We start from the raw sequence: 72,089 nt of genomic DNA, 5'->3' as shown, positions 1-72,089 counted from the left end.
AAGTGAGATCATTTGTATATAAGATATTATAGTATTCTACACATAATATGGGAGCAATCAAGCCATGGATCCCATAAATCTCATCTTGATTTTCAACAGCAGATATTATAGTGTAGTGGTTAGGATCATGGACTCTGGATACAAACTAACTGGGTTTAAATCTCAGCTCTATTATTTAGTAGTTGTACTCTTTAGAGAAGTTGCTTCACCTCTGTGTGCCAGTTTCTTCATCTGTAAAATAGGGATAATGATAGTACCTACTTCAGTGGGTTGTTGTGAAGATTAAATGAGTTAATGCACATAAGGATCTTAGAACAGTGCCTGGACGTAGCAAATGCTATGTTGTATTGTTATTATTAATAATTAGTCACATAAGAACAAGCAAATAAAAATTCATATTATTAAAAAATGGACAAATAATATGTTGTATGTTAATATAACAGTCTTTATCAGAAATTTTTCTCATTAAATAAAAATTTCACTTTGCACCTCAACAGTTAATCTATACAAACTATAAGCACTAGCAAAGTAGTAAAAATTTATCCCATCAATCCTATCTGTTTATTCTGTAGAAGCTTTTTATGAACACTATCTTAAAAAGTAGTGGAGATTAAACATACACTTACAAATAGCAAAAAAACACAAACTGCAGTACAGTTGGTTCATAAGATCTGGTCTATAAGGAGGAATTCACTATTATTTTTTTGAGGCAAATTCTACTAGCAGCAGAAATATTTGAGTTGGAAGGTCTGTCTGTGGAAAGATCTGAACACGGGAAGGCTTGGACAGGAGAAGACTAGATTTGAAAAAGCCTGGACCTGCAGAAAGGTTGGAAGACCTGGACTATAGAAAATGTTAGAATACCTGGATATTGCAGATACTGGAAGACCTGAATGTTAGATCGGCACACTGGAGACGGTGGAAGACGTAGATATTGAGCCCGCTGATGGAAGACTGAGTAGTTGTTGGAAGACCTGAAGATGTTGGAAGATGTGAAAATACTGGAAGATGCAGATATGCTGGAAGACACAAAAATGGTAGGAGACGTGGAGATGCTGGAAGACGAGCAGATGCTGGAAGCCCTGGAGATGCTGGAAGACCTGGAGGTGTAGGAAGACATGGATTTTTGGAAGACGTGGCTTAGTTGGAAGACATAGGTTTTCTGGAAGACATGGCCATATTGGAAGATGTTGATTTTCTGGAAGACGTGGTTTTGCTGGAAGACATAGATTTTCTGGAAGACAAAGCTTTGTTGGAAGACGTACCTTTGTTGGAAGACATAGGTATGCTGGAAGACATAAATTTGATGGAAGACATGGCTTTGTTGGAAGACGTGGATTTGCTGGAAGATACGGATTTCCTGGAAGATGTGGATTTCCCGGAAGCTATGGATTTGATGGAAGACGTAGATTTTCTGGAAGACATGGATAGGCTGGAAGACCTGGATATCATTGGAAGATGTAGATTTTCTGGAAGATATGGCTTTTGTGGAAGGTATGGATTTTCAGGAAGACCCGAATTGTCTGGAAGACCTGGATTATTTGGAAGACATGGATTTTCTGGAAGACTGGGAAGTTACTGGAAGACATGGGGTTTCTGGAAGACATGGATCTTCAGGAAGACATATATTGACTGGAAGACTTGGAGGTTATTGGAAGACATGACTTTTCTGGAAGACGTGGCTTTATTGGAAGACCTGGATTTAGTGGAAGACATAGATTTTTTCTGGAAGACTTGATTTGGTGGAAGACATAGCTTGCCTGGAAGACCAAGATTTTCTTGGAAGACCTGGATTTGGTGGAAGACGTAGCTTTTCTGGAAGACATGGACTGACTGGAAGACCTGGATTTCTTTCCAGAAGACATTGATTGACTGGAAGACCAAGATTTTTCTGGAAGAACTGCATTTATTGGAAGACTTGGATTTGGTGGAAGACATATTTTTCTGGAAGACATGGATTGGCTGGAAGATCTGGATTTGATGGAAGACATGAATTTTCTGGAAGGCGTGGATTTTCCTGGAAGATCTGTATTTTGTGGAAGACTGATAATTGCTGGAAGACTGGATTCACTGGAAGACTTGGAGATTCTTGGAAGACATGGGTTGTCTGGAAGATGTGGATTTTCTGGAAGAGCAGGATTGTCTGGAAGACCTTGAGGTTGTTGGAAGACTTGGAGTTTCTGGAAGACTTGGAGTTGTTGGAAGACCTTGACACTGGCGCCATTGGAAACCCTGGACATTGGAAACATTGTAAGCACAGGACGTTGGAGACATTGGAAGCCTTGGATTTTCAAGACATTGGTTACTCAGGACAGAGACTTTGGAGGCCCTGAATGTTGGGATAGTGGATATTGGAAGCCATAGACACTGGAATCCCTGTACATTAGAAATATTGCAAGTCTTGTACCTTAGAACTCCTAAATACTGGCAGATATAGAGACATTTAGAAATACTAAACTCAGAAGCCCCTGATATTGGAAGACATTGGAAAACCTGGATATTGACATATTCAGGTCAAAAGACATAGAATTTGGAAAAATTAAATTTTAATGATGCTGGAGGTCAAAGATGCTGGAAGCCCTGGACATTAGAAGACCTGATATTAAATGATCTGGATGTTAAGAGGTCTAGTCATTTAGACATTGGGGATGTTTAAATACCTGAAGTTAGATGATCTGATTCTTGGGATATATTGAAAGACTTGGGCATTAGAGGAACTGGCAGTAAAGTTGTAAAATCAGGATTTAGGAGATATTAAAATATGTTGGAACTGAATGATGTAAGTGCTAGCAGATATTGGAAAAGTTAGACTTTAATACTATGAAATACATGTACTTTAGAAGGCCTGTATATAGGAGACATTGGAGGATTAGGACCATAGAAGTTAGAACTTCTTGGAAGTTAGAACTCTGGATCTTGAAAGACAAGACAGGGACCTTAAAGTTTGATTACTGGAGTTATTGGAAGACCTAAATTTTTAATGACCCTAGTATTGGAGAAATTAGAAAACATGGTCATTAGAGATGTTGCAGGCCAGAGACTGGAATACATGGATGTTATAATATTTGGAAGATCTGGCAATGAAAGATCTTGGAAGCTGTGGAGCTTAGAAGAGCTGAGTTAGAGATACTGGGGGATGGAAAGGCCCAATTTTAAACATATTAGAAAGTCATGTTGAAAGGTATTAGTAATATGGAAAGATATGCATATTATGGCCTAGATGTCACATTAAAAGATAGCATGAGTCTACTCTTATACTCTTTAAGACTATTACATCTCTTCTACTAAAAAGCAAAACATAGAGAAAAGATATCTTAGGAAGATGACAAAGAGGAGGCAGGAGAATTCAAGAAAAAGCAAGTAGTTTGAATGGGTTGGAACCTGTTTTCATAGTCTCAGCCAACTGGTTTCTGGGCTTAATGGGTTGACAGGATAGGAATGGGAAAGTATCAAAGAATAACCAGTATGCAAGTTAGGGAAACTACTTGGCTCTAGATCAGGGGTCAGTAAACATTTTCTATGAAGAGTCAGTTAGTAAATATCTAAAGCTTTGCAGGCCGTATGGTCTCTGTTGCAAGTACTCAACTTTGCCATAGTTGTGCAGCCATAGACAATAAGCAAATGACTGAGGATGGCTGTATTGTATAAAACTCTATCTAGAATTTAAAAAAGGGTTGGGGTGGATTTGGTTCAAGGGCTTCACTTTGTCAAGCCCTGCTCAAGATGCCCAAACTAGGGTATAGTAAACTTAAGTATATTCCAGACTAGCATTCACATATAGAGAGGAGATAGAGCAATTTGAAGCTCAACAGTAAATGATGATACTGTGTAATGTCATGATACTCAGAAGATGAGACTGGAAAGAATGAAGTTCAGATCTCTAGGCAATTTTTTTGGCAATTTTCTAAACAGGGAGCCTTGTATTCAGAGCCAAAATCAAATGGGTTACATTTAGGGCCCCAACTAAGGGGTCTAGAGATCAGTGAGGATGTCCTAATTTAATAGGCTGGAGACTTAAGAAGAAAATTAGAGAAGAAAGCTACCCCTACAGATTGGGCATTTATGGAGAGGAACGGAGAGTATAGCTTGGTGGGCTCATCTCAGGCACCTTGGCTTTAGGTAATACAAGTAATTTCTGATCTTACCTACCAGAACTTAAGTGACAAGCTTAAGGGATCAGAATTGAGCTATGGGCTGAAGACCTTTGGTACTTAGGTAAGGCTAAGGAAGACAGGGACTATCACAGATATTATATGAAAAAGAACATTGGCAGACAAAACTGGTGAGGGACACTGAGACTGGACCATGATTTAAAGATCAAGTAGTGAAATAATGCAGATAATGAGCTGCCATTGAAGGTTTTTGAATGAAGAAATATTGGAATCAGAACTGTACACAGGAAAGTTAGTCAAGCAGCCGGGTGCTGAATAACAAAGACTACTAGATATTTATACTAGAACACCAAATGTGTCAAGTTAAAACACTGAAGGGGTTGGGATGTGAGGCTAATACAATCATACAGGTAAGTAGTAATGAGGGCTAGAATTAAGGCAGTGAACAATTGTGTCACTCAGCAGACACAGCATCAAAGTTATGATAAATACTCAGCATTCCGAATATTACTATTTTAAACTTTTTGAATGCCATTACAGAATACATGAAATACAAAGAAGTTCAGATGCCAGTAATGAGGAATTGTCCTTGCATTAGTAAGATTACTTAGATTTACACAATTTTGCTTAAAGGAAGCTGAGGTAATAATTTGGTGGTTAAGCAAAGCTGGTCTTATAAGGCCTTATCTTTACCCCCTATATCAGAGTTACTTAATCATCTTTAAAGTGGAACCCAGTGGATGGATTGTTTTCTAAAGAATAGGAACACATCTATGTCAAAAAAAAGTCATCACCTCTAATCACCATGTAAATATCATTCAAAAATAACCACATAAATGTAGCATAAAGAATCACTTCAGGTCAAGGAGTAACTTAGGGACAAGGAAATTTTTGTTTCAAGTATCTTTCATCAGCAAACAAAAGAAATATTAAAACTCATTGTTTTAGTCCTCTCATCTTAAAACCATCATGCATATTTTATTTTGAGGAAAATAAAATATCAAAATATTAAAATTTTGCAGTTAGGAGTAAACTATCATATTCTAGTTACATAATGCTTATTCATGTTACAATAATAATAATAATAGCAACAATTTATTGAGCGCTTACTATGTGCCAGGCACTGTACTAGGCATTTTATATAATCTCATAACAATCCTATAATGCAGGTATTTTTTACCCCATTTTACAGATTAGAAACTGAACTCTGGAATGGTTAGCAAACATGCCCACAGTCACAAGCTGGTAACTGGCAGGGCAGGGGCAGGATTAGAATGCAGGTCTGTCTGATTCCAAAGCCTAGGCTCCATGCTGATTCCTCACACCCCAATAACTCAACAGTTACACTCCATTCACCCAAAGAGAGGGAGACCCCAGCCCAGAGCAGATAAAAAGTCAGTAGCAAAGCCCTCACTCTAAATCCCACATTCTCATTATGACACTCGTCATACCATTGCCACATAGTTAAGAGCCAACTTTAGGTGTCTGTAATGATGGGTTAATTATAGCTTTGGCTTCATGTGGCAATGTAAGAAAGATGAAGTGCAATGTCTCAAAAACACATCATATTCATATTTAATTTCTCAATATTTGTTATTTATGTTAATGAAATATATTATTTATTTTTCATCCATTTTCTATTTGATTTTATGTTTTTCAAAAATATATACACTCTGTTCACAGCACATTATATTTATTTCTGACATTCAAAGGCCATTAAAAGGTAATAATCCTATGTAAAGTTCAGTGATCAATGAATTTCACATCATAAACATTGTTAACACAAGTTTTTAGACTATACACACTATTGAAACCCTTTATTAGCATTCTGGTGGTGGCAGCTATGTAATCCAAATGTGTGATTTAAAGTGCCTTCTCTGCATTTTGAACTTGAAAGATTTTAAATAAAAGGCTCCTTTTAAATGTAATACCAGTTTTCTAATATATTCTCCACATTTCAACACCCTGGGTTGCCCTTTCTCCCTACTTACCTATTTTTTTCTTTTTGCCACAGTGGTTAAATATGTCTATAAAGAAGTAAACTTTCTATGTGCTTCATAATATTGAGCTCAAGCATGTACCCAAGCCTTTTGACAACAGAAAGATTCTCTCCAGTCCAACTGTGCATAAAATATGCTAAAAGAAATTTTAGAGTTTCAATTTGGGGAACTATTCCCAAAGAAGAAAAAAATACTCATTTAGATGATATTCCTTTCTGTTTCTATTTCTACCCTTTAGCCTATATCAGACTTCACATTCTCCTATAAATTCCACTGAGTTGTTAAATTCAACCACATTAAAATGTCCTATCTTTTACCTCATCAGTAATACTTCTTAGATTATTTTAACTGGATAGTGCCTTAAACAAGAATTAGATTCATCCCAGTATATTATTTCAAGTGGTCTGGGCCTTGGACAAACATTCAATCTATCAAGCCAAAGTTGAAGCATTCCTACAATAATTAAAATAATCTAATAGTCAATTTTTTATTTTATTATTTTACATTAAGAGCTCCTAGTTGATGAAATTTGATTTAAAATTCAATTTCTCTAATTATGGTCAAATTAAGAGAAAAAATTGCCAAGGTAGTAATCTCAATGAATGGTAAAATTATCAGGAAAGCACATTCATTAAAGACATATGGAACCACTGATAATACTGGTAAAAAGATCACTAACTTAAAAATATTTACCTCTAAACATCATTAAGAATAAGCAAATTATCCATGGAAACTTAAAGCATTGACTATACAGAGTTCTCTGCTTTGATTTATGGAAACAATAGATACAAATTATTAGAGCATTTCACATATAATATCTATGCAATATTCTCCCCAAACCCTATAACCCAGGGGAAAAAAACAACAATTTTCACAGAAAAAGAAACTCCCTGGTGGTGTTCTCTCTCTCTTTTCTTTCAGGAAATTGATGCTATGTTTGCATTTTTTCTATGGCATCTCTGCCCAACATTCTTTTCTGGGAGGGACTAAAACATGGTCAAACTCGAACCATAAGCAAAAATTTTTTAAATAACAAGAGCACAATTCAATAATATTACTACTTACCTTGGTCTCATGAAAGGGCTTAGATTTTCTCAATATCAACTAATGAGGTTGATGCACCTTTCTCTCAAGGTGACAATGTCAGAGATAGAAGGACCTTAGCGACCAAGTGGTCCTATCCCCTCATTTGGCAGATAAGGAAAGAGGAGAGTGACTTGATAAAAACCATCCATTGAACTAGTGGCAGAACAAACACTTTGAATCAAGGCTTCATAGTTCCTGGGCTTACTACCATTTATATTATATTTTCTATCATAATTTTGTTTAGCCTTAAGAGCAGCAGTTCACAACCATGGCTATATAAAGAATCACTTTGAGGAACTTTTGAAATATACATATCCCTATGCCTGATTCATCAGGTCTGCAGGCAGTTCCCAGAAATATTTATTTTTCAAAGCTCCACCTCATGATTCTGATGTATAGTCAGCGTTAAGAACTAGTATGGCTTAGAGAGAAAACATAAACTTGCCTGGCACTGTGGTGAGTCACTACATCCATAGCTCCCTACGATGGGTTTTCAATCATCATCTTCCTCATTTAAGCTTGTTGAAAAACATCTGTCACCTCAACAGTAACCATGCAAGCAAACACTTTTAGCCTTTTAATTTTTCCCCTTTTTCCTGATAACTTCAAACTCAGATACACCAAATTTCAACTCAAGTGGGCTTTTTTCCTGCTTCCTATAGGACCAAATTCAATCTAAGCTCTGGTGTCATTTTTTGGTACTGTTGTTTAAAGGCAGCATTTTTTTCTCATTACTGTATGTAAATTTCATCATTCCAGGTTGTCTTTATGCCTTTTCAAGCTATATAAGGTCTTTTTTTAGCAGGTACATGCCAACGAATTATCTTTCTTCTTTTCTCTATTCAGATTTTTCAGACATCATTATCAGATGTAATTATGGTGCCAATACAGTGACTGTGGCACAAATAGTAGTTAAAACAGGAGCAAAAGCAATGTTATTCAGACATCCTGTCTCTCTATGCGCCAGAATAACTGTCCAACTGAGTTCAAAATGGACATCAAGTGGGAATGTGTGTAAGTAGCCAAAAGAAAAGGTAGGTTCATCATATGTTTTTGCCACGAATTCTTAGAACAAGATATCAGCTTCACATCTCCAGCTTGGTGATTTTTATTCCCCTCTGTTAAATCTGCCTAGAAAATTCCAAACATCCAAAATTAAAACCATGACAACAATAACTTTTGTAACACAAATGAGTCAAATAAAGTAAACATATGGAATTATGGAGGGAATTAAAAAAACAATTTAGGAATGAAGTCTTCACCACCTTCAGGGAACAGAAAGTATCAATATCCCTTTTTTGGAGGATATTCAACTGTTCAATCACTGGGAAGGCCAAATATGAGAACAGAGAGGAGCTTTTAAACTAGTGATGGCATGTTGAAAAAATAAATTAAAAAAAATAACACAGAGGATCTATAGAAATTAACTCTACCAGCTCTTCCCCTCCTTGATTAGGTACCAAAAGAAATTCAGAAATTCATCATAAATGCAAGATTTTTCATATACAATTGCTTCAAAACAAATTCACTTATTAATTTATACCAAACTTGTCCTTTCTGGTGAGATAGGAAGTTAGGCTTAATCGGAAGTAAAGTAAATTTTAGAATTAAGAGTACAAAATCAAATTATCCAACCCAGTTGAGTAGCCTTCTCCCTAGGCCCTGTAGTTGAGTTCCTGAAACCCTCATAGGATCTGTGTTAGAGGAATTTAAGAACTTTTAGGAAAAAATGGGGCAGAGAAGGAAGTATTGTGAAAGCCCAGACAATTGGTTTGTTTACTGAAATAAAACAATAAAGTGATATCAATGATATTTTATAAACTTTCCATCAGCAATAGTGAATGTCACGCAATTAATTTCTCTTTCTCTCTGATCTCAAGATGAGGGTGATAATGCACCAATGAAAATGCTTGGTCATGACAGTAGTGACAAGGAAAAAATAGAGAAAATTTCATTTTGTCTGCAAAGAAGTCATCTCAGTCTTCTGCTCCATTTTCATTCCCCAGCACATAGATCACCACATCAGAGCTGTCAGAGTCTAAATCCCAAGGTTCAACTATCTGTGTGCAATGCTTCTGCTTCCTGTTTGTGGAATGGGTTTGAATGACATGACTCAATGTTCCAGCCTCTTCTCCCCTGTCAAGCAAGCAAAGAGAAAGGATTTATTGGCCTTTGCTTGAAGGTTTCTCATTACTATTGCTTTAAAGCGTTGTGAGTAATCATTTAAACGCTTACCTGAAGGTCGAGATACAGTCCACTGAAGGATGTCTTTCTTCTGAATCATCATGACAATTTGATTTGTGGATTGGATACAACAACATTCTTTGAGTTCTGAATATTAACCTATGCTGGCCTCTTTTATTAACTTTTGATGTGATCTCATCTCTGAAATATTTTTCAACTATCTTCTGGCAATGAGAATCTAACAATTCAGCAATGTCACTTAACTGAATGTCTTCAAACCCTTCAGCACCAAAACTTTGCAGATGTTACATTTTCAATTTCTTCTACCACTGGAAGGAAACTTTCAGAATTAGTTACAACCTCATTCTGAAGTTTCTGCTGGGACTGGTGAAGTGTTGATTCTTTTATTTCTCCCACTGATTCTTCTACTACTGTTAAAGCATTACAAATGGAGAAATTTTGCCAAGCTACTTTCACAGTAAGTTCTGGTGTCCTTTTGATAAGATCTGCAAGGTAGTAAAAATGTACACTGGGTATAGAACACCATGAATGTTTTTAGCGCCCCCAGATGCATGGGTTGAAGAAGTGGAGTTGTATTGGGGATAATGGAGATAACTTGAACAAAAGGAGCAGCCTTTACTATTGCACTTTTGTCAGTGGGATTAGTGTCCACAATCACTAACACTTTGAATTCAACATTTTTTAAAAATATTATGTAAACTCAGGAACAAAACACTTAAAAATCCAGTCCAAAAAGAGTTTCTCGGTGAGCCAGATTTTATGGTTTCCCTTCACATACACAGAAAAAAATGTTCCTGGCATTCTCTAAGAGGGCAAGGATTTTGGAATCTGTGAAGCAATATGGATTTAATCAGAAAGTGACCAGAGGCATTGAAACAAAGCAGAACTTCTGGACTTGAAGCCTCTGGTTCTTTTCTCATCCTTTGCAATGGATGTGTAAATAATCATTCTCTTCCAGAACAAGATTTTTCATCAGCATTGAAGACCTAATCAGGCAAATAACCATTTTCCTCAATTAGTTTCTTCAGATATTCAGTATACCCTACAGCAGCTTCATGATCTGCTTCCTCTGCCAGCCACTTCTTTTCACTACAGCCCAGAGCATTTCTTAAACCTATCCAGCCACCCATTACTTGCTATGAATGTTATAACTTATCATCCAGATTGAAATTAAACTAACATTTTTGTGATGCTTGCTGATAGATTGTACATATAGAAAGAGGCTTATACAGCATTTTCTATTTTAGAAGCCACAAATGTAAATCTCTTCATTTTCCCTATTTTGGCATTTTGAGTTATGTATAATTTTTTTCAATGATTTTAGTGTGCCCCTCAATGCACTGGCCCTAATGGCTTTCTCATTTTTCTTTATTGTATGAACAATTGATTTACTAACACCAAAAAAAAAAAATGTATGCCCCACAGAGGTCTTGCTTTCACCATTATAAAGAATTTCAAGAACTCTCATTGTGTTCACTATTGACATCAACCTTCCTTGATATTTTCACTCTTCTTGCATCTCTATCATCCATCTTCTTGTTCTTTTGCTTGGAGGCCATGTCTACCTTAACTCATGTAAATTTACAATGATTCAAAGTTTTATATCACTGAGAGGTACACAATATTAATTTGTAATATTTAAGAATCAAATGAGAAAATTCACAAGACAAATTTTTAAAAAAGGCTAAACAGTCTTTGTATGACAACACATGTGCACAATCAATTGCTGCAGAGAACATCAGGCAGAAGAGCAAGCGTAGAAGCAAGTGACCCAAATGTTGGTCTTGTCGCATGAGACATTCAGCAAGACAACATGATGGTGACTTGAACTTGCATATTGTTCCAAAGCTCTCAAAGGTGCAGACTAGGTAAACTCAAATTTTGTATGAGAATGACTTGCAGTTGTGAAGGGATCATGGAACTCAGGAGTCAAGGTCAGGTTCCCAGGCTGAGGTGAGAAGAAAAATACCACCATCTGTGAGAAAATGAACACAAAAATAAGAAATCAAGACAGGAACAGAGGCAGTCTGAGTGAGTAGTTTATGAGCTAGTGAAGAGGATGGAAAATTTAAAAATAAAAATATATGCCAAATTACCCTTACAAAGGTTGTATCAATCTGTATGTATGCTAAAAGTAGGATGAGAATGGTTTCCCTTTGTGTACTCACCAACATGAAACATTATCATCCTTTGTGATTTGTGCCAATTAGAAGATGAATAACAAGGCACTTAATTTTTGTTTTAATTTTTCATTTCTTTAATCATCTTTCCATACGGTAAGCTGTTTCTATTTCTTTATCTTTAATTGTCTGTTCACATACTTTTGCCACTTTATAATTTTTTCTTATGGATTTATAGGTACTGTTAGCATTTTTGGAACTCTTATTTTTAGACCTCTCTATGTTGCAAATATTTTCTCCAAGCTTGTCATTTACTTTTTAATTTCATTTGTCTTTTGCCATAGAGATGTTTTTTTTTTTTAATTTTTTTATTTTATTTTTTTTTAATTTTTTTATTTTTTTTTATTTTGGCATATTATGGGGGTACAGATTTTAAGGTTTCAATAAATGCCCATTTCCCCCCCTCCCCCCAAAAGTCTGAGTCTCCATCATGACCATCCCCCAGATGGTGCACATCTCACTCATTATGTATGTATATACCTGCCCCCCTCCCCCCTCCCACCTCCCCAATACCTTATTACTGTAGCACCTATGTGTCCACTTAGGTGCTACTCAGTTAATACCAGTTTGCTGGAGAATATATCTGGTGCTTGTTTTTCCATTCTTGGGATACTTCACTTAGTAGTATGGGTTCCAGCTCTAACCAGGAAAATATAAGATGTGCTTTATCACCATTGTTTCTTAGAGCTGAATAGTACTCCATGGTATACATATACCACATTTTATTAATCCATTCTTGGATTGATGGGCACTTGGGCTGTTTCCACAGCCTTGCAATTATGAATTGTGCTGCTATAAACATTCGAGTGCAGGTGTCTTTTTTGTAGAGTGTCACTGGATCATTTGGGTAGATGCCCAGCAATGGGATTGCTGGATCAAATGGTAGATTCACTTGTATCACTTTAAGGTATCTCCATATTGCTTTCCACAGAGGTTGAACTAGTTTGCAGTCCCACCAGCACTGTAGGAGTGTTCCTCTCTCTCCGCAACCACGCCAGCACCCTCTGGCTCTAGTACAGAGGAGAAATATCATTGAGAAAGACCTTCAGACACTTGTAGATAGATGGTCAGTTATTTACATTCTAACACCATTTTTTGCATAGTCCATCCTTTCCTCAATGTCTTGAAATTCTACCACAGAACTATAAAAATACTGAAAGAGAATAAGTGAACATATTTTTATTGTCTTAGTGGAGGGAAAGCTTTTGAAAGCAAGGCATGAGACATTTGACTACATAAATATTTAAAACATCTCATGTTTCCCTCCACTAAGACAATAAAAATATGTTCACTTATTCTCTTTCAGTATTTTTATAGTTCTGTGGTAGAATTTCAAGACATTGAGGAAAGGATGGACTATGCAAAAAATGGTGTTAGAATGTAAATAACTGACCATCTATCTACAAGTGTCTGAAGGTCTTTCTCAATGATATTTCTCCTCTGTACTAGAGCCAGAGGGGTTCTGATAGCATCATAGCCCTTAAGGTAAGCAAGTTGAGGGCTCAAGCTGATCGTAGCTGATCCCCCAATTTCTCAGGGGCTTAGTGTGTAGCTTGGGGAGGAAGTGTTTCCAAATAAATAATTACCATACTATTTGCTAGCTTAAACTTTCTTCTGCAACCAATCCATAATCCTGACTCATATCAACTGAGTAACAATATCAAGTTCTCAGCCCTTTGATTTGATAATGGTTTCACTAGTGGTTGAACTATAAATAATCACTCATAATTTTGGGAGAACTGGAAAAATCTGAGCATGAGTTGGCTTGGCTACATTTCAGACACTATTACATATATATCAGTGGCTTTTCAGGTTAAATGCAAGATGAAGAGTTGCAACTAAAGAACTGATCACTGGAGGGAAATCACTTTAAATGAAATATTTTCCTAACACTGGGTAAGTAGATTAAATATTAAATATTATGAAGCTTGTATCCCAATATCAATTTAAAGGGAAGAGACTCAATTTCCAAGTTTTCACTTTCTCCACCAAATGCTAACAAAAAATTTATATGAATTTTACCAAAAATCGGATTATTTGAACATGGGGACAGTTCAACTTTATAATACTAACAACAACTGTTTTCTATGCCATACAACAGATGGGGATTTATGAAAGGAAATAAGAGGCAAACTTTTAAGCGCATAAAATTCTGGGTAGGGAGAATGACTGTTATATATTGAACTAAGTCCCCAATTGCAAATAAAATATACCTCTATCCATAAGATTCACTTTGAGTCAGAGTTCATCCACTATGTTCTCTGTCCTTGCTCAGGATATGTCACTTTTGTAAGATGATGGAGCTAGGTCAGTGTGAAGACTAAAGCCTCTGAAATAAACTCCCTTTGTTACCATTCTCTTTTGTAAGCTGTGCAGAGACTCGACATTGTTAGGATGCTAATAAATAATGGTATAATCAAGCCTACTTCTTTTCAAGATGTTTTTCCAATGTATGTTTATTTACAGGGCTGAGAATGTAATGTCATTTTTCTGATCCTTGTGAGTCTAAGAATACCTGGCATCCTCTTTAAGAAGAAATCAAGCCTGAGTAGATGATCTCCCTTGTCAGGAGTTGGAACTCTACTGCTCAAGTGCTCAAAATGGCAGGAGGATTTCAGGATGTTTTTTTCTCTCAGCAAATAGTACTGAGTTAATTGCAGGTTCTGTTATGAAAGGACATTTGGTCTTAAGGGGTTTGCTTTTAAGCAAACTACTTAGAGTGATCATTTTTCTCTTTGAAAAAATTTAAAACTCCCACACACATTTAAGTGGTTAGCTCAAAAATTATAGACCATCATGAATCATTTAACATTTAAAGTATAATACCCAGAATGGTAACCAATGGTGAGGTTTCCATGAGGAATCTCATTTTTTTTCCAAAATTTGCAAACTACCCAGAATACATTTACTAATATGATAAACAAAGATGTCATTCAACTAATCTTTGAGACTTCAAGTAATCTTTCTAAAACAGAAGTCTAACATTCTAACAGATGTTTAACAGAAGTAAAACATCCAATAATTCCTCCACTTTAAAACACTTCCCTGAGTCCCCATGTCTTATTAAATAAAGTCCAATCTCTCCCTGTATGATAGCTCCTGCTCACTTTCCCAGACTCATCTTTCACTAACCCTTCCCTTCCTCCTCTATAATCTACGTGTTACCTAGTGAAGTGGCCAGTTCAATCATCCAAATTTTCTTAACGTTCAACACTTAGTTCAAGTACCACCACTTCCAGGAAGTTTTCCCTGCTCCCCCTGCAGGCTCTGATGGAAGCTCTCAGAGCCTGTCTCCCATGCTTACTCTGATTACAGCACTTATGACATTTTACTGCAGTGCCATCTGTGGCACTGTGTTTTAATCATTTAGGAACACCTTGACACTATCTGGAACAGAATAGGTCCTCATTGTGAGGCATAAGTGCCTACAGTGCAGAGAATAGAAACTGAAAGCAATACTCTCAAAAGGGGTAGCTTTGAATTGGACCTTGAAGAACAGGCAGGATTTCCAGCATGTAGAGTGGGATGTGAGAGAGGAAGGCAAAGATAGAGGCAGGAAAATGCTGGGTAAGTATGGGGAGTAGATTAGAGATGAGGCTGAAACAAAGGGTGGCTGAAGTGGGTAGTAAAAATAAAACTGGACAAATAAGTTGAGGAAAATCATGGAGGGCTTCAGATGCCAGATTCCTTTGGTGAGATGGAGTTATGTTTAACTGTCTTCATATTATAATAATAAAAGTGGTTATGTTTGCAATAAATAAGAAAAGCACATTTTTAGGGTAAATCAGACCTATTTTTACTTGTTACTAGGTTTTGGCACACACAATGTATGGGGACATTCTACTCCTTCATGGTGAAGAGAAGAAAAGTAATTTCATTAGATGCTATCGAATTCAAATGGGAATATGGAATCACCACTTGCAAACAGAAGACACAGAATCTAAGACTGAAATGGAAGTTATCAGAAAAACATAAGAGGACTAATCTAGAAAATGTAAAAGCTGATAAATAATGTAGATTAAGGAGCATTTGGGGTCAACAAGGCACTACATGATCTGGCCCCAGACTATTAGGATAGTCTCCTGACTGATTTTGCTATAACCAAGTCTACCCTCATAACCACCAGCTTGTTATTCCCAAAACAGTACCTCTGCTATGTTACTCTTACTCAAAAAGCCCAACGAGTGGCTTCCCAATACCTACAGGATACCTTCCAAACTCCTTGGACTTACCGTCAGTGACCTTGTCCTAATTCTTGCTTCCTGTATTAGTTGGCACTACACTGCACCTTCCCCAAAAAAGGTATTTTGGGAAGATTGGTTTATTCACTGGCCCTTGACCAAAATCACATTTGCACCTTTGTTCACACTGTTCCCTCCAACTGGAATACCCCTTCCCTCCTACCTATGAATCCCATAATTAATTCAAGTCCTATTTATTCCATTATATCACCATCAAGAAGATGTGAAGCCCTAGAGGCAGTAACTAGGTCCTATATTAATATATAAAAACATATAATATTTGAAGAGATATTTATATATACATATAGATATATATACATATAGATGTGTGTGTATATATATATGTGTGTATATATATATATATATATATACATATATATATATATATATATATATATCAAAGCTCCCCAAACACAGAAATTTTAATCCATATGAATTGCAAAATGTCAGTTCTAAAGGGGGCCTGAGAGATCATGACCAATCGAATCAATTTACAGCTATTGATTCATTCAGAGGGCAAGACAGAGGAAGCAGCAGTGATCTTTAACAGCTGCTAAGGTTACTACTGCATCTCTCCTATATAAATACAGAATGGATGTAGTAACACCAACCCTTTTGTTACAGTCAAATCACCTTAATATTTCATTTCTTCCCTGGTCCTGAGGTCATCTGTCTACACTTGAATGAGGCACCATCAAAGAAGAAACAGGGCAAGGTCAGGGGAATGGAAGAACTAACATTTTTTGATGTTGAGCACTCACTATGAGGCAGACCCTTTATAACATGACTACATTTTGTCCTCACAATAGTCTTGTATTTGCAAAAGCAGAAGCTCAAAGATGACATATGGCATGTCCAAGGTCACACAGCTAGCATCCAAACTCCAGACTCAGGAGTAGACAGAAGACCTCAGGACCAGGGAGGAAATGAAATGTTAAGGTGATTTGATTGTAACAAAAGGGCTGGTGTTAACACATTCATTCTGTTCTTATATGGTAGAGGTGCAGTAATAATCTCAGACACAGTTAAAGATCACTGCCGCTTCCTCTGTCTGGGCTTCTGAATGAATCAGTAGCTGTAAATTGAATGGATTGGTCATGATTGCTCAGGCCCCCTTTAGATCTGAAATCTTGTAATACCCATATTTTTTTCATTGAACAAAGCTGTTTTCTTTTAAAAATGTCTGCTAATTATCTGCCAGCCACATTCTGGTGCATGTGAAGATTCTGTCATGGAGCTGTGTTATGGTTTGAATGTTTGTCCTCTCCAAAATTCATGTTGAAAACTAATTGCCACTGTAATAGTATTAAGAGGTGGGACCTGCAATAGGATGACTCAGCAAAAAAGCTGTCACCAAATTCCAACCCCTTGATCTTACACTTCCCAAGCTCCGTAATGACACAAGCCAATTGCCCTAAGAAATTCCTTCTCATACATCTATCTATCCATTCTGTTGGTTCTGTTTCTCTGTAGAACCCTGACTAATATAAGCTGGTTTATAGCTTATCTAAAAACTTCAGGGAAAAGGTGTCTTCAAAACGTCCTACTCTGAGTAAGAGACAAAGACTACTTTATGAAATTATTCAAGAACCCTCTTACCCAACATTTAAAAGTTATTGGTTACTAAATGTGGATGGAAATATTTAAAATTAAATGAACAATATTATATGCCAATGAACCTACGCAACTCTAGATCTCAAAGATAAGCAAAGGGGAAATTATACATAATGTTCCAATTTTAAAAATAACTAACACTAATAATAGGAAGAATAATAAGCAAATAACACTTATAAGGTGATTTATTCTAGGCCAGGCATTGTTCTAGGTGCTATACATATATTAACTTATTTAACATTTAATACAATTCTATGTGGTAGGTATTACTGTTACTATCCTTATTTTATAGATGAGAAAACTAGGCTCGGAAAGGTTATGCAATCTGTCCAAGGTCACATATTTATTAAATAGCAAAGCCTGGCATTTAAACCTATCTAATCTTGCTTCAGACTCCACACTCTTAACTGCTATAATGTACTTAAAACTAATGACCTTAAGATCTTTTCTTGCAATTCTTAACTGCTCCAAAATCATCCTAATGCAAGAAACCTCTAGTTAAATTAAAAAGGCCTCCACTGTTGGAAAAGATTTATGATACCTGCAGAATAACAATGAGCAAAAACCATATTAAAATAAAACACCCAGAATAGCTCATAGGTTCCAATACAAAGTGTGAATTTTTAAGCTTCTCAAATTTGAATTTCCCTTTTGCTTCAGATACTCCTATCAAAACTGTAGGAAATAGGCCGGGCGTGGTGGCTCATGCCTGTAATCCTAGCACTCTGGGAAGCCGAAGCGGGTGGATCGCTCAAGGTCAGGAGTTCAAAACCAGCCTGTGCATGAGCAAGATCCCATCTCTACTATAATAGAAAGAAATTAATTGGCCAACTAATATATATAGAAAAAATTAGCCGGGTATGGTGGTGCAGGCCTGTAGTCCCAGCTACTCGGGAGGCTGAGGCAGAAGGATTGCTTGAGCTCAGGAGTTTGAGGTTGCTATGAGTGAGGCTGATGCCACGGCACTCACTCTAGCCTGGGCAACAAAGCGAGACTGTGTCTCAAAAAAGAAAAAAATGTAGAAATAAATTAGTATTGATCCAACTGTCCCATTAATTTTCCATAAATATTAGCTAAACACAGTGAACATATTTCAATCCTAATCCTACTGAGAATTACACATATTCTTTATTTTATTTATAGTATTTTATTATAAATCTTTTACAACTTTAATTCTTAAATTTGAACTACACATAAGACCATATTTTACTATATTTTACATCTGTGTAGAAATCTGAATTGTAAATTGTAAGATCACATGACTATTTACATCGCAGTTTTCCTTCTTCCAAATGAATAATATAAACTCTCAGATTAAATTTCTTTGTTTGAAAATTTAAATATCATCCCTATGGACAAAAGTCTTATTTATGTATTTAAAAATTTAGGGATATACATCAGGGAAATGCAAATCAAAACCACAATGAGATATCACTTAACCCCAGTGAGAATGGCCTTTATCAAAAAATCTCCAAACAATAAATGCTGGCGTGGTTGCGGAGAGAGAGGAACACTCCTACACTGCTGGTGGGACTGCAAACTAGTTCAACCTCTGTGGAAAGCAATATGGAGATACCTTAACGCGATACAAGTGAATCTACCATTTGATCCAGCAATCCCATTGCTGGGCATCTACCCAAAAGATCCAATGACACTCTACAAAAAAGACACCTGCACTCGAATGTTTATAGCAGCACAATTCATAATTGCAAGGCTGTGGCAACAGCCCAAGTGCCCATCAATCCAAGAATGGATTAATAAAATGTGGTATATGTATACCATGGAGTACTATTCAGCTCTAAGAAACAATGGTGATATAGCACATCTTATATTTTCCTGGTTAGAGTTGGAACCCATACTACTAAGTGAAGTATCCCAAGAATGGAAAAACAAGCACCAGATATATTCTCCAGCAAACTGGTATTAACTGAGTAGCACCTAAGTGGACACATAGGTACTACAGTAATAGGGTGTTGGGCAGGTGGGAGGGGGGAGGGGGGTGGGTATATACATACATAATGAGTGAGATGTGCACCATCTGGGGGATGGTCATGATGGAGACTCAGACTTTTGGGGGGAGGGGGGAAATGGGCATTTATTGAAACCTTAAAATCTGTACCCCCATAATATGCCGAAATAAAAAAAATTAATTTAGGGATATAATGTTTATATTTATTAACACACTGCTTTTTTCCTTGCTATTTTATTCTTAACAAAGACAGTTATGAAAACATCTTCACTTTCCTTCTATGGTTCAATGGGTCATTAACCAAATAAACTTCCATAATTTTTTACTAATAATCTATTTTCACATTAAAATTGCATGGAAAATCGTTCATACATCTTACTGGATAGAAACTTTTTAAAAATAGCTCTGAAAACTCTCCACCAAAAAAGTCAAAATAGAGTCTATGGAACAACAGTGCCCCCTGCTGGTGAACGCGTGGAACACCTAAACCGGGTCGATAAGAAACGCAAAAGCTAAGGTGATTTGCAGTGTCCCTCGCCTAACAATGCCCACAATGATCACTCTCAACACCTTCTTCCTCTTTCAGGTTAAGTAGAATTTGACAATACATCCTGGAGGGAAGCAAACTCTCTTTACCAGGCCAGGGATCGGGCAAGTGTTCCAACAAATTCCCTTTTCTTCCTTTGGGGAGCTGGCCACACCCAAAGCCTCTAAAGATTTCTTTTTCTTTGTAAAGAAAAGACATATTTGAACAATAGTTTTCTGATCTACTCCATTTGCTCTTCCTCTTTACCTCATTTTTCACTGGCCTGTGTAAGACAAGAAAACATTTAAAACTACAGCCAGGCCAACTCCTACTCCTGGGCTACACTGAGCCACTTTTCACCTCCTTTAACCAGAATAGCAGCAAACAATACAATATTAGCATGAAATGGCTCCAGGGAATAATGAGAACAGAAAGCCCCCTCTTATCCAGCACCCAGCACAGCATCTGATCGCCTGCTGGGTGAGGTAAGAGAGGTATGTTGTGTGTGTGTGGGGGGGTGACTCTCATTAAAGATGGTTTCACCATTGCACCTTTAATTCAGACTGAACTGCAATACCACCAAATACTTATGGAGAGCTAGATCGGAACAAGGTGTCCCAAGTGCAGAGGCACCTCTCTTTTAGCAAAATAATCTCAAAAGTCATTCTGTGCTATTTGTGGTTCCTTTACAGATTTTATATTCAACCCAATTTATGAATAGATTCTTAAGCCCTAATTCACAGGGCTTACCTTCCCCTTGCACCTTGATCCTGTAGGGTTTTGGTGGTTCCAATGCAGAGCTTTGCAACCTGGGGTCGTTGCACAAGATCCCACCCTTGGCCTCCTCCAAACTCCATATTGTCCCCGTGGTCTTGGTTAGCAAAGCACTGAGATACACTCCTAGGGGCTTGAGGTGGTGAAGCAGCAGTCCCTGCTCCCTTCTGCATAGCCAGAAAAGCACATACACAACGAAAATCCAACATCTTGCATCGGGAGGCCAAATGATATCTACTACAGAGGTCCAAGACTTGGCACCACGGAGAGGAGGGAATCACTTTAGATTTGATTGGCAGGGCCAGGGATTAGGGTGAGGCAAGTGAGGCCAAGTAGTGCAAGTGCAGAGGCAGATCCTGTCTTTAACATTTTCATATCTTGTTCCTCCCGGCATTTTTTGCAGAACTTCGAATTTTAAAGAGATTGCATGAAAACTTTTATGTTGATTAGTTTCTTCGTGCCCCTGAAATTTTGTGCTCAAGTCGAGCCCCTCACTCGTTTTGCCCCAGTTCCAACCCTGGGGATTTAAGTGAGGGCATAAGTGACCGACGAGATTTTGCAGCTAGAAAAGAGATAACAGGCAGCCCAGAGGAGGACGCCAGGAGCGGAGACATGGGCAGCCAGAGACTGGGAAGAAGAAGGAGGCCGCAAAGAGGGGCTCCGGCTGGCTGGCTAGGAGCCAACGACGCTCCACTCCGGGAATTTGTGGAAGCCCCCAAGGAAACCAGCTGGGTTAACGGAGTACCATAAGGATGTTAGCTTAAGGGGTCTGGCTGCTTCATGACCGCCATCTCCTCTCCCCTCCTTAACCACCAAGGCTAGATCCGCTCCCCTCTGGGGAGGATGCCTCTAGTCCTTGCAGTGCGCCTCTTTGACACACTGCCCTTCTGACACACTGCCGTATTTATCGTATTTATCAACCGGCTGCTTTTCGAGGAGATCAGCCCCCACGGACAACCTTTCCAGCTGCCGCCTGCCCATCTGCCTCCCTCTGGGTCGCGCGGGCTCGACCTGCTCCCCGGCACCCGCGCAAGGATGTGAGGATCGTGTGCTGTCACTGACGACCCGGTCGCAAGACTTTTCTTCAATTACACCACTCACCCCCCCACACACCCGGCCTCACTCGGTCCCTGCAGAGGGATTAACCATCTCAATACCAAAGGGATAAGACATCCTCCCAAGGGTCTCTTTGTTATTCAAGAACATAACAGTCGCTGATGGGCTAGATCATAAGAGCGGCAAATCTTAAAGTGGGAAGGCAAATCAGTTTGGAATAGGATTTAGCAGTTGATGTCTTTTGTAAATAGTCACTAAGCAAATTAAACATGGGTCAACTTTTAGTAGCAGTAGTGAATCCTAACAGGTACACACACAAAGAAACCGCGCTAAAACAGGCCTTGCCGATTGCTGCCTAGGAATGCTTGAAACCTCCATTAAGGAATGTGAGAAAGCTTTTAGACAGAAGGTAGAGTTTCTTGTAAAAAATGGCCTGCAGCAAGCTCAGCCCTATAAAACACCAGCCTGGGAGCACCACTGGATTTGCTGTTCCCACCCAATTCCTTTTTAGGGCCTCAGATTTCTCTTAGGCTCTTTGCAATGTAAAAGGACAATTGTCTATCCACAGGTTACCTAGTTCCTTACAAGGCATTTTAAAAGGCTTTTCCAACTGAGATGGGTAGCTCAGAATGTGCTTCTCTGGAAAATGGATGTGAAACACAAGCTGCTCAAGACACACAGGTATTTTAATGTGTTAAAGTGCACTGAAAGCAACCAAGGCAGTGAAGATGCATATTATCTCCCAAATCCCTAAAGACATGTTTTGCTTTAGGAGTCCTGTCTTAAGATCGTTGGCTATTTTTAAGGTCTTAATAAATGAAGATCGAGCAAAGTTTATAAATACAAGAACACATGTCAAACTTAGCAAATCAAAATTCAGGTCACCCAGTTAAAATTGAATCTCAGATAAATATCCAATACATTTTTAATATAAATATATCCTATGCAGTATTTGGGATACACTTACACTAAAGATTTGTTGTTGTTTAACTAAAATTCAAATTTAACTGGGTATTCTGTTTTTCCTGACAACTCTAAGAACAATTCAATGACTATTTGAATTCTTTTGGCTGTTTTCAGGCTACAGCGGCAAAGCTGAATGGTTTTGACAAAGACTACATAACTTGCAAAGCCAGAAATATTTACTGTTACAGCAGCAGTTTGTCAATCCCTGATACAGATTAAGCTGTTACTTGGAAAGTGGCATTACAAATAATCCTTAAGTCATTAACTAGAAGTGAGTGGGCTGAACATTTTCCCTATTCGCAGAAATTATTTATCTGTCCTTTCTCTCATAGTCGAAAGAAAAACAACGTTTTTATAGATACAAAATTTTGGTAAATTGCAAACCAATGGTATTAGAATGAGACTCATTTTGACATCTTTCGTACCGCACATGAGTTTTCTCTTGTTTCGGGCGCCATCTGTTATGGACCTTAGATGTCAACACACTGTCTTGTCCCTTAGGGAGGGTAGAAGTTTACCGCCAAATTTGCAAATGAAAACGTCAAGAATGAAGAAAGGTGACATAATATTTTCCAGAAAAGGCGATATTCTTCCCCTAGCATGGAAAGACAAGCGAGTTGTCCGAATGATATCAACGATCCATGACACTTCTGTCTCAACAACAGGAAAAAAAAAATAGAAAAATGGGAGAGAATATTGTAAAACCTGCCTGCATCAAGGAATACAATGTCCACATGAAAGGCATTGACCGTGCAGATCAATTCCTTTCATGTTGTTCCATTCTAAGGAAAAGGATGAAATGGACCAAAAAAGTAATGCTGTACCTTATAAACTGTGGACTTTTCAATTCATTTAGAGTGTACAATGTCCTCAATCCACAAGCAAAAATGAAGTATAAACAGTTTCTGCTATCGGTGGCGAGAGACTGGATAACGGATGACAATAATGAAGGCTCTCCGGAACCAGAGACAAATCTGTCCAGCCCTTCCCCTGGGGGTGCAAGGAGAGCACCTCGGAAAGATCCACCCAAATGGTTGTCAGGTGATATGAAGCAGCATGAACCTACGTGTATTCCAGCGAGTGGAAAGAAAAAATTTCCTACTAGAGTCTGCAGAGTTTGTGCCGCCCATGGAAAAAGGAGCGAATCTAGATACTTATGTAAATTTTGTCTGGTCCCTCTTCATAGAGAAAAATGCTTTACACAGTATCATATGTTAAAAAAGTACTAGGAACTTTAATTGTTTAATGAGTTGTTTAATTGTTTTTGTAAATAAAAATGTTATAATTATTGAAAAACAAAACCTAAAGTGCATTTTGATCTGTAGTTTATGATGATTTAAATAACGTGCAGTTTGACCAAAAACGTGCAGTCCCTGGCGTATGTCTTAGAGATTTCTATGCGGTACGAAATGTGTTAAGAATACAGGCTGTCTGCTTTTCATAACTTCTGATTCACTCTTAGTCCATTACAACACTGACTCACAAACCAGAATATTACTATAATTTTAGATCCTTAACGCAAGTCACTATTTTACCAAGTGGCTCGCCTGCCATCTAGCGGGGAAAGATAAAAGCGCATTATTTATTTATTTATTCATTTAGGCAACTGACTAGCTAGCTATGAGCCGCCATAAGACCTTGGACAGTAATGATTATAATAGTAATTATTTACATTTGAATAATAGCACTTTGCAATTTACAAAACATTTCCCAAAGTACAGTATTTTAATTATTCCTTCCTCACCACAATGGTGTGATGTAAGCAGGTCTTCTTTGCCTTATTTTTTCAGATGAAGAAACTGAGTCCGAACATTGGCTTGGTCAAGGTCATACCGTGTTTCCCCGAAAATAAGACCTACCCATAAAATAAGCCCTAGCAGGATTTCTAAACATTTGCGCAATATAAGCCCAACCCGGAAAATAAGACTTAGTGATGGGCGTGGCTAGGTAGTGTATCTACACAACCCATGCATTTCCTCACGGAGTGGTCAAGAATATGAGCAGCCCTTCTCATCTGCCCCATTGTGACAGCTACTATCCCAGAGGTGACTGGAAAGGTGTGGGCAGCCCCACCAACAAAGTCAGCTCTCCCTGTCAGGTCCCAGCCATCCTGTGCGTGCTGCAAGCTGAGGCTTTGAGGGGAAAATAACACATCCCCTGAAAATAAGCCCTATATAAGACTCTGTCTTATTTTCAGAGAAACAAGGTACAAGTAGTGCCACGCTCTATTCTCAGAGCCTAACCCGTCTGAACTTGGGTTCTTTCATTTCTACTTTTCTACTTCTATTCTATGAATGATTTTGAAAGTCTCTATTTGCCACAGGTACCTTTATTCTAGGAAACTTGCATGGGAAGTCTTTTAAGCATGAGCCGCCCGAAACATCCCCTCTCAAGAAAAAAAATTCTAAGGAGGCAAACACATTTTTTTCTAGGTAAAGGTTTAATTAATGTTTATCAAAGACAGGATGTTAGTTTAGATCCATTTTCTGAGCAAGGTGTATAAATTGGGCAGAAGATATTTAACGCTTAAACCTTGAAGAGCTGTGTAATTACTGGCAGAACACCTGCCACAAGCTACTAAATCCTTTTTTGATTAAGACACATTATGTTTCTATTTCAGTATGAGGCCCAATCATTGGGCCTGCAGAAACAATATTTGCATAGAGTTTTTCGAGTGTAAGCCACAGAAGTCTCAAAAAGAGGTCCATTTTAATTGCTCGATGTCTCAGAAATTTCCAGGGGCTTGTGAATCTGCAAAGGAAACTTTGAGCTCACTGTGGTAAAGCCATTTGAGAAAGGGGATTTGTGGTCGTTTCCAGCACTTATGCTTCTGTCTTGTAACAGCAGCCGGTGGGCTTAGTGATGACCAAGAACCAGATTAAACGAACCAAAGGTTAAGTCAATCCATAAGCAAGAATCATGTTTACAATGACATCCATCTGCTGAATATGCAGTTTGGCACATAATGACAATGTACCAAATCATGTGCCAGCTGCTAAATGCAGCTGTACTTGAGTGTGTCCACAAATTCAAAGAGGCTCAATACAAAAAACAAAAATAAAAAAACCAGTTTCCAGAGCCTTGCAGATCATTGTTCCCAGGCTGTGCCTGTTTCTTGCAAACAAGCCCCCTACAGGAACACTTAGTATTACTTACTGATAGCTGCACTTTAATATTAAAATTCCAACTTGAGGTAGAAATGTGAAAACTAAAGCACCTAGGACGTGGGAATTAAATGTTTTTATTGCTATACTTTATACACAGCCTTAAGTTTGACTACATACAGATGAACCATACTGTTTGCAAGCTCTCCTGATGACGCTATCTGTATCATAGATGGAGGAGTTCTCTGAAACTCTCTAGTTTGGATGACCCTGGATCCATTTTATTAGTTGCCCCCATTGTCTTGGCTGCCAACATTCGGACTAAACCATTTCTAGCTGTTGAGGCCAGCCTATCTATTTATGTAGCTATTATGTGTTTTAACTCAGGAGTACCTCAACAATTGTGCAAGGAGGATAGTAGTGACCATTTGTTTAATATAGTCCCTATATTATATAGAGGGTTCAATCCTGATTATCTATGAATATAGAGGGTTCAATCCTGGTTATCTCAGGCATGTCAGGTCATCCCAAGTATGTCGTACAAGTTCACAGCACAAGAATTTCCTAAAGTTGATACCAATTATGTCACAACTATTACTGCTACTACTACTACCAACAACAACACCTGACACATATTATATTCCCTCTTGTTAGGCACTGTTCTAATAAGACTAAACTAAAGCAATCCTCATTGATTGTACTATCAGGTTTGGCATTATTGTCATCCTCATTTAACAAAAAGCCTAAGAGACCCACTCATGTTCACAAAGCCAGTGAGTCATGGGGCAATATTTTAACCCACATAGTCTGATTGCAGTGCCCTCACTTTTAATTATTATTGCCTCAATCCCAAAGCACAGTTAGAAGAAGAAAGATACACCAACCCACACACATACTACCTTCTCAATAAAATCCAATGAGCCATGTAGACATTCAGTACTTCCTGTAATCTGGTGCTATCTTACATTTTCTTCAGCCTGCTTCCACTCTAGCCACTTCAAAAGATTCACCAGCAGCAGGCCTTGCCTCTATTCATGCTCTTCCTGCTGTTTTACCCCTCCCTCACTGCTTTCCCTGTTGAACTTCTACTCATCCTTTAAAGCCCACGTCCAATTTGACATTTTTGGTAAATCCTTACCTGAGACCCCAGGTAGAAGTAAACACTATCACCCCTGAACCTCCCTCAGAGCCCTTTGTCTGAATTTTTCTTATGGCACTTAGAATCTTTTATCTAGTATTGGAATTACTTATGTGCATGGCAGTCACATTCACTAGACTATAAAATCACTAAAGAAAATCCAATTCAACCATGACTCTACTTCAACCATGACTACTTCTCTGGTTTCCCCAAAGATAGTAGCCCATAGGCCCCCACAGCACTTTGTTCTTACCTCAATTATCTACAACACTTAACCTTATCCCAAAATGTTATTACTAGTCTAGGTGTCTACCTACCCCTAGAAGGTAAACTCCTTGAGAGCATACAGTGTTTTGTGTCTTGCTCCTGTGCTTGTTGAATGAATGAATGAATGAATGAAGCCTTTCCTGAATTCTCCCAGCTAGACGTAATCACTCCTTTCTTTCCCTGAACTCCAACAGCAATTTGTTCTTCCTTGTGACACTTTTTTAAAAAATCTTGTTTTAGAGTTATCTATAGAAAAGCATTAGCTTCCTTGCTAGAAGCACCTTAAGGTTAGAGCTATGCCTTAGGTTATCTCCATGGTCTCATCACCTAGCAGAGTCTCTGATCTAGTAAATGAGCTCAATAAATATTTCCTGAATGGAATTATTCATCACAATGACCATGGTCCCTTAATGATGGGCTCATAGGTGTTGCCAAAGAATACATAAAAGAAGGCTGAGTTGGGTGGGAATTGGCCATCCTGGCTGAAGGGAATTGTATGTGATAGAAGGACTATGAGCTACTGGCCTGTCTCTCACACCTATACAGACAAGCTGCCATTATGTATCACTGTCAGTAATGAAATTAAGGTAATTCATTATACTTTGCTTTGCCACTATAGAAATTAGGAGAACAAACATTAACGTTATCCAAGAGAATAAGACAAAGGAATAAAAACCTATAAAGAAAATATTACTTTTACACACAATACATTATTTTTATACAATAGCTGTAAATATTCTAGAAAATTAAACTATGCATTCATTTGCCAGTGAAATTGTATCCTACTTCTAGCATTTCTTTCACATCAAAATATTTAATAATTAAAAATAAAATAATAATTTTAAAATAATTAAAGATAATTGTTTAATTATCTTAGAACCTAGTAAGATAAGAAAAGTCATAGATTAAAATGCTTATATTATCATGCAACAGTAGAAAGGTTTTACAAGATCATAAAAAATTATATGGGTCTACAAGTTAATAGTGAGTGATTCCTGTGCTATCCAATTGATAAATTAAATAAAATTTCTCAGAATAAAGTGATCTTCAAAACTTGGCTCTTCATAGAATAACACAACTCTAAGATTTATGGGAAGAAAGAGAAAGAACATTTCTGAAAATCTACTATGTGTCAAGTACCGTCCTAGATACTTTGACTCACATTATCTAATGTATCCCTCTAAAAAAATCATATGAAATGAGGTTGCACAGCTAATAAGCATCTGAACTGGAACTTGAGCCTACCTCTTGTGTATTTTCCTCTTTCTTCTGCCCATCTTATTTAATAATCCCTAAAGCCCTTACTGGAATCCCTCATCAGTACTGCTTAACAGCATTTCAGTTGCTATCTGGGCCAGTTAATTGAATTTCAGAGACTCATTCAATACATCTAAATCCAAATGGTCAGTATTTCTGCCATTCAGCTACCTCATTGTAAATGTTAATGTATATGTCACTTTGGATAGTTTAAACCTGTTACGTTATGCAGATTAGTCTTTTAAAATTTTTTTCATCTCTCCCAAACACACAGTTTTAGTAGCCTGATGACAGAAAGCCAATCGTGGCAATCCAAATGGGCTGGGTTCCAATGGGTCAATAACTCACTTGGTGGCCTGCTGCCAAGCAGCCAATCACCATCAGAAAATATGGAATGAATTCTTCTCTGTCGTTCTATTGTCAGAAACATTTTTCCCTGGCAGTGGTGACAAGACAGTCCCTTCCAAGCAATCATGGGTGTGAGAGTTAGGGTTTGACCAAACTGCAGAGGGGGAGTCACTGCAAACATTTAAAATAAACATTTGAGATTGGGGAAAAGTTTGTAAAAATATGTGAAATATTTAAGTGATAGAATATTCACAATCAGTTTTAAAAACACTAAGCACTTGTCAAAATGGCACCGTTAAATTCTTTTACAATTAAATGAAAACGATGGAACAAGAATTAGGAAAGTAATTATCCATAAAAAGTGTTTTTAAGGTTTGTAATTACAGTTAATTGCTATAAAACACCATGTTGATTTGAAAGCTGTTAACTAAATTGAAAATAAAGCAATGACATTGTGAATGTGCATTTCCTTATGTTTGCCCAGGCACAGGGGTTAGGGTACAGCCCCAACTGATTTTGTGAGCCAGCTCACCATGGCACCTTCTGGGACAGCTGTACATCCAGCTTCCCTTATTCTTGTTGCACTTGTTTTTCTCTTTTTCACTTTGTCCTCACACATGTGAAAGGTCCTATTATTCTTTGTTCTCTTCCCCCATTCCATAGAGCTCCTATAATGAAGATGCCAAAAGAAAATAATTCATAAGATTAAAAAATAATAAAATGAAGCTGTGGAGGTGATTGGGCTTTATAATTGGGATTCCGTTGAATCATGCCAAGGTTGAATCTCTCTACACTTGACCTAACTTCAAAGCATGTCATTTTTATTCACTGTAACTACAATTACCTGTAAATACAAGAGGTTTCTGATTTCATGCTCTCCAAAGTTTCATTCAAATGTGATTAGGTTATGACATAGTATGATAATGGACTTTCAGAAAATCTGTCTTGAATAACAAGGGGTGATGTTATCTTTTCAAATTTCACCTTGCACAAAAAATAATCTAAATCCATGGCTCCATGTAATGTCTCTTTGTTCAGTTAATATTACTATCCTCTGAGAACTGCTATTAAAAAGAAAAACTTGGGCCCTAGTTACCCATTTTTTCAATCTGGTGGTGGGGGAGAGGTTATGTCAATAGTTCAGAGAATTCTACTTTTCTCTTCAAGTACTTAAATATACAGGTTTCCATAATATATAATGACCAGTCTAAGACATATTTGTCCATTTTAATGAATCCTTATTTAGTAATATTTACTTATATTCAACTATAACTTACCTGTATTTATCATTGTTCACATTTGAGGACAATCTTATCCCCTAAAATGTCTTTATCTCTGCAAAATATAACATGTACTGTGGCCAATGTGACACTCAAAGGCAATTGGTAGAATGTGCTTTCACTAAGTTTCCATCTATTTTATAAAAATGCCAGGGAAATGGAGATATGCTGAGTGTAAATATTTGAAAGAGAAACTGACTAGGCTTTGACAATGAGCTCCCAGACTAAACTCTGGTACTTTCAGACTGATTCAAAGAGAGGATCAGTCTATAAGCATGTACTTTCACAGCAGTATTAATATTCATGAATTCATTCATCTATTCATTCCATAAACCTTTCCTCTGCTTCTGTTCTGGGGACATCACTGTGCAAGGTGTGAGAAATATGTAGAGACTGGTGAAATCCTCACAATAAGAATATGCAGTAAGTAGTATTATGATTCCTATTTTACCTGTGGAGCTTAGAGAAGTAATACGCCCAAGGCCAAACAACTAGGAAGTGGCCAAGCCATTCCAAAATAACTCAGACAACATAGACACCTTTAACTTAATCTTTAACACAGGAAAGTGGTATTTGATAAAAAAAAAATCTTAGGCAGAGAATTTGTAAAGCCTCAGGGCACTGAGGACACATAGGATTATTTACTAGAACATTTATTAACTCTCCACTGTCTAGACAAGATATTACCACCACCAAAGGTGGCACGAAAGCTGGACATTCATGATCACAGTAACTCAGCACCTCTTTTTCAAGCACCTCTAAAGTCAGGAAGTTCTGTGACTTACCAGCACCCCAAGATACAATTCAGTAGAGCCTGGTTTAAAAGCCAAGGGTTTTAGTTACTTTGAAAATCTGTTCCAAATTCATTACCAGGACTCCAGTTTTAGTTATCCACAGAGGTTGGGCAAGTACCTACAGCTGTGAGAACCAAGAGGACTATCAGGAGAGGAAGGGGGCAGCTTCCCTTCTTACCTTACATGAGCCCCATGCTAGTGCCCAACCACAAGTAACAGTAGGTCAAGTGAGCACATGGGGATGGCACACTTCAGAGAGGGTGACTCCCAAAATATGAGGGTGAAGCTAAAAAACACAGCCTATCCTATGAAGAACCAACATGAAATTGATGGCCGCTTGCTCCATTTTAGAGTCAGTCTAATTCCAATCAAACCATATTGTCTACATTCCCTTTTTTAGTTCCATTAGGAGTCAAAACAACACTTAAAAAACACTTTAAAAAAAAAAGAAATGAAACAACAAAAATCTAGTGGAAGAAATTCTCTTAACCAAGGAGATGATCACATTCCTTGAGCCCCATTTTCCCCTCTGAAAACAGATCAAGCAATGCCAACTATCTCACTGGGAGGCCAGATGGAATGCGGTAAGCTGATTTTCAGAAACTCAAATAAGAAGCAACAGCTAAGACATAATTAATTCAAGTTTCTGTTTCCTCTCTGTTTGCTTGATTTTTAAGAACTGAAGAGCTAGGGAGAAGGCCCTTCTGCTCTCGAGACTGGTTAAAAGTCAGGGCTAAGCCTGTTTCAGAGTTGCATTCCCCCATTTACCCGCCAGTTGTCCAACTTGGGCTTACATGTGTCTCTGGAATTCATGTAACAGAGTCTTATTTCTTTATGATTACGCCACCCACGGCCTTATAGAGGAAATTCAGAGCATAGAAAAATGGTCACTATAAGTCAGTTGAATTAGAATCATAGGGAAGAGGGAATTGGTATTTGTTAAAAGATACCAGTGTGATTCCAGCGTGCATTCAAGGATAAGTGCCACTAGTTTGTGTGGTTTCAACCTTGGGAGGTTTCTGAGTAACTGGAACTGAGGTTACATGCAGTAGGAGTAACCCTCCAGACCAGGATTGTCCAATAAAAATGTCATAGAAGCCATGGATTTCATTTTAAAATTTCTAGATAACACACAAAAAAGGAAAGTAACAGAAAAATTAATTTTTATAACATATTTTATATAATCAAACAGATTCAAAATGTTATCATTTCTATATGTAATCAATATAAAAATAATGAAATAGCTTATTGTATTCATACTAAGTCTTTGAAATGTGGTGCTTATTTTACTCTGTAGTGGACAGCACAATTCTACTAGCTAAGGCACTCTTCTACCCTGGGAGTATACTCAAAGGAATACCCCCTAAAAGTGTATTGCTTTTACCTCCCTATTAGTTATCACTCCAAAATGACATTTTATAGAGCAATTAATGCAAAGATGTCTCACAGAGTCACAGACACTCAGAGCTGGAAGGGCCCAACTTCTTTATCTATTAATAAGTGATCAAGGTCCAAGGGTAGAAGGCTTGTCCTAAATTATACTGATAATTAGTAGCAGCACAAAGACTCTGGAGTCCTAGGCTGTTCTCACTATCCTGAAAGAGATTGGTAGTTGAAAAGGTGGCATCTGTCCTAATTTTCCCTTTTCTTGATTAGCAAAGGAGTGTTTTCTCTAATGCTGAATAAAACAAAGAAACTGATCTTCCTCTAATGTGTATAACAAAGAAAATTATGTCACCAGCAATTCAAACTTATTTAACCAAATTTATTAGAAACTTTTCATTTATGTTAAAAAATTAAAATAACTAATTTTCACTTTGTTGTTCTTGGTTTTAGTGTAACGGGCTTTGGATAGCTTATTTGATGCCTCCTCTACCATCAATTCAGCACACAAAGAATGAGGTGGTTAAAGGGCCAAATTAACTCAGGTTCTTAGTTGAATAGAGTGATTGATTTCTGGAACAATCCACACATCTCGCAGGAGCAATCAGATCCTCGTTAACAGACCTATTTTAAATGAAAGAGTATTTGGGGTGTTACAGGCCACTGATTGGTTACAGAACCTCCTTAGTCTATCATGTGTTTTTTAGGAAATAAGAATCAGTAAAGATCACTTAAATACTAACAGCCACCTGCCTGATACTCAGGAGCTTGTGGTATCCAAAAATCTTTAAAGAAAAAAAAAGGCACTTAATAATTATCAACATGTGCTTCTCTAACATGCAATTATGCATACTATAGAGAACTGAGGGTCAATGTGTTTGGGTCCTTATTTGTTTCTTTAATTATTCTCCTCAGTGGTTTATGTTGGTGTTAACCTGGAGAGAGTTCTGCCCCACTCAATGTTGGCTTTTCCATGGCTTTTCACTGCTACATCACATAACTGTGCAAATAGCCAATGTGTGGATACATACTAACACATACATGCTGATTCTGTCCTTTATGCATTCTACCACTGACTGGACACTCCTATACAAGGCACTGTGCTAGGCCCTCCATGGGCACACAAATAAAGGAGACACAACTTCTACCCTTAAGATGCTTAGGTGCATGTAGAAAGGAACATACAAATACCTGAAACAAATAAAATCTTAAGTGCAGAAAGACATGCATTATGCAATATTATGGGAGATGCACATGCACATCTTTTTACAAATGTAGATGTGTGTAATTTTTTATTAGATCATTTTGACTAGATGTGTGTGAGAAAGGGACACTCAGATAATAGAGACAGAGAGACATGACAGGCAAATTTAACAAACTCCGACACTTGAACTCAGGGCTAAGGAAGAAAGCTACAGTCTTATAAGCTTCTACAGCAAGAGCTTTTCCCCCGTTTATTCTGCTTTAATTGCACAGTGGTGAGAAAATTCTTCTTTACCCCAAATAGTAATGCATTTTGCTTGTCCAGCTTGATATTACCCAATAGGAGTTGAGTGTTAATTTTTATTTAAAAAAGTGAAAGACAGCCTTCCCAACTAACGATACATTTACAAGGTGTTCAAATATTTGCACAAACAAAGCAAGAAGAAAATCTTTATTATGGAGCTTGCACACAGCTCAGTTAATCTGGCAGTATTCATACACCATATTGTGTAGATGCAGGCAAATGATCGCTCCTAGCAGCTGTACCAATACACAGAGTGAAGGATTGTTGATATTAAGGGCAGAGAGGCCCTACCTCACAAATAAGTCTACCTTTTCCTTTTGACTTTGGAGTTGATAGAATTTTGAAATGTTCTTACTGACTATGCAGACCTGGAGATAGCAAAGACCACTTGGAAAATTTTTTCCTGCTTGTGGTGGAAGGGAAGATACGGATGCATTTGAGATGATCCTTGACGGATGGGATGAGTTTTGAACAACTGAACAGAGGAAGGGGAGCATTGTAGGCAATGGCGGGGGCACGTGAAGAGAGAGTAAGAGAAAATGCCAAAGGACTGAAAGGAGCCAGAGTAAGGGGCACCTACAGGTCCAGATCAGGAACTCTGGCAAGCCAACTAGAGAAAGAGGCTCAGCCTAAGTTCTCCTTTGAGGATAACTACTATGCCCTGTCCATGAAATAATCAGCACCAAGGGACTCAGGAAGGGGGATGAGAGGATGATATGGCAAAGATGAGGGAGTAACTGCAAACATCTCTCTTCCTTTTGGCCAACTTCTCCTCCCAAAGTGGTTTCAGCTACCCTTTACGTTTTGTAAGTCCCCACGTAATTAAGGAAGGTTTCAGGGTAGATGTGTAGAGAGCATTCTGAGTTCTTGCAGAGAATGAACAATGGGGCTTTGCAAACAAGGCTCTTTAAAAATCCTTAATCCCAAGAACTTTAATAATATTCATGAACACAAGTTTAAATGAAAAACTTGAAAAGCCAAAAATGTCTGCTGCATAAATAAAGCATTAGTGGACTGTAATAAGGTTTTGATTTAATCTATCTAGGAAGTTCTTAATACCCTGCATCAAATACAAAGCTAATCTTCTTGTTTCCTCTCAAATTCTACCTCTACAAATTGTTCATCCAGCCATGGAAAGACATAGAAGCCTCTTCAATATTTATTCTGCCCACTACCAAACCAGTTTAGGTTTTCAGGTCTTATTTTATATCACATGTGTCTCATTTTGGACTCACAGTGTTTATTTCCCAGATTAAATAATACTGTATCAATAGTAATGGGTTCTCAAAATTTAATTTTTATAATTGACTAAAAATGAGGCATAATTAGAGTGTATAAGATGTTTGGAAATATGTGTACATTATGAAATGGCTAAGTCAACCTAATTAGCATATGTATTACCTCATATACTTATCAGCTTTTGTGGTAAGAATACTTAAAATCTACTCTCTCAGAAATTTTCAAACATACAATATATTGTTATTAACTGTGGTCACCATGGTGTATAATAGGTCCCCAGAACTTATTCCTCCTGCCTGACTGAAATTTTGTACACTCTTCCCTTCCCCTAGCTTCTGGCAATCACCATTTTACTCTCTGCTTGTAGGAGTTCAGCTTTTTTAGATTCCACATATGAATGAGATCATGCTGTATTTGTCTTTCTGTGCGTGGCTTATTTCATTTAATGTAATGTCCTCCAGGTTCATCTATGTTGTGCCATATGACAATTTTTTTTTATTTTTTAAGAGTGAACAGTATTCCATTATATATATATATATACCACATTGTCTTTATCCATTCATCCATTGATGGACACTTAGGGCATGTCTTTAAAGCTGCAAAATGTAAAATACTTTCCAAGTATTTACTCACAGACCTTACTTCTCTTCCTTCTTCCATCACCCTCTTTCCTCCTCCCCTACTTCTTCTTATAATTTGTAAAGACTCTGAGTCTTCTTCCGTGGGCACAAGCTGGATATTGTGCGCCTCCCTCTTAGGTGTCTGGGCAATTTACTGAACCTCAAATTGCTACCCTCTTCTGGCTTCTCAAGTCTTTCTTGGGCAAGTCAACATCAAAGTCATTGCATTGGCACCTGTGTGCTGTGGAATCAACCCATTTTCCTTTGCAGGCTGCAATGCCTCTTCCTCTGTTATTATTTCAAAAATTATAATAAATAAGTCTTTCCAATCTCCATGTTATCCAGGATGATTATAGAATATTTTGGAAAATTCCAAATGTCAAAAAAGTTTTATATTCCTTTAACTATGGATACTCAGAATGTAACATCTGGACAACTTTCTCACATTTGAAATGTTATAGGGTTTTCATCTAAAAGCTATTTTAGAATTGGGGAAATCACCTTTCTTATACTCAGGAAAAGTGACCAATTATAAGAAAAAGTTGAAATCTAATTCAGCTGAATTACCCTTATCAAGTATATTAAAAGGTATCTGCTAATTTTATCCAAGGAACAGAATTGTACACTGAAATCTATAGTTTTAATAATTTCACTGAAGCAATAAATGTCACTCATTATATGATTATTGTTTTCCACATCTGTAAAGTTAATTATGTTTATCATTACAATTAACAATAATAACACTTCACAATTGTAGATCACATTAAATTTTATAATGTGTGTTCATATGTATTTTCTCATTTGTCCTCACAACAAACCTGTGAGGTAAGCAGAGCAAACATTGTTCTTCTCATTTTACAAATGAGAAAACTGATAATGAGATAAAGATCACTCAAGTAGTTAATAGTGGAGCTAGAGGCCAAATCTGTTTTCAGACTTCCTGTTTGATGTGTGTGCTACCAGTAGACAGCAATGGCATAAATGGTACTTATCTGGCACTCAATAATAAGATGCTTCATTGTCTGAATAAAATGAATCGAAATTGTGTTGGAGAGCTGACCCTTAACTGATTAGGTTGAGGGAAGAGAAAGAAGTTGAATATAAAGAGGAAGAGATCTGTACCACTCTCAGATCAAGTGTTGGCCCACAGCCATTAAAACATAACTGAATAAAATACTTTTTCTGGTTTATGGTTCCACTTTCTCTAAACAAAAAACATATTTTCCTGAATATTTATGTTAAATTTTAAGCTCATAACTTCAATAAAGTTTCATTAAAACAAAAATGGGGTGGTTGCTACTGGAGTTGAAGTTATTATCTCCTCTATCTCAGTTTATTTATCAGTAAAGGATTAGAAAGTGCCCCTTTAATTGCATTGTCATCCATAGTATACTCTGCCTCTATAAACCAAGTGTTAGACACAGAGAAGGAGAGCTGAGTTCAGGGTGGGGAGAGGATGTGGCCAAACAGGCCAAGGCATCCAGGGCACAGCCAGAGGAATTTTTCTGCCCATGGCCAATTCTGGCTGCTTCAAAAAAAAGAAGGCCACTCTTTGTGAAGGCAGATGGGCACAGCCACCCTGTCCCAATGCCAGCTGAGAGAGAACAAAGATCAAAGCTATTATACCTGGCTTCACATGCTTACAATGACTGTGTTGTTCTGCATAAAAAGCCAGGCCAGGACTCAATGCATACTGATGGAATTCTTTATTCATTAGTCTAGAGATTTCCAAATTTTGAAAAAATTACAGATTCCAGCTCATCTCATCACATACCTAAAGTTTTTATTGCATTAATTATTAATTATCTTTCCTACTAAGAAAACTCCTATGTATTTATTATAGAAACTTTTGAGAATACAGGAGAAATATATTTATCTTTCCTTTTGTGTGTGTGTGTTATTAATTTTTTTTCCTAACATTGCTTTTTTTAAAAATTTCAGCATATTATGGGGGTACAAATGTTTAGGTTACTCTTTCCTTTTTAAGATGAATTCAGTTGCACTTTAGCAGCTTACATGCCTTGTCCTTCAGAGCAACAAAGATAGAGCAAAGGGAAGGAACCACATTTGAAACTGGCTTTGGAGTAGGACAGATGTGTGCGAGATCAAATGCAGTTGCAAGGTAGATAGATACTGTAGGAACTTCATTCTCAAGAAGGGAGGCAGACAAAGCAGTAAATGTCAAGGGTGGAGTGAGGGGAGGCAGAATATCTAATGAAAAATATGGGACAATGCAAGCAAAGTCCTCACCAGCTGCTCATGGCAACCACATGGCTCTTTTTCCAGAACATTCTTAATAACAAATAGTCTGTTCTGTTGTCTCTATAAACACATGTGTAGCTGTCACTTCTCTTGACATTTTTAATTTAACTATTTAATGGACTGTTAATTACATAATTCTGAGCCATCATTGTAATGTGTCTATATAAATACATCAGGAACGTGAACACTATTAAAATGTAATTTGACACTGGATCCTGCTCTCATTCAGCTGCATGTTACATGAATCTTCCAAATCATGTCTTCTTTACATGCTACTGGGAGTTATTATTTAGTTAATTAGATACAGAATATATCACAATTTTTAGCCCATGTGGTAAAAAATGTATTAGTTAAAATCTAGAGGAATGGATAAAGAGGAGATGTTGGTCATAGAGTACAACATTTCAGTTAGGAGGAATGAGCTTTAGTGATCTGTTGCACAGAATGATGGCTAAAATAAATAATAATGCATTGTATATTTCCAAATTGCTAAAGTAGTAGATTTTAAATGTTTTCACCACAAAAAGTGATTAAGTATGTGAAGTGATAGATTTGTTAATTAGCTTGCTTTGATGATTTTACAATGTGATTACATATCAAAACATCATATTGCACCTCATAAATATATACAATTACTATTTTTCAATCAAAATTTTTTCTAAATCTAGAGAAACAAAAAAGTCAAAATGCTATATTTTTTTTAAGTTACCAAGTTATCTTTTCCTATGTTCAAAGGCACTGTCATTCATTCCTGACACTGTGATGAAGGAGGGGGGTATGAAGAGAGAAAAAGAGTTTCAAGCTCACTTCTGATTCATTGTGAACAATGTATATGATTAATACAATCCTCAATCCTATTTAAGGTTCACCTTTCCATAATTCCTTGGGCATGGTCTCCCAGGCACCATATGAAATGAAAAGTGAGTAAACTAGGGATATGTAGAAGAAAAATAGACAGTAAAGTTCTCAACATAAAACAATACTACATAACTTTCAATCCTCTACTTTATCCCTTCCTATGTCACCAGGACCTAAGTTTTAGTATGTAAAATACTTTTCGTTGGAAATACTGGCTATCTCTATAGTTCCTAGTGAAGTAGTGCTGGGGCATCTACCAGCTAAGTTTTAGACTGTCTGGAAACTCTGGGTGAGTCAACAATCCAATTTGACCATAAACATCACGTGATAAACATAAGAATGATGTCCACCATAACGAATGAGTAGTAGGACTGCACCAATAATACTGTGCAAGACTTTGGTACCTGGCCATCTGGATTGTTAAGAGGAGGAAACAAGGGTAATGAGAGCCTCAAAATCATCAAATGAAGACTGAGAAAGTTTTTGCTAGGCAAAGAGAAGATGTAAATAAGACACAGTTGATTTGCCCAAGTGATCAGAGCCTGCACCCAGGGGGGAAGATTTTAGTCCAATATGAGGAAAAGCTATCAAATAAAGATGACCAGAAACTGAATGGAATGGACTGCTTCAGGAAACACCAAGTTCTCCAGTCCTGGAGATGTTCAAGCAGAGGTAGGAAAAGCCACTTATTGAGAATTTCAAAATTGAAATATAGAGATTACAATAAATGGTCTTTAAGGATTCTTTTCAACTCTACACTGTCACTCATTCTCCCCAAGCCAAGTTGCTAGGCTGGAAGTCTCTGACCTGAACCAATCAAAGACCAGACATTGGGTAATTGCCATTGGTTTACTAGGTCTGCATTCCTTTTCCCAGCGTGAACCTAATGTGCAAAATCAGGTGCAAAAACATCAAAATGAAGCAAAAACACTCCTGCTACCTTACCCTTGAATTCTGACACAACACAGTAAACTCCTCCTCATCATTTCCCAACAGACATATGCAGCCAAATACATTGTATCATCTTAGCAAGGAAACAAACATCCTTCTCATGAATGCTCACTCCTAAAACACTACATCCCTGTACTCCTTTCTGCCATACACAAGAACAATTTCAGCAATCTCTGAAATTTCCAGGTCTGCACAGTCAATAGGAACACCTCAAAATCCTACCAAGTTCAAGGTCAAGAGGAGGATGTGGAGTGAAAGCCCCCAGAGTTTCTTGTGAGAAAAGGTTGCTCTGTCCCTAACATCAACAATCCTTCACTGTGCTTATTGGTTCAACTGCCAGGAATGATCATTTGCTTTTATCTTCACAATATGGTCAATATGGTATGTGAATACTGCCAGATTAACTGAGCTCTGTGCAAGTCCCATAATAAAGATTTTCTTGCTTGCTTTCTTTGTGCAAATATTTGAACACCTTGTAAATGTATCGTTAGTTGGGAAGGCTGTCTTTCACTTTTTTAAATAAAAATTCACACTCAGCTCATATTGGGTAATACCAAGTTGGACAAACAAAATGCATTACTATTTGGAGTAAAGAGGAATTTTCTCACCACTGTGCAATTAAAGCAGAATAAACGGGGGAAAAGCTCTTGCTGTAGAAGCTTATAAGACTGTAGTTTTCATCCTTAGCCCTGAGTTCAAGTGTCAGAGTTTGTCAAAACTGCCTATAATGTCTCCCTCTTTTTATTTGTGTATCCCTTTCTTGTGTTCATCTAGTCAAAATGATCTACAAACAAACTTGGTATCTTACCAGATACAAATATCTATCTATCTATCTGTTTCTCATGTATCACCTTCTATTGTAAGGACTAAGAAATTTCCTTTCTGCTATTCACTGAGTGTTTTGTCAGCTCAAGGTAACACTAATTGCTTTCCACATAAGGATTTTACAGGGATAACTTGTTGTCATGGAGGAATTTTCTGCTTATATGCATATGAACAAATATCAGGATATAGAATCACTGCCTGAATGCACACTCCATCTTTGGGGAATTTAAATGGTTCATTTTTTTTCTTCACTTGCAAATGAGGACACATTTCAACAGGGCAGGGTATAGTACAGAAAAGGAAAAGTTAAAAAGTTGTCTACTTGGACCTGCCAGGTGGGATACAGGAAGAAGAAAGGTGTTTCTATCCTGCCTTTGAATAGCTGGATTCAATGTACAAATCTAAGAGCAAATAAATCTTAAGTGACTATGAATTAATTATCCTTACTTTGCCAATAGAAAAGTCACTTACTTTAAGATTTTGACCTTCCCCTCACACAGAAATCCCACAAGCACACCAAACACTAATCAAGCTGAAAGCCCCACATATTAAAAATAGACAAGATGTAATTAATTGGTGTCTTTTCAAAAGATTCAGCACAGAGCCTTTTAATAAGCTCCACTAAATAATTTTAATCATAATCCAATTTACATAAAAATTTTCTAATAACCTTTTATAAAGCAAAGTGCCCCTAGAAAAGCTTTCTTTACGTAAGATGCAACCAATATATTCAATTTATTTATTATTAAAATATGTCAGAAGATCCCTACAAAGACATAGTGAGGTTAAATTAAGTTGATTCCCTGGGACTGATCAGGGCTGGGAGACAGAGAGAAACACACTGACCATTTTGCCAGCAATCTAGAAGGGATAATGTGAAATAAAGCAAACTGCCAATCATGATCTCCCATCAGTAAGAAAAAAACATTGCCAAGATGACTTGTAAATCATCTTTTAAAGGGTATTTCCTGTGACTTCATCTGAAGAGCTATTTTCATCTCTCTTCATTGCGTTTCATAGCAAACTCCTGCAGTTGTTTAAATAAGACCCTCAGGATGTACTACAGAAGTCAGTCATCTGTAGGCATTCTTGCATACTTTAGAGTCATCTGGTGTTTCTTGAATTCCTCAAGGTTTCCATTGTGAGCTTTACCCCTTTACATCCGGAAAAATGAGTTCCTTCACACAATGGAGACAAAAGTTTCCTTTCTTTACTCAGATAATGGCAACTCTGAATACAGTTCTGTTCTGGGCAACAAGAAAATGTCTGTGTCAGTTTGGCTGGCCACCTGGCTGGCACCCTTGGGTGTTCTTTTCTCAGTCCTGGTGCCCAAGATGAAGCACTTGTTACCATGCCCCAAGGGTTCAGAGGAACTTTCCAGACTGCACTTCCTCTTTTTTCTTCCAACTGAACCCCTAATCCTATCTGCATTTCTGCAATTTCCATCCAGGTGCCTGGACCCAGCCCTTTTGACAGCAGTAAGATGCCTTGGTTGGGCTCTTAAGATTCCAAAGGCACTGATTTTCTGGCTCTAGGATTGCCTGGAATACTTGCTCTGTAGTCATGGGCCAGAGAAGCCTCAGTATTGAGTTTATCTCAGGCCCCTAGGGCCCCAGACAGGTGGTTGCCACCCACACTCCAAGCTTTGTGGAAGAGGAGTAAATAATCTTTTACAACTGTTTCACCTTTTACTGTCTCACCCTTTGCATATCACAAAGTACTTCCATGGGAATTTCTATTTGGTTCTAACAATTGCCTTATCTGGGGCAAGTGTGATGCCACTGACATTTTACAGATGAGAAAATAGAGACACAGATGATACTCCAGGTCATATCATGAATAAATGGGGAGTCAATATAAGGTACTGTTGAGTAATACTACTACTCCTATTACTATTTCTACAACTATTCTTAGTACCAGTAGTAGCTTATGAATACTATGTTATAAGTGTTAATAGCAATAATTCAGTGTGCAACATTAGAGAAACAATGCTTCTAATTTAATTTTGCAACTTTAATTATTAACCGGCAAGTATTTCCTTTTGAACAGAGTCAGCTAAATAATTTGTGGGCCCTGGTGTAAAATGAAAATATGGGGCCCCTTTTCCAAAAATTATTAAGAATTTCAAGACAGTGACAGCAGAACATTAAGCCAAGCATGAGCCCTTCTAAGCAAAGGTCCCTGTGCCAAAGCACAGGTCACAAGCCCATGAATTGGCTACTTATGAACTTTCAAGACATACCTAAGTCTTAGTACAAGGTTTTACTACTGTAGGGACAGGAAGGAAACATGTCATTGATTCTCTTATTCTTCTCATTTTATAAAAAGTTTCACTTTGTTACCTCTTATAAATCTCTTATATCATGAAGAGTATCATTAGAATCAGAGATGTGCCATAATCCGTTGATGAAAAAACTGGTTTTTATTTCATTGACTCTTGAGGTAATGTATTTCCTGGGGAAATTTGATGCATCTTGCTGATCCTCTTTAATACAATATAAAACAAAACTTAGGAAAGCAGCTCAATAGCATTCCTTCCCCTCTTAGGACCTTCAATCAAAAAAGGATGCATTGATTATGTTTAGATTAAACTAAACAATGACAAGGAGAAAGGATTTCTCTGTCAGCCACTTATGAGGAACAGAGCCATTGAAAGCACCACCTCACACAAGTCTATGCTAAGTGGTTCTCACAACACAGGTACTAGACATTTTTGATCAGGAGAAATCCAGTCTGTCCCCCGCCCTGTCTTCCTTAGCCTTCTCACTTCCAAGCCAAGAAACAAAGAACAGAATGTTAGGAAATCCATCAAATACCAATTATAACGAAACTCACAGCGTAATACCATTTAAGAGGACTATGATAAAATTTTAAATGAGAGCCACATTTTAATTTTGTTAAAACAAGACTACACAGAAAAGGTGTTTTCACTAGGATGATGACTTGGAGTTTGGCTTTTTACCCTTCATGATCCTTTTTTCTTGACAAATGACTTACCATATTTAATCGGTTCTAAGATGTATTTTTTTTCACATTTTGACATCTCTGAATTCAGAATGCACCTTATGATTAATGGAATTTTACAGTCACTGTGGGCCAAAAGGCAGGCAAATGGAAGTGGCATTGTTTGCGTATGTTTGAACTTGGTCACAGCTGTTGTTCTATCATAATATATGATAGAAATATATGTCTAGTTAGTCTAAAAGAGCTCATTCAGTAAACACAAAATTAAAATTCTATGAATATGATAGCAGAACATCATAGTTAATGTGGAAGTGTATTTTTTCTTAGTGTTATATAAAAAATAATTACACAAAAATATTTCAGATGTGATGAAATACTTCATGTCTTCAATCAAATGTTATATCTCACAGGAAATTTTGAAGAGTTTGAAAAGCTTCACATGAAATCACTGAGAAGCCTTCCAAACTTCACACTGGGAAAATTTCTAGGTACTCATGAGACTATTTTTCAAATATCCTTAATGGAATATTGGTGGTTTTTTTTTTATTTCGGCATATTATGGGGGTACAGATTTTAAGGTTTTAATAAATGCCCTTTCCCCCCCTCTCCCAACAAGTCTGAGTTTCCAGCATGACCATCCCTCAGATGGTGCACATGTCACTCATTATGTATGTATATACCCGCCCCCCTCCCCCCTCCCCCCTCCCCAATACCCTATTACTGTAGTACCTATGTGTCCACTTAGGTGCTACTCAGTTAATACCAGTTTGCTGGTGAATATATGTGGTGCTTGTTTTTCCATTCTTGGGATACTTCACTTAGTAGTATGGGTTCCAGCTCTAACCAGGAAAATATAAGATGTGCTATATCACCATTGTTTCTTAGAGCTGAATAGTAAAATTTTTTCCTGATTACTATTAGAAATTTCCCCAACATGGAAAATCAAAAACTAGTAAAAGGTAGTATTAGTTACATCAGAATAGCAATATACTGGACCAGATAAGTAAACAATCAATTTTTTCCGTAGTTGTGGTTTTAGAGAAAGTTAGAGATTTCCAATACAAGCTTTAGACCAGTGTTATCATATAATACATATAATGTGGGCCACATAAATTAGTAATTTTAAATTTTCATGTTGCAACATTTTAAAAAGTTTAAAAATCAGGTGAAATTAATTTTAATGATATGTAATATTTGACTCAATAGACCCCAAATATCATTTTAACATGTAATCAATATAAAAATATTAGTCAAATACTTTATTTATGTTTGCTCTGTCTTTCAAATCCAGTGTGTATTTTATATTTACACCATATCTCAGATCATGCTAACCACATTTCAGATACTAAATAGCTACATATGATTGTGGCTACCATACTGGACAACACAGGTCTAGCCAATATATGTATTTATCAACAAAGCAAAATAATCACTTCCAGAACATTTTACTCAAACATGATCAATCATATAAGCATTTGGCAGAAATTTAAAGGAGGCAGCTACTTCCACTGCACCTTTGTGAAGGTGACAGCAAATTGGTTATTCCAGCAATGCCAACAATATATTGCTCTGGAACAACCCTGGTGACAACTGTCTAGAACAGTGGTCTTCAAACTAGGCTATTGTTACACAAATTCTATTCAAAATGTATATGAATAGAGATAGTATGAGATTCAGATTCAGATTCTCTTCAGATTCAGATTCACTTTCAGATTCTCAACTTTCATGTGTATTCTCGCCTAAGAACAACTCTTTTTCCCCATATGCTTAAAATTATTTTCTAGCTATTTTCAATACTAGTCACTGAAATGTGTCATCAATTGGAAATGAAAGCACCGCCTAACTAATAGTGGTATATGTTGCTGATGCTAGTTCTTTTAAATATAACTGGACTGTTCTCCATTATTAAAAAATGTTTACACTGGTAAAACTTATACATAGAAATTGTATGCGATTCCTTTCAGATAATGTACATCATTCAATTGAACTTGTTAGAACATGTATTCTCAGATTGTATCTTGAAATATCTTTTCCAATTAAACTCAATCCTCATTTCATTTTATAAATAATTTTTATATTTTCTACCTCCTATTATCAAAAATAAAATAAGCGAGTTGCCAGACCAACTAGTTTTTAGTAATATATACTTTTCTCTCTTTCATAAAATATAGTCAAAAAGTTTTCTTCTGTTTTCTAATAAAATTCTTGGATTTAAAAATATTTTATATGTTATCTTTAGTTAATTATTTCTGGAAACCGGTGCCGATGTTCTAAAAACTTATGCGTATATATTTACCAAGGGAAATTCTGCCTGCCATCAGATTCCTTGGTTCACGTATGACTTATATGTTAGTTGCATATTACATTGTTTAATTTTAAATTATATATGAGAAGCAAAATTATTACTTAATTTCTTAATTTATTTTGAAGTTGATAAAAAGAATCTCATTTTTATGTTAACTTATATTTACTTTGTTAGTTATCTATTTAACATGAGGTGTTCCATTACTGATTGCTCCATGGCTTTAATAATGCTCCTCAAAATGCATATTGCCAGTTTTTCTTGATTGAAAAATGAGGTCAGGCACTTTTTTGAAAGTAAATGCTGATTTGTCTGATTATTTTTATATGCACACCGCCTTTGCCAATTAAATTATGCTATAAATATTTTCTATAAAATCATCAATTCAAATCTGTAGCTCCAAGCTTTTATATTTAAAGGATGTAATAAATTAAAGCTGTTTAATCAAAATTGTTGTATTGGCAAAGATGTATTGATCCAAGTACTTTGATTTTTCCAACCTTTTGTAAATAATAGTGGATTTAAAACAATGTCTCAAAATGAAAGTATAACAGATATAATATTCATGCAATAAATGTTAGGAAAGCTGTTTTAGCAAAATTCCTGGAAACTTAAAAAATAAATGACTCAGCAATAAATCTTGGGGTTTTTTTGCTTTCCCAGAATTGAAGATAGGCCTAATCAGGTTGTCTGTCAAAAATTTAAAATTTTACTTAAAAATTTTACAATCATTAAAAATTATTTTCAATGATGAGTCACTGTGTGATTTTTGACCCATGATTTGCACATTCATTCCACTCCTTTCTACTTCTTTATGGGAACAAAGTTTTCCAGGTTCTTTTATCTATAATAATGAAAAACAGGAACACAATTTATACTGCTTTCTGTCTCTTAGAAATAAGTAAGAATCATCCTCAGATTCAAGAACTAATTTGGGGAAAAATAAAGTCATATTTACTTGAGAGATGCATTCCCAACTAATTCTACTTTTCATTTTTACTAATTACTTATCAAAATATACAGTATTTTATGCTCTTCTGATTAACTGTACACTAACAATTTAATGGTAAAAATGTTAATACTTAGAGGCTTAGAGTCATGGAAAATTTATTTCAATCCCTATATACTTCTCACAGAAATGTATAGTAGGGTAACCAACAAAGGGCCTTTAAACATAAAAATATATTACATTGGTATAAATTATGTGAAGGAAGTTGAATGGAACAGTGATTTCAAGGAGAGAGAACAATCGTGTAAAATTCCTGACTTAAAGAAGACCTCATTCATTGTTTTTTCTTTTAAATCAACAATGATGAGTATCAAATTATTATGGTATTTTTATTTGAATGGATGCATTAAAAATGTAATGAAATCAATTTATTTAAAAGTATAACTATTTATAATATGCTGGAAATAATAATTCTTCAAATACTTAAATTTATGATAAGAAATTTCAGATGTTAACTTCAAGATATGTGATGGAGTAGATTGTTTTCCAAAATGGTTTTAGGTGGCAAATTAGAAAGCGTGAAGACCACTGCTATAGAACACAGTCTCAGTGAAGCCTACAGGGAAATTTGGGGTGGCAGGGAGGAAATTTAGAAAGAAAAATCTGTTTTCATTTTATGACTATTTTTATTTTTAGATACAGCAGAACTGCTATAACTTGATGTATAAGTGCTTATTCGCCAGGGAGGTTACACAACCTTGCAATGGGCGAAGTTTTAGGGTTGTTTTTGAGCAATCCGCAAATATGGTACTTACTGAATTTGGTCACTAGGTGGCAAATGTGCACTGGACATGCAGCCCTCTTCCCCCACTTCCACTCTGCTCTCTCTCAATCTTCTAGCTCCTCCTGCAAAAAGAAAAGAATACTAATGACAGTAATAGCAACAACAAACAACAAAAGCAGATAATATTTGTTTCATGTTTTTCCATTTGCCAGGGACAGTAATAATCCCTTATCATTTCTGAGAATTTCAGAAATGGACTTGGTTGTGAACATAATCTATTTTTATTAATATGTTAATAAATTATTGTTAATACAATTAAAATAATGTTAATTAGTACATCTCTATTATATAAACATGCTGTTTGACCACAACACCAAACCCTACCTAGCTAAGAACTTTGTAGCAAAACCAAAAACTAACAGCACTAGCAGCATCTATGACTTTCTAAGCACTAAGTTGATCCCTTCATTTCACTGAATTGTCAAAAAAACTCTTAAATATAGGTGCTAATGTTACCTCTATGTTACAGTTGAGAAAGCAAGAAAATGGCCCCAAATCATTGAACTAGTAAGTAATGAAGCTGGGATGAAAATGCAGGTGTTGTTATGTTTTGTTTTTAACTTTAATAGCTATGCACTTAAGTACTACTGTGTGATGTTTCAGTGTGTGTATGTGTGTGTGTGCCTAGGTATCATTCTATATTTGGTTATACACGTGTTTATATTTCTGTGCTTCTGTGTGATTATATGTCTCTGATACTGTGCAAGTGGAAGTGCATGTGCGTGTGTGTGTGAATATGTGTGCACACCCACATGTGCACTAAAGACCTTTTAGGGATCTTTCTGGTAATTTCCACATTTACTTTTATACAGTATAGTCAGCATAGCAGGCTTGATAACCTTCATTCCCTCTTGAAGAGGCTAAGACAAGGCCACATTAAAAGTCACAGCCTCTTTTGAAAAAGTGTTTATTTGTGGTTATATGTCTGTGTTTTCATATGTACAAATCTCCATGTGTCTCAACGTCTGTGCATGAGTCTGTGTTTTTGTTTGTGGCAGGATTAAGGCCGTGAGTGCATCTATATATCTATGTTGGCACATGTGTATGTGTGTGTGCATTCCTGTGTTCCATGTGCATTTAGAACTTATGTGTCATTATGAGTATAGGAGCATGCCTGTAGATCATTGTGGGTGGGTGTATGTGTGCCAATGTCTTGTATATGTTGACATGTGGGGGTGCATATCTGTGCATCTGTGCATTTGCGTGCCTATGGATGTCTGTATGTGCATATTGCAACTTTTAGAGTGTTTATGTATGTACTGTATATAGATATATGTATATGTCTCTTGCTTTTATATGCTTAGTAAGTGATCTGATTGGGTACTTCTGTATGAGTAGACATGACATCTGAGTGTGCATCTGCATGTGCATTTATGTATTTGTATATGCAAGTGCAGTTATAGAGCTCCTTTTAATGTTCCATGGGGAGTTTTGAGTGTGTCACCCTAAAAGTGGGTGAAATCTTGTCTTCCTTGGAGTCACTAGCCATGTTTATGTGTATATACGAAAGTCTGTGGGATTGTACCTGCATTCACCTGTATTTATCTCTGCATGAGTCCAGGCATATAAGACAGCATCTGTGTCCGGGAGCTTCTATACCCACATGTGTACCCTCAGTGTTTATCTATGTGTTCATCCACCTGTGTTTGCATGCATATGTCTATATAACGATCTGCATGCCTATGGGATATGTGTGTGTGTACATTGGCATAAATCTATCTGCATGCAAATGAATGTCTTTGGGTGAATTTCTGGATGAGTGCATCTGGGCATCCATGTGCAGATGTGTATGTTGCTGTGTACATGTTAGGACTCAGTATGCAGGGGAATTGTGCATGCCTGTGGTACATGTATGCCTTTGTCCCTGGGTTTCTTTTTGCACACCTCTGTGGTATGTATGCCTATCTATGTTTGCATGTACATATATGACTATACACACAAGTGTCTGCCCAAAGATGTGTCTAGGAAGGTATGCTGGACTCTTACAGTGTGGGTACACACATTTCTATGTCTGTGTTCACAGGTCAATAGATACACATGCTTCTATAAGTATCTGTGCACCTATGTTTGTACAGGTATATGTTTCTGGATCTCCATGTGTATGTGTACATCCACATGGTATATATGCATGCTTATAAATCAGCATATATGTTTCTGCATGCATCTGCACAAGCTTCTGTGTCCATTTCTGTGTGAGTCTATATAGGTGTGGGTGTCTGTAACTCTCTCTGTGCACATGTCTGCGTCTCTGTAAATGTACCTGTGTTTCTGAACATGCATGTGACTTTTCATGCTCCTCTTGTGTATCTGAATGAGTCAGTGTTAGAGTATAAATGTATTTTCCCATACATATCTTTCTGTGGGCCTTTGGGTCTGTGTCTATAGGTTTATATTTGTAGGTGTATGCTTCTGTGGATGTGTATCTGTATATGTATACATCTCTTCTAAATGCATCTCTCTATATATACATGCATAGTGTTTATAAATATATATACTGTATATATATGTATATAAACACATATCTCTATAAATGTATATACCACTATGTGTGTATATGCATATAGAGTCTATCTGTTTCATCTGTGTGTGCATCCATATGTCTCCATGAACAAATGCATTTATGTATGCACACCTGCATGCTTGTGCATCTTCATATGTACACACATGCATGTATACTATTGTGTACATTTTCATACATGCACGTGTGTGCATATCTACATGTACTTCTGGAAACTATGAGTTCTTATGTTGTATATGTGGGGATGAGCATGTTTATGCATGTGTATTTTAATAACTTCTATGCCTCTATGTGAATATTCATGTGACTCTGTGAGCATATGGCAGTATGTACCTGTTTAAACTACATTAGTTTAAGCTGTATCTACCTATGAATGAATCTCTATGTCTCAGTGTTTGTATAAATGTCTCTGTGTCTCTATTTATAGATAAAAACACATACATAGATGTCTATACATGGAGGACTCTATGTATACGTCTATAGGTACATATGCATACATGCAAATACATATGTGCCTATGTGGGTACATATGTGCTTGTCTACATTTCCACATAAGCATCAAGGAGTATCTGAGACTATGTCTGTGCCTCATGAGCCTCTAAGAGTATATTTATGTTTTTGTATGTGTTTTTGTGTGTACACCTGTCCTTTGCATATTAAAGTAAAACACATCCTCTGGGTGCCTAGGTCTGTATGTATGTGTCTCTGCATGTTTCTCTGTGTCTGAGCAAGTCTGGTGTGTAAATTTATGACTATATATTGCTATGTGCCTACATATGGATATGTTGGTTATTGGGTCAAGGATGCCTTGTGGGCTGAGGCTGTGTTGTAAAAGGCATGTCTGGTAAGGAGCATATCTGTACAATATGGGGAAGGGTTTGATCCTGTCGAGCAAGTATATGAGTCCTGGGGCAATTCTGAGTGTTGAGGTGGCATGTGTTTTTTGTGAGGTATTTGCATTGTGAGTGATTTTGTGCATTTTGGGGGTAAATCTGTGCATCAGAACACAATTTTGTGTTTGTGGGGAAACCTTTCTGTCACAGAGTACATCCATCCATTGTAAGTTGTATTTGGGTATTATGAAGCTAGTTTGTGCATTGTGAGACATGTTAGTGTTGTGTGGCAAGACTGAATTTGTGGGTGAGGCTGAATGTTTGCAATCTCTTCTCATAGGAGAGTAACTGCATGCTGTAGAGTGAAGCTGTGCATTATAGGGAGATTTTTGCATTGTGGAACTTGCCTGTGGGTTATAGGGCATGTCCTGGTATTAGGGAGTAAGTATGGACATTGTAGGGCAGGCTTTTTCATTGTAGGTTCACTATAGGTGTTGTAAAGCATATCTGTCATACAAGACTGACTTTTGAGGAAAATCTAAGTGTTATGGTAATATTGGGTGTATTGTGATGCAAATCTTAGCATTTTGTAAATTTTTGCATTGTGAGGTAAAGTTGTGCATTGTGATGGAATTCCACGAGCTCTGAGGGGAGTATTCTGTTGTGTAGCATGTCTGTGTATTGTGGGCATGTCCATGTGTTGGGGGGCATGTGCATATGTTGTGGGGCATGGGCACGTATGGGGCCAGGCTGAGTGTTACAGGCTAAATGTGTATGATACAGGGTAAGTCCGGGTGCCATAAGGCAAGTCTAGATGTGAGGGAAGTCTCGGTGCTGCAGGGTGCATCTGTGTATTTTTTTAATTTAACTGTGTTATCCGGAATTTCTTTGCATTGTGAGACAACTGTTGGCAATGTAGATAAAGTTTGTGAATTGTGTGGCATGCCCATGTTGTTGGGTGTGTCTGTGAGTTGTAGGTGATGTTTGTGTGTTTTAGGTCATGTCTGTATGTTGTGGAGTAATCAATGTTATTGAATAAATCTGAGCATCATAGCGTGAGTCTGGGTGTTGTGCTGCAAATCTGAGTGTCACAGGGCATGTCTCTGTGTTGTATAATTTGTCTCTAATGTCCATCCTTTCTGTGTTCTTGAGGCAAGCCTTGGTGTTATGAAGGTGAGGAACTGTTTTGCAGAGCATAGCCTTGAGTTATGGGCCACATCTGAGTGTTGCTAGGTCAGTCTCTGTAATTCAAGGTGAGCGTGGGTTCATGGGCCAAGTCTGTATATCATGGGGTAAGTCTAGGTATTTTGCAACAAGCCTTCAAACAGTGGAGCATATCTGAGCAGTATAGGTTTTGTTCATATGGTTCAGCATTTATGTATGCTCTGAGTCAAATTTGGCTGTTGTGGAGGTCCAAAAATACTTTGTTGGATCAATATGCATGTTATGGAGAGAGTCTCCATCATTGAGTGTACATCTTTGTGTTGTGGGACGTGTCTATATATGGTGAGACCGTATGGATCTTGCTATGTGAGGCTCTGTTATATATACCAGCGAGTACTGGTATATATCTGCACATTGCAAGAGTTTTCTGTTTGTTTTAAATCCTCTCTGTGTGCTGTGAGACATGTCATGGTATCAAGAAGTTGTTTTGCCTGGCAAGTTTCTGTGTTACGGGACAGTTTGTTGTACATGGGGTATTTTCAGAAGTTGTGGGGCTGATTTGCATTACTCAGGCATGTGTGGCTGTTGTAAAGCTAGACTGGGTGATATGAGGTGTGTCTGGTATTGTGGGGCTAGTATGGGTTTCATGGGCTTAGGTTTCATACTGTGAAGTGAACCTGAGTGATATTTAGTATGTTAAGAGTTTTGTCTGAGTGTTCTCCACCACCTCAGACTTGTGCTATAAGACAAGTTTTGACATTGTAGAAGCAAGAAGCTATTTTATGAAGCTAAAAGTCTGGCATTGCTGGGTAGATATGTGTGTCATGGGATGAGTCCTGTTATGATGTAACAAATATGAGTAATGAATGCTAAGTCTCTGAGGTTTATTTTATTGTGTATGTTCTGTCCAGCATTTTTCTATTCTGTGAAGCTAGTCTTTTTGTTGTAGAGGCAAAAAGTGTTTACAGGGACAGTCTACGTTGTGGGATGAATTTGTGTATTTCAGGGCATGTATGTTTATTGTGGGTATTTGCTCTGTGATACTGGGTTAGCCTGGGTCTTATGAGGCTCAGTAGGGGTGTTACAAGGCATACTCATGCACTATGGGGATTTTGTGTTTTGTCCACTGTTTCTATGTGCTATGAGGCAAGTTTTAATGCAAAGATCTTTTTTGTATCTGGATAGTCTGTAAGTTGTAAGAAGTCTTTTGGTTGTGGGCCATTCCTATGTGTTGTGGGGCAAGTGTGGGTTGCCAGGGAAGTCTAGCCTGTTGGGAGGTGTTTGAATGATATTCGATGTTTCTGGCTTTGTGCAGCAAGTCAGGGTGCTATGGAGTATGTCTAGGTGTTTAGAGGTGAATCTGGCAGTCACAGGTGAACCTGAGTATTATGAGATGAGTCTAAGTGTGGTGGGGCATATCTGTGCTTTATGTGTTTTTTCTGTGTGCTACTCAACATTTCTGTGTGTTCATGTGCATGTCTTAATGTTGTTGAAGTAAGTAACTGCGGAGTCAGTCTATGTTGTGGTGCAATTTGGAGTTTTGTGGGGCCTTTACGGGTGTTGTGTGGCAAATCTGGTCTTATGGGGTATGTCTTGGCATTGCAGGTCTTGTCTCTGTGTTTTTCAGCATTTCTGTGTGCTATGAGGAAAGTCTATGTTGTGGAGACAAGCAAAGATTTTGGGGGACCTGTCTATATGTGCTGTGTGGATAGTCTGGTCTGGTTGTTATGGGACAAATCAGGTTGCTACAGGTCAAGTCTGACTATTGCAATATAAGTCTGGGTGACATGGGGCAATTGAGGTCTGGTAGGGGTAAATCTGGATCTCACATGCTAGTCTAAATGTCTTATGGTGAGTCTCTGGATCAGTGTTTTACAATGAGACTGGGTGTCATGGAGTGACTGTGGGTGGTGCAGGGCATGTCTATGTATTGTGGGGTTTTATGTGTGGTTTGCTCAGCATTTCTGTGTGCTCTTAGCTAAGTCTTGGTGCTGTGGAATTAACAACTTATTTTTTAGGGCCAGTCTGTTATCTGCAGACTATGTGTATCATGAGGCATGTGCATGTATTTTGGGGAAGGCCTGGGGGTCATGGTAGGAGTTCAGTTGTCATGAGGTCATTTTGTGTGTCTTGGGATAAGTCCGGGTATGTTGCTGCATGTCTTAGTATTGTGAAGCAAATCTGTAATTGTAAGAAGTGTCCACATATTGTCTGGTATTTCTATATGCTGGTAGGCAAGTGTTGGTATTGTGGAGGAAGAAAGTGTTTTGTGGGGTCAGTAGTCATAATATGGGAATAAGTTGTATATGTGGGGTTATGTCTGCATATCGTGGGTCCTGTCTAGGGTGTTCTGGAGCTAGTCTGGGTGCTGGTAGCCCATTCTGCATGTGGTGGGATGAATCTCTGTTTCAGATGAGTGTGAGTGTTATAAGGCAAGGCTGGTTGAAATGGGATATATCTGTGCCTTATTGATTCTGTGTTTATTTTCCAGAATTTCTTCTGATGCTAGGATAGGTTTTATAGAGGTAAAAAGTGTTTTATGGAGCCGATCTGTGTGTTAAGCATAGAGTCTGTGTATTTCCATGTGTTGTGAGGCATCTATGTGTGTTGTGGATTTTATCGAAGAATTGTGGAGGCTGTCCACGGTTTAGTGGACTAGTCTGGTATTTTGGATGTGATTCTGTATAATGTGGAATGGATCTGGGTGTTCCAAAGCAAGTCTTGGTCTTGTGCAGTAGTCTGCGTGTTGAGTTTTCCTATGTGTAGACCATCTTTTGGGGGATATGCTGCTGTGAGGGAAACTGTGGCAGGAAGAGGTTATTTTGTGTGGTCAGACTATGTGTGGTAGGGAGAGACTGTTGATTATAGCTGTGGTCCCCAACCCCTGGGCCACAGACTAGTACCAGTCTGTGGCCTGTTAGGAACCAGGTTGCATAGTAGGTGAGTGAGTGAAAGTTCATCTGTATTTACAGCTACTCCCCATCCCTCACATCACATCATAAGCTCCACCTCCTATAAGATCAGCAGGGACATTAAATTTTCATAGGAGCGCGAACCCTACTGTAAATTGTGCATGTGAGGGATCTAGGTTTGCGCTCCTTGTAAGAACCGAATGCCTGATGATCTGAGGTGGAGCTGAGGCGGTGATGCTAGTGCTGGGGATCAGCTGCAAATACAGATTATTATTAGCAGAGAGCTTTGACTGCACAATAAATGTAATGTACTTGAATCATCTTCAAACCATCCCTCTTGCCGCCTGATTCATGGAAAAATTGTCTTCCATGAAACGGGTCCCTGGTGAACAAAAGTTTGAGGACCACTGGATTATGGGTTTTTGCCATGTGTTATGGGGCAAGTCTGGTGGTTGTAAGTCAAGTTTGGGAGATATGGGGTGTGTCTGGGTGTGGTGGAACAAGTCTCTGTATTATGAGGCATATGCGGATATTGTGACATATTTTAACATGTGTTGTCCAACATGTTTGTCTTCCATGAGGCAAGTTTTGGTGTTATATAGACAGGACAGTGTTTTTCTGGACCAATATGTATATTGTAAGGAGAATCTGTGTTTTGTGCGGCATGCTCTAGTTTCTTATGCTGTGAGGCTAGTCAGTTCATTGTAGCCAAGTTTATGTGATATGTCATAATTCTGTGCATTGGAGAAGTATATGTGTTGTGGACTGTTTCTAGAGACTTTAAAGTGAGTTCTTTGCATTGTGGGGCTGATGTGATGTTCTGAGGTGAGTGTGTATTGTGGAGCATGTATGTGTACGAAAGGGTGCGTCTGGTTGAACTGGGATGATTCTTTGCAAGAATGAATTTCTGTTTCATGGGTATGTTTGTGCACTGTAGTGTGTCTAGGTGTTGTGTGATGAGTCTAGGTGTTATGCAGAGACTTTGATAGATGATTCTAGGTGTTGTGGGCTAGATGCAGTCAACGTGAATACTGCACAGAAAGAGTGGTGAAAGTATGAGTTGTGATTCTGTGCTTTATGGGAGATACTCTCTGTGTTGTGGGTTGATTCTAGTTGTTTTAGATTGACTCTTACCATTATGGTCCAGTTCCATGTGTAGTAACAACAACAATGACAGCAACAACATGATCAGCTAACATCATAACAATCATTCTTTACCAAGCACTGTTCTAAACACTTTATAGGCATTAACTCATTTATTCCTCTTAGCAGCCATACAAAGTGGATACCATTATCATTTATAATTAATAGCTTAGAAAATTAAGACACAGAGAGGTCAAGAAACCTTTCTACAGTCACACAATTAGTAAGTGATGTACTCGAGATTATAAGCCAGGCAGTCTCCGTTGTGAGTATGAGTTTTTAACCACAGAGAGAGTCTAGGTATCATGGACCAAGTTTTATATTATATGGGTTGAGCCTGAGTGAGCTGAGGCTAGTCTTTGCCTTGTGCTAGTGTGGGCACGGTGCAGTGGGTTTTTGCATTGTGAGCCTGGCTTTACCTTGTGTGAATCTGGGTGTTTTAGTGCAAGTCTGCATGTTGTGGGATGAATTTGTGTGTGTGTTCCTATGTGACACTGTGAATTTAGGAGGGATTTGTGTTTAGGGAGATATCTCTGCATGGTAGCACTTATCTAGGCATTATAGAGCAAATTTGTGTGGTGTGGGACCTGTGTGGTAGTTCTCTGAGGCAAGTCAGATTTCTGGGCAAGTTAGGAGATGTGGGACATGGAGTTCTTTATAGGTAAAACATAGGATAAGAGTAAGTAAATGTGTTATGGGAAGGGGGTTCTGCATTATGTGATGATGTAAATTTAGAACTATGAATTTAGGAGCATGTTTGTGAATAGTAGGGGTAGCCACCTGTTATGAGACCAAAATACGTGCATGACAGGATGTATTAAGGTGTGTTGGTGTGATGGAGGACATATCTATGCATTCAGGGTGTGTATGTGTGTTGTGGTTCTGTGCCTTGTGGGGTGATGCTGGGTCTTGCCAGCATCAGCAACATCCAATCTGGGTGTTGTGGAATGGGTCTGTGTATTATAAAGCAAGCCTGTGCATTGCAAAGCAAAATTCTTAATTGTAATGCACTTCTGTGTGTTGTGAGTGGCATCTGGTTTAAGATTCTAAGTGTGCTCTGTAGGATATGTGGGTGCTATGATGAGGTGTCTTTTTATTGAGTATTTCTAGATGTTCTGAGGCTAGTCTATACATTATGTGGTGAATCTTTGTGTGATCAGATGATTCTAGTCATCTAGGGTTGGCTCTTTTTGATATAGTAGTAATGGTGGTGATGGAAAGAGGGTGATTGTAATACAAATTAACAATTCTAATAGTTCCTATGTGCCAGGCACTGTACAAAGCACTTAGCATATCTTAATTCATTTATTATTCACAACAACCTTTTGAAGTAGGTACTATTGTTATCTTTCTTTTACAGGTGAGCAAACTAAAGAACAAAGAAATATACTTACCCAAGATGATACACTTAGCAAGAGATTGGAGACCTTGATTCAAATCTAGGTAGTCTGTGTCCATAGGCCTTGCTCGTAACCATTACACAAGCTGTAATCTCTGTTGTAGGCCAGAGTTGTAGCTCAATAGTATGGTAAATCATGTCTGTCCACTATAACGGAAAGATGGAAATCTTTGCTTTGTAAGGGTAATATTTGTGTTGTGTGTGACATACTGGGGAATGTTTATGTGTATAATAGGTTTTTGGACTGTACAGTCAGTCTGTGTTGTGATGCAATTCTGTGCACTATGGAAGGAATCTATGTGTTTACAGGCATGCCTGTGAATTGTAAGGCATGTCTAAGTGTTGTGAGTGTGACTGAGTATGTTATTGGGTAAGTCTGTTTCATGAAGGGCTTGTTCATATATTTAGGGTGGGTCATGGTGCTCAGTGGTATTTGTGAGTTGTGAGGCAAGTATGTATATCGATGGGCAAATCTATGCATTTTGGTGGATTTCTGTGCCTGATTGGGCATATCTTGTTTTGCAGGCAGCAGCTTGAGCAGTAAAATCAGTCTATATGCCTTGAGATAAACCTGAGAGTGGTATAGCAAACTGTTTCATGTGTTTGGGGATATGTGTTTGCATTGTATAGCCACTGTAAGAAATGCTGTTTTGTGAAATGGATCTGTATGCAAGTATGTGTTGTGACACAATTCTGAGCACTATGGGGGTGGAATATTTTTCTGTGGGATATGTTTGTATGTTGTAGGCTGCATCAGTGTTGTGGAATGAGTGAGGATATTGTAGATCACATCTCGGACTGTACCCTAAGGGGCAGCTTTGAATACTTAAGAGAAAGATTAGGTGTCTGCAGCATGAATGCGTCTGTTGTGGAACTAGTTTGTCTGCTGTAGGGCCAGTTTTCATGCTGTGCTGCCAAGCTGTGCATTGTGAGGCATGTCTATCACAGAGTGTATCTGAGGAATTTGGGGTGTATTTTGGTGATATAGGACCACAATATGCATTCTGCGGTAACTGTGTGTTTAGGGGAAGGTCCAGATGTTTCCAGGCAAATGAATGCACTGTGGGGCAAGTATTTGTATTGTATGGTAAGTGGGTTTGTTGTAAAATGAATTGGTGAATTGCAGCACAAGTTTGTGTGTTGTGGCACAATCCTGAGCATCAGGGCATGATATATGTGCTATAAGATGTGCTGCTGCATCTCTGTGTTGTGGGAATAAGCTTGTCTGAGTGCTGTAGGAAGAGCTGTATTATGGGTTTAGTTTGCGTTTTGTGGAGTGAGTCTGCATGATCTGGGGAGTGTCTGGTAGTGTAGGGTGAGTCTGTGTCCTGACAGGATGGTCTGTGGCCTGAGGTGCTTGTCTGTGTACCACTGGGTGAGTCTGTCTGTTGTGAGAGAGTCTTTGTGTCATGTGTAGATCTTCAGGCTGTGTCATGAGTCTGTTCTAGAAAGAAAGTCTATTCTGTGGCAAGAATCCATGTGCTCTAGGGCAAGTCTGTGGGCTGTAGGCAGAATCTATGTTCTGTGGTGAGAATGTGTGAAGTGGAGAGAGTCTTTGTGCCACAGAACGAGGCTGTCTGCTCTTGTGAGGGTCAACGTGATATGAGGGAAGTCTGTGTTCTGTAGCGAGAGTCTCAGCTATGGGTTTAGTCAGTAAGGCATGAGAAAAGTCTGCATGCTGGGAGGAGAGAGTCTGTGTGATGTGGGGTGAGTTTTTTGGCCTGGAGAAAATGTATGGTTATAGGAGAATCTGTGTTCTGTAGGGTGAGTCTATATGCAGTGTGTGTCCTGGGAATAGTCTGTGTCATGTGAGGACAGTGTGTAATGTCAGGATTGTCTGTGTCATGAGTACAGTCTTTATTGTGGGGTGAGTCTGTATCATGTGGGTTAGGTCAGTGTCCCTTAGGTGAGTGTCTGTGTTGGGGAGAACATATATGCCTCTGGAAGAATCTAGTGGTATGGGGAGTGTCTCTGTGTACTCTGGGCCAAGTCTTTTTGCTGTGGTGCTTGTCAGTGTGACTTAGGGTGTGTCTGTGTATTGTAGGGTGAGTCTTTGTGCAGTAGGGCTAAAGGTATGTTTGTATTATTTGGCCAGTGTGAGCATGAGAGGGTGAGTTTGTACATTGCGGCCACAAATCTGTTTCCAGGCAAGTCTCCCTTAATATCTACAAATAATAATATACAACACTTATATAATGGTTACTATGTACCAGACATTGTTCTAAAGGTTATCCCCATTTTACATCTGAGGAAACTGAGGCACAGAGCCATTAAGTAATTGTCCCATGATCATGCACCTAGCAAGTGGTACTGGTTTGAAACCAGGCAGTCTGTTTCCTATACCCACACTATTATGAATCCCCTTGGGGCCCTAAGAGCATCAGTGGCCTCAAACATTGGAAAGATTTCATGATCACTGGTAAACATATTAAAAGCAGTTAATTTGGGAGGAAGGAAAATGGAGTGGCTCAAAGCCCTCCGAGGATTTTTTTTTTTAATGCAATGTTCTGTATACAATAACGATAGCAGTTTAGCACAGAAAAACTGACGTCATCTCTGCCAAATAACTCCTTCAGCCACTGCAGGTCTCCAAGACCATTCCTGCCCCTACAGCTGCATTCTGCTACTGCAGAGGAGAGAATGCATAGCAGGGGTGAACCGCCGTTGCCAGGGAAACCAGCCTCCAGTCATAAACAAATCACTGCCTAATGTGGCAAGTAAGGAAAGGACTGGGGCTGGGGATGTTAGCCAAAGGAGCCCCTTGGAATCATGGCAGGCAAGGCAGTCTCCCACACATACTCACCTCACCTTTTTATCCCCAGAATCAGTATAGCTAGAGGCCAGGGTCAGAAGTCAATAGAGAAAGAAGGCTTTGTTGGTGCCGGAGACTGTGAGTAGTGGGTAGCAGGTGATTTTAACAGTCAAATCTTTCTGTGGGCAATATTTAACCCATCTCCTATTTAAAAACTTGGTGCTTTATGTCTTGAGCCTTCCACCTGCAGTGAAAAGAGGTGGACCATTGGAGTGTGTCCCTATCTAGAAGAGATGGTGGCAATGGCAGCATGGATTGGGACTCACCCTAGCTCTTTTAAGACCCTACATCAGCCTACTGCCAGCAACAGGCTGGAAGATATTATTTCTACTCTTTATACATTTCTACATTTCCCTCTTATACCATTCTAGAAAATACCACCAACTGAGTCCACAAAACTTTAACTCTCCAAATACCTGAGGAGTAGAAAAAGAGGTTGAGGGAACAACCTTAGGACTAGCACTATCCCCGGGGGAAGGATGTTTTTTAAACACACAATTTGGATGTATGTCAGGTGTGTACAAGAGGAACAGCACACCTGGAAGAGTGGCTTTGTATATTTGGATTCCTCAATTTTAATTTATAAAAAGCATGCGACAAAAAGACAATTTTTAAATATTTAAAATGAAAAGAATTCTGTTTCAAAACCACTACCCTAAACTGCATATGCCTAGAATTTTTGAAAGGCATAAGCACAAATGTGATTCTTTAGTATGCTGTCAGAAGCTGCAAGAAGGTAGGAGTACTATTACAGAATGTAACCATCTTGAGTAAAGAGAAAATGGCTGACTTGTAGGAAGCTACACCCTATCTAATAGGAGAACAGTTGTTGCCATTTCAGATCAGTGGAAGAAGGTTGGATTACTCAATAAATGATGCATAAACAATTGGTGACCTATTTGAGGAAAAAAAAACAAAATTAGATCTTACCTTATATCATATACCAAAATGAATTCTAGATAGATTAAAGAGTTAATCATAAAAAATTAAGGAATTAAATGAATAGGAAAAAGATACAGGTGAATATGTTCATCAAAGAAAAGAAACAAATCACAAAATTAAAAATTACAGATATGAATACCTAAAAATGTAAAGCTGCAAAATGTCAAAATATCACCACCACAAATGATAAAAATCAATAGGCAAACAACAACTGGAAAATAATGTTTTTGCCATATATGATATATAAATCAAACGATATGTTTTGATATGAAAAAAACCTTAAACTGGTTCATACCATTTGGTCCAGGAATTCCACGTCTACAAATTTATCCTAGGGGGGAAGAAAACCAGAAAAGCACACAGAGATTTATATGGAAAGATATTCCTTAAATTATTTATAATAGCAAAAATGCATATATAGACATTCAATAATTGGACGTTTAGTTAGAAAATTATACATCCACAAACATCACATTCTTGAGGAATACTTTTAAATAAGGAGAATTGCTCCAAATACATGTTTAATGAATAATGCAGGTTAAAAACTGTATGTACATATGATCTTCATTTTGTGTAAAAAATATATACTTTTATGTATTTATTTGCATATATTCAGAGAAAAGACACTGACAGTAATTATACTAATAGCAATTATCTCTAGGTTATGGCATTATGGGTAATTTTATAGTCATCTTTAGATTATTCCAAATTTTCTGCAACGAATATAATATTTTTATAATAGAAGGGAAAGCCATTATTTTTAATAAAATATTTTAATAAGTGTTTAAATGCACTGGGAGCACAGAGAAGAAAGTCTAGAAACAAAGACAATTGAAAAGCAAAGGCTAAATTCCACTGTAGACCAATGGAGAATTGCAAAACGAACTTATTATGTACTACAGAAAGATTACAGCATTATTTTCATGTTAGTATGTATAGACTTTCTTATACAAGATGGAGTCCTGGAAAATTTTCTTCACTACACCAGAGAACTGTCACATGTCTTTGGATGCGTCAGTCACTATCTTTGCCGCAGTGCTCTGTTTAACACCCCCTCCCTTTGACTTCAACATGTTTTCTCCCTCTGCAAAATAGGCTACCAACAGACATGTTCAACTTGGGGAAATAGCCCATCTTGTGGACTTTCTTATAAGCTTTTACATTCTTATTTTTCATCCTTGATTTCTGCTTTGTCATATAGCAGAAAATCAACCTATCTGCTGTATTTTTTTTCTATTTTCTTGCTGTTCAAGTGTCAAAACAACCTGAATTTCAGAGAAATTAAAAAGAAAACTTCACATTTTCCTTCTTTTCTCTTACAGAAACAGAAAAGCATATACATATTCAAAAACAAACATAAAAGCTTTGTTGATAAGAATCTCTGCTTTCTCACATTCTTTTTCAAAAAAAGAAATACCACGAACATTCTGTCTTTACTGTACAAATTCATGGCCAAAACTACAAATGAATATTTTCTATTGAAAACACAAGAGCAATATTCATTAGTCATTTTTCATGATTTTTCATCATTAAGCCAAATTTTAATCTTTCGGATTCAACACACATTCCTATCTCACATGAAGCAATCAATGTGAATATCATTACAGGCTGCCCTCTTGCCCATGCTCTCCAGTACAGACATCATCACTATACATTATATGTATCAAAACATCACTATTTACTGCATGGATATCTACAATTATTGTTTTTCAATTAAAATAAATAAATTTAAAAAAATAAAAAATGAGACATAATATACTTTTCTCCATTGCAAACTAATACTTTTCTTATGATCTTTCCACAGTGAGAAAAGAAAGCAGATCTGAGGACATCTTGAGTCATAACCCACTGCATCACATCTAATCTAAACATCATAAAGCTGAGATACAATTCTGAAGGCAATTCCCATTTTATTAACATCTTCATTAAATCTTATTTGGGGAAGTATCTTACCAGAATCACAAGGGGAAGTTTCTATATTTCCTTCTAGCAATTCGTTCAGCATTTAAGAAGCAAGCTCTAAACTAGAAAAGTGACCATGAAACATTTAGAATTTAATTAAGCCATTTTACCAATGCCACTGATTAGAATCAGAAATTCCAACACAGTTCTGTATATTCTATTCCACCAAACTATGTCACTTGCTTAAAAAAAAAACCAAAAACACCTAGGTTGGATATCTATATTACAAAATATTTCTCAGCTACTTACCAGTGGCATGCTCTCTGTCTCTCCACCAGCTCTGAGGCTGTCACACTGAACGGGTGGGGGGCAAAGCAGCAGCGCAACCGCCTCTTGAAAATGAGCTGTGCCCTAAAGAAGGGATTAGTCCTGTGGAAAGAAACAAAATGCCTCGAGATTCTCCTCAAAAACCCTGCAAAAACATGAAATCATACTAAACATTCTACGCTAAAATGTGCACGTTCATCAAAGGATGGATTTTAATAGCTAAACCTCTAATCCAAAACACACTTAAACTGCCTTGATTTCCAGTGGAACCCCTACAAGACCATAAGCTTTTGGCTCTCCCGTCTCCTAGCAACAGTCTCGTTAACTTTTTTTTTCCTGCAGTGGTCCTACTAGGCATCAGAGGTCTAATCTCCGATGATGAGCATTATCACTTTATTGTTCAATATGGGTTTTCCCAGGTAAGCAATAAAGAAAGTCAGGAATTCAATAACAAGTTCTACAGAAGAAGATTTCTGATTCAAATGACATTCCACAATAAAAAGCAAAGATTTTTCTAGTCCCTTCCCTTGGTATAATGCTCTCACTAGACTTCTGCTCTAATGTGAATGTTCTTAAGGCCATTGAAATGCACACTTAAAATAGTTAAAATGGTAAATTTTATGTTATGTCTATTTTACTGCAATGTAAAAAGCGAGCAAACAATTCATTCATCCCACAAATACGTGTGGAGTCACATCACATTCAAAATACTGTGCTGGGGGCAGGGATTATAAAAGTGACTAAAAATGCAGTCCATCTCCCTTCTAAAAGTTCGTAATCTAACAATCTGTACATGTTGCAAAATAAAGGTATTCTGTTAAACTTATTTTTTTCTTTCATCGACTTTGGGTAACATTGACAATTTGGGTTGCTACATGATCTACCCAAAAACTATTGGACTCCCATTGAGTGGAAGAAGTAAAGAAACACATATTTAATTTTTTAATGTCTAAACATATATTTGTACATCTCAACTGATAACGTGCACTTACCTTTACAGTGTAACTTTAACAAAATTTTTATTTTTATTTTCATAAATTCATTCACTTCAGAACAACTATACAACATTACATAAATTATTTCTATAAATTAACTTAATTTTTACCAGATGGGAAATATGTGACAATCGAGTTCAATACCTTATACTAAAAAAAATGATCAGTACCATTTACTGTGCATTTACTATATGCCAGACACTTTTCTAAGTACCAAATGATGAACCTGAAGAGATTATTATCATCACCACTGCACAGATGAAGAAACTGAAAAGATTAAGTAACAGAACAAGGATGGCAATCTTTCTTACCTAGAGCCCATGCTCCTAATCACTACATCACTGCATCTCAAACATCAAAGTTCTTCTGAATCACCTGGAGTGTTAATTTTTTAAATGAGGACTACAAGGATCTGTTCCTAAGTATTCTATTTCAGAAGGCTAGAAGTAAGCCCAGAAATCTACATGTCACCATTTGGTTCTAACCAGGAAGCCTAAATATAATCTTTGTTAATGGTAATGTTATTGTAGAAGTAAATTCAAAAATATGTACTATAAGAGACACACACATATCATGTGTTTATATACTGTATGATTATAAGTAATGAGTAAATACACTGATTTTTTTTTTTTTTGCAGGGGTGAGGGGGAACCAGAGTTCTCACTATGGGAGTAAAGAGATACCAGTATGGAATCTGAGAAAGTGAAGAGGATCCTAAAGAAACCTATAGTGATAGATTTTAATTGGAGGTATTAATACAAACTCACAATTTTCTAAAATATACCTTATTAGGTCTGTCCACTGAGAGGAGGCAATGGCACCCCAGCGACAATGAATATGACACACAAGCAGGAATGAATACAACTAGTGCCCAGATGTTGCTTTCTAAATACTGTTCTCCATTAAAAGAAACCAAGGTTTATTGGAGAAATAGCCTATTCTATATCTGGGGTAGGAAAAATACAAGGTGACCTTAAAATATCTTGTATCACAAAGCAATTAATCATTCAAATCATGAGGGGAACATATCAAAAGGACACAGGAAGGAGATGGCTTGAAAGGGCCCCCACTGGTTAAATTTAGTAAATTTTAACATCAAAAAGAATAATGATGGTAGCTGAATATAAAACATTGAATAAAATGAATCCATGAGTCCATAGTGATAGTTTTTAAAAAGTAGTAATGAGAAGGAAAATCAATTCTTTACAAAAGAATAATAGTTTATATATTTATAAGTAATGACAGAATTAGTAAATGACCATTTAGAAACCATCAGCATAATAACTGATTTAGGCAAAGATCTCAATGCATACCAAAACCTTGGTTGAAAAATATATTGAGGAAGAAAATATTCATAGGATTTTGAAGTATCATCCATAGATTAATGATTAATTTAAAAAAGATGTGAATGTGCATTTTCAATGGAGAAATTTGGCATACGCCAATTTAATCAATGGATTAACTTCATGTCACGAATAATCACACAAACTGAAATGTGCCTCCTGATGTGATGAAATGGGAAGCATAGTGAATCTATTTAAGTACTTGCCAGAAATATTTACTCTCAATCAAATCATGAAGAAACAATCAGTAAATCCAGCTGTGGAATATTCTGGAAGGCAACTGGCCTGAACCCTTCAAACTGTCACTGTCATATTTTTAAAAGGGAGGGGTCAGCAAAACTATCCTAGATAAATGAAGATTAAAGAGAAATGACTACCAAATGCAATGTGTGATTGGATCCTGGATAGAAAACAAAACAGGTAGAAAAGATATTTGAGGGACAATTGGGAATATTGAAATATAGATTACATGTTAGATCAGGGGTCCTCAAACTTTTTAAACAGGGGGCCAGTTCACTGTCCTTCAGACCATTGGAGGGCCGTTGGAGAGTACCGCGCACATTCCACACATGCACACTGTGGGCCCACTGTCGGCTGCTAAGCAGGACACACAACGGTGGCAAAAAAACCCGGTGGGCCAGATAAATGTCCTTGGCAGGCCGCATGTGGCCCATGGGCCGTAGTTTATGGACACCTATGTTAGATAATATTACATCAATGTAAAAGATCTTTGGTAAGATAATGTAGGATGATTGACTTGTTCTCATGAGACACATGTTGAAGTATTGGGAAGTGAAGGGCCATATGTCTATAAATTACTCTCAAATCCTTTAGAAAAAAGTCATAGAGACAGACATATAAAGTAAATGTAGTAATATGTTAATAATTGGTAAATCTAGGGCAAGTATATGAAGGTGTTCACTGTGTAATTCTTTAAACTTTTCTGTAGGGTTGAAGTATTAATATTTAAAATGAAAAAAAATTATTAAAAGGTAAACCCAGAAAATAAACAAGAAAATACTTTGAGAAAAGTAATTATTGCACAACATTAAAGTTAAAATTCATATACATTTTGGAATTCATGACAATCAGGTTTGTAATCTCTCAGTTAGAGAAGGATCTTTCCATACTGACCAATTTGATGATGAATACAGTCAGCCTTCCATATTTGTGGTTTCTGCACCTGTGGATTAAACCAACCATGGATTGAAAATATCTGAAAAAAATTAATTCTTCTATACTGAACATGTACAGACTTTTTTGTTATTATTCCCTAGACAATGCAGCATAGACATACCTCACTTCATTGTGCTTCACTTTATTGTGTTTTGCAAATATTGCACTTTTCTAAAAATTGAAGGTTTATGACAACCCTATGTCAAGCAAGTCTATCAGCACCATTTATCCAACAGCAAGTACTCACTTCATGTCTGTGTCACATTTTGGTAAGTCTACCAATATTTCAAACTTTTTGTTATTGTTATATCTGTTATGGTGATCTGTGATCAGGGATCTTCAATGTTACTGTTGTAATTATTTGGTTTGCCATGAACCATGCCAATATAAGAAGATGAACTTAATAGATAAATGTTGTGTGTGTTCTGACTGCTCCATCAACCAGACATTTCCCATCTCTATCCCTCTGCCTGGGCCTCCCTAATCCCTGAAACACAACAATATTGAAATCAGGCCAACTAATAACCCTATAATGGCTTCTAAGTATTCAAGTGAAAGGTAGAGTCACAGGTCTCTCACTTTAAACCAAAAGCTAGTGAAATGATTAAGCTTAGTGAGGAAGGCATATCAAAAGCCAAAATAGGCTAAAAGCTAAGCCTCTTGCATCAAACAGTTAGCCAAGTTGTGAATGCAAAGGAAAAGTTCTTAAAAGAAATTAAAAGTGCCATTCAAAGTAGAACTACCATTTGATCCAGCAATACCACTCCTGGGTATTTACCCAAGGGAACAAAAGACATTCTATAAGAAAGACATCTGTTCACAGCAGCACAATTCACAATTGCAAAGATGTGAAAACAACCCAAGTGCCCATAGATATATGAGTAGATTAATAAAATGTGGTAATGCATATCATAGAGTATTACTCAACCAAAAAAATGATGAAATAATACCCCTTGTACTATCCTGAATGGAGCTGAAGCCCATTCTTCTAATTATCACAAGAATGGAAAAACAAGCACCACATGTACTCACCATTAAATTGGTACTAATTGATCAGCACTTATGTTCACATATGGAAGAAACATTCTTTAGGGCATTGGACAGGTTGGGGGAGGGGATGGGTAAATTCACACCTAATGGCTATGGCACATGATGTCTGGGGATTGGGCATGCTTGTAGTTCTGACTTGGATGGTGCAAAGGCAATATATGTAACCAAAGCATTTGTACCCCCATAATATTCTTAAATTTAAAAAGTGCTACTCCAGTGAACACATGAATGATAAGAAAACAAAAAAGCCTATTGCTGATATGGGGAAAGTTTTAGTGATCAGGATAGAAAATCAAACCAGCTACAACATTTCCTTGAGTCAAAGCCTAATTTACAATAAGACTATAACTCTCTTCAATTATTTGAAGGTAAAGAGAGGTGAAGAAGTTGGCTGTGTGTGGTGGCTCACGCCTGTAATCCTAGCACTCTGGGAGGCCAGGGGGGGCACATCATTTGACCTCAGGAGTTCAAGACCAGCCTGAACAAAAGCGAGACCCCATGACTACTAAAAAATAGAAAAAATTAGTTGGGCATGGTGGCACATGCCTGTAGTCCCAGCTAATTGGGAGGCTAAAGGAGGAAGGTAAACTGAGCCCAGGAGTTTGAGGTTGCTGTGAGCTAGGCTGACACCACAGCACTCTAGCTGGGGCAACGGAGTGAGACTCTGTCTCAAAAAAAAATAAATAAATAAACTGTATTTTAAAAAGAGAGAGAGAGAGAGGTGAAGAAGCTGCAGAAAAACAATTTAAAGCCAGCAGAGGTTGGCTCATGAGGTTTAAGAAAAGAAGCCATCTGCATAACATAAAAGTGCAAGGTGAAGCAGCAAATGTTGATGCAGAAGCTACAAGTTATCCAGAAGATCTAGTTAAGATCCTTGATGTTCTAAGCAACAGATTTTCAATGTAAACAAAGCAGCCTTTTATTGGAAGAAGGTGCCGTCTAGAAGTGTAATAGCTGGAGAGGAAAAGTCAACGGCTGACTTCAAACCTTCAAAGAATAAACTGACTCCTTTCTTGGGGGCTAATGCAGCTGGTAACTTTACTTCAAAGCCAATGCTCATTTGCCATTTCAAAAATCCTAGCATCATTAAGAATTATGCTAAATCTACTCTCCCCAGTGCTATATAATTGGAAAAACAAAGCCCAGATGATAGCGCATATGTTTACAGTATGGTTTTACTAAATACTGCTAGCCCACTGTTAAGACCTACTACTTGGAAAAAAGATTCTTCAAAAATATTACTGCTGGGGGGTGGAGCAAGATGGCGAACAAGAAACACCACCAGACAGAGTGTCTCTGCAGAAAAAACAGATTTTAGTAGAAATTAGAAAAAAGAAGCAAGAAGACGAGCATACAGCGGACAAGAGCTGGAAGGAGGGGTACCTGAGACCCCGGGAGACTCCACAGGAGGAGGCTGCGGAGGAGAACTAGAGGCTGAGACCACCGGAGCAGCCCGGAGACCAGCAGCAAGGGTAGGTGGATTTGCTGTTTCCCCTCCCCTGCATTAGGGACTGCTGGTGGGCTCCCCAGAGGGTGGAGAGACCTGCGGACACCAACCCAGAGACGGCCGCCACCAGCCAGCGGAGAGCCTGTAGCAGACGTGGCACCAGGTTCCCAACTTCCTCCAGGCACCTCCGAGTGCACAGACCCGAGCCACGCGGCAGGCACCATATTGCCTCCTCCTCCCCTCCGCAGACCCTACACGCGGCTGCCCAGAGAGACAATACAACCACCAGCCAGAGGCACCTCCAGGGAATGGGACCTTCCCTTTTGGGACCCTACAGCTGACTCAGGGGAACTCAGACTGTGAGGTCCCTACCCGCCAGCTCTCCCAGGTGCTGCTGGCACAGTGTTCCCAGGAGAACGGTGCCGACTCGGAGGCTGAGAGACATAGACCCAGCTTGGGCTCCCTGTGGGTGAATTGGGATCGGAAATCCTCTCCCTGGTGGGGATACAGTTTGAACTCTGGGACCCAGAGGTCGGACATGCAGACCAGATCCCATGCACCCAAGGCTAGCATTGCCCGGGGCACAGAAGGGTTATATGTGAACAGACTACTGAGGTGTGTGTGCCTCCAGGGGCGGATCAGCATCCTAGAGGGCAACCCTCCTACCAGGCCTTGCGCCCAGCCCAGGTGGCGTTCCTGTGCAGGGAACCTCCCCGCCGGCATCACAGTCCAGGGAGGCCTGGTGGCTTGTGGTCTGCCCTGCTGGCAGAGGCAGAGGAGTAGCTGCGGAGTTGAGGAAGGTGGAAAGAAGCGAGGCCCGCTCCAGACTGTGGGTCTCAGACAGCCCCACCCCCAAAACAAAGACTTTCTGGCTGAGCGGGACCATTCCAGCCCTGCCCTGACAGCTTTGCCTGGAAGCAGAGAACAGAACTTTGACCCCTCGTAACTGCCTAAGGGCAGGCTTACCCAAACTAGCTCCGTCCAGAACAAGAGCTGATAACAGGACACAAAATCAACAGCATAGCCTGTTCCTCCAAGCAAACGCCACCTACTGACAGGGACGGCATCTTGCACAGCCTTTCCACGGCACATACTGACTAAATATACAGGGAGTGGTCCAATCTCACCCACAGACACCACCTAACGCCTCAGAAACTAAACAAGGTGTGTGAATACCCAAACAATAACCTAAAGGAAAGAAACAACAACTGATCGACATGGGAAGAAATCACCGAAGGAACTCAGGAAATATGAAGAACCAAATGAAAAACACACCCCCAAAGAGGAGCACCAGCCCCCTAGAAACGGACACCAACCCAAATCAGGAAACCAATCTGACAGAAGAGGAATTTCGTATGTGGATCATAAGAACACTCACCGAGCTGCAACAACAACTCAATAACCAACACAAAGAAACCACAAAAAGCCTCCAGTATATGGAAAAAGAAATAGACACAATGAAGAAAAGTGTAACCGAACTTCTGGAAATGAAGAATCAATTCAAGGAACTACAAAATACAGTGGAAAGTCTCAAGAACAGGGTAGATCAAACAGAAGAAAGAATCTCAGAGCTTGAAGATAACACCCTCCAATTAAATAAATCAGTCACAGAAATAGAGCAGAGAAACAAGAGAAAAGAGCAAAGCCTACAAGAGCTGTGGGATTATGTGAAGAAACCTAATGTGAGGGTCATAGGGTTACCAGAAGGGGAAGAAGATAACACTCAAGGGTTGGACAAGCTGTTTGAAGATATAATAGAGGAAAATTTCCCAAGCCTTACTCAAAATCGTGATATACAAGTTCAAGAAGCTCAGAGGACCCCTGGGAGATTCAATGCAAACAGGAAGACGTCACGACATGCAGTCATCAGACTGAGCAAAGTATCAACTAAATAGGCCCTTCTAAGAGCTGTAAGACAAAAGAAGCAAGTAACATACAAGGGAAAGCCAATTCAAATAACATCAGACTTCTCTAATGAGACTTTACAAGCAAGGAGAGACTGGGTCCCCATTCTCACTCTTCTGAAACAAAACAATACCCAGCCTAGAATATTATTCCCTGCAAAACTAAGCTTAGTATATGAAGGAGAAATAAAAACATTTTCAGACAAGCAAAGGCTCAGAGAATTCACCAAGACAAGACCAGCCCTACAAGAAGTACTTAAAACAGCGTTACTCACGGAACATCATAAAAATAACCCATGAATATAAAAACAACCAAAACCCAAAGATATTAAAGGCCAGATATTACAATGGCTCAAGACCGAAATCATAGCAACAACATCCAACCCAACAGAATGAACAGTAATCTACCTTACCTATCAGTTCTCTCAATAAATGTGAATGGCTTAAACTCTCCACTCAAGAGACATAGGCTGGCTGAATGGATAAGAAAATACAGGTCAACTATATGCCGTCTTCAGAAAACACATCTAACCTGCAAGGATGCATATAGACTAAAAATACAAGGGTGGAGATCAATATTCCAAGAAAATAGAAGCCAAAA

At 37.9% G+C, this 72,089-nt stretch overlaps 1 protein-coding gene and 1 long non-coding RNA gene across 2 annotated transcripts; one reads left to right on the top strand and one right to left on the bottom strand.

The window, feature by feature from the left end:
- Nucleotides 1–980: 980 nt before the first annotated feature.
- Nucleotides 981–2,212, top strand: LOC109730294 (cerebellar degeneration related 1). The gene is given in 4 exon segments (XM_020285232.2): nucleotides 981–1,037; nucleotides 1,145–1,719; nucleotides 1,776–1,870; nucleotides 2,061–2,212. Coding segments are annotated over 4 exon segments (879 nt in total).
- A 17,303-nt stretch (nucleotides 2,213–19,515) lies between these two features.
- On the bottom strand, nucleotides 19,516–63,777 carry LOC105863098 (uncharacterized). Its single transcript, XR_012916024.1, has 5 exons — nucleotides 63,556–63,777; nucleotides 61,640–61,675; nucleotides 57,586–61,297; nucleotides 47,593–47,683; nucleotides 19,516–29,511 (listed from the first exon to the last, which is right to left on the bottom strand). It is a non-coding gene; the product is annotated as an uncharacterized LOC105863098 (long non-coding RNA).
- Nucleotides 63,778–72,089: the final 8,312 nt, after the last annotated feature.

Source organism: Microcebus murinus, chromosome X (assembly GCF_040939455.1).
Source record: "Microcebus murinus isolate Inina chromosome X, M.murinus_Inina_mat1.0, whole genome shotgun sequence".
NCBI classification, from domain to species: domain Eukaryota; kingdom Metazoa; phylum Chordata; class Mammalia; order Primates; family Cheirogaleidae; genus Microcebus; species Microcebus murinus.
The sequence above is the reverse complement of the archived record's forward strand: the minus strand, read 5'-3'. Positions and strand labels throughout refer to the sequence as shown.